General features: G+C 41.6%; 2 protein-coding genes and 3 gene segments (V, D, J or C); 3 read left to right on the forward strand and 2 right to left on the reverse strand.

Moving 5' to 3' along the window:
• Positions 1-8,722: 8,722 nt before the first annotated feature.
• On the forward strand, positions 8,723-9,638 carry LOC131728442 (immunoglobulin kappa variable 3-15-like). The segment is given in 2 exon segments: positions 8,723-8,893; positions 9,080-9,638. Coding segments are annotated over 2 exon segments (489 nt in total).
• An 8,836-nt stretch (positions 9,639-18,474) lies between these two features.
• On the forward strand, positions 18,475-19,054 carry LOC131728441 (Ig kappa chain V region K29-213-like; the record flags this gene model as incomplete). The annotated part of the segment is given in 2 exon segments: positions 18,475-18,563; positions 18,741-19,054. Coding segments are annotated over 2 exon segments (387 nt in total), but the record flags the coding sequence as incomplete, so codon positions are not given.
• A 6,503-nt stretch (positions 19,055-25,557) lies between these two features.
• LOC131728440 (Ig kappa chain V region K29-213-like) lies at positions 25,558-26,326 on the forward strand. The segment is given in 2 exon segments: positions 25,558-25,633; positions 25,804-26,326. Coding segments are annotated over 2 exon segments (489 nt in total).
• Positions 26,327-44,364: 18,038 nt separating this feature from the next.
• On the reverse strand, positions 44,365-55,473 carry LOC131728446 (protein mab-21-like 3). Of its 2 annotated transcripts, XM_059019439.1 has the most exons (5): positions 55,177-55,473; positions 52,762-52,863; positions 51,780-52,002; positions 49,478-49,625; positions 44,365-46,076 (listed from the first exon to the last, which is right to left on the reverse strand). In XM_059019439.1, the coding sequence occupies exons 2-5, from the start codon at positions 52,802-52,804 to the stop codon at positions 45,702-45,704; spliced, it is 789 nt and encodes a 262-aa protein (XP_058875422.1). In that variant the 5' UTR covers positions 52,805-52,863; positions 55,177-55,473; the 3' UTR covers positions 44,365-45,701. The 2 variants fall into 2 exon arrangements, with proteins under 2 accessions (XP_058875422.1, XP_058875421.1); XM_059019438.1 differs by lacking the exon at positions 55,177-55,473 and having other exon boundaries at positions 52,762-53,270.
• An 11,981-nt stretch (positions 55,474-67,454) lies between these two features.
• Positions 67,455-72,089, reverse strand: part of LOC131728444 (protein mab-21-like 3) — a 15,934-nt gene continuing 11,299 nt past the window's right edge. The window contains exon 4 of the mRNA XM_059019435.1: positions 67,455-68,424. Within this exon, the coding sequence (XP_058875418.1) occupies positions 68,062-68,424 (363 nt within the window). The 3' untranslated portion in view covers positions 67,455-68,061. The remainder of the gene's footprint in view (positions 68,425-72,089) is intronic.

Genomic DNA, 72,089 nt, shown 5'->3' on the forward strand with positions numbered 1-72,089 from the left:
GGAAACAGAGGCACTCCTTCTGTGATCCAGGGAGCTCACATTATTTCAGCTTGCTGCTTTATAGGGAAGTGTTCTGAGAAATCTTCCTGAAGTATAGCTTCACATTCATTTCAATTCATCTTCAGTGTCTTGATTTGGTGAAGTTGCACCTTGGCAATAAAACTGTGGCGCCGCAGAATGGTGCGCTGGGTTTGAGCTCCTCCTTGGCATCGTGTAATGTTGACTCAAGCAGTTCCTTTTTATTGTTAGCCATCTATTGGTAGTAGTGTACAATTGTATCTTCATTATCATTGCCTTGTATTACCTGATTGATAGAACTAGCAAGGTCTTGGCATGTGTCACACTGGCCAAGGCAGCATTTCATCTGCCAGTTGCAAAGTGACCCAATGACCATGAGATTTCCATTGGGGATATTTTGACAAACCTTTTTCAAACCATCTAGTAGCATCTCTGTATTCTCATGGTAACGACAGACAGACAGGTTGAACGTGCACAGGGCGCAATGCTGCAGACTTTTTTTGATGTTCTGATTTTTGCATCAGGATATTCATTCTTGAAGAGGCGGTGAGCTTCAAGATCCGTCATCAGGAGCACTTTTTTGTGCATTCTTTTTTTTGTGCATCCTCTCTTCTGATAGTGATGCAGTCTTTTCATCCAGGCAGCTGACGGGACACACAATCAATCTCATAGAATGCACAAACCTGACATTCTGTTTCACTAACTTCAGCTCTTTGTGTGGAAGCGTGCTTATCTACCAGAGCCAAACCAAACTGAGTTGCCAGTTTCTTTCCCACGACACTTTTCTTCCTGGGGCTCTTTGGAAGTGCCCGGTTTACTCCACTTACTGCCTTCCCTAGTGACTGAGCTGAAAAGAGAACTTTTGACAGTGAGTTTGTCAAATGATTCTCATTAAGTTGTGGATCTGGTTCATGTCATTTTGAAAGATTTCTCCTATACTTTCTCATTGTTTCTTTGCTCTTTTCTGCTTCCCTTTTCTTCCTCCCTATACTCCACTTGCATGCTTTCTGCTGCTCTCTGTTCCTCTGTTTCATCCCTACTCTTTTCTCTTCTCACATCCTTGCATGATATGCACGCATTCTTTCTGTTGCAGGTACTGGAAGCATTTTCCAACTGTAATGTAGATAAAGGAAAAAGGAGGGCTGATTCAGCCAATTAAAATGTTGTATTCAATATATCTTTTAGAGAATTTTTTCATGATCTTTATTTAAAATATTCACATGTTGAGACAGCTGAGCGTCTTATGGTAAGAGATTTTTTTTTTCAGAACAGACTGCACTACACCCTTGTGACCACAAGAGGGAGAGAGAGAGTAATAAAATGATGCTCTTTAATCCAGAGCAGTGGTTCTTAACCTGGGGTCCTCAGAGACAGTCCAGGGGGTCCTCAGGAAAAAAACTGGAAACTTTTCACTCAACATTAGCAATGTGCAAAATCAAAATGTTTGCTTCTTGAATGGATTTGATTTCACAAAGTTTATGATGGATCTGTTAACCTGCAGGACTGATTTTAATATTTTACAATTCATAATTATTTATACTGTGTAACAAAGCTACATATTATCAGCTGTGGCTAAGATGAATTGTTTGAGAGAAGGGAGAAGAGAGTGAAATAGCTGTGTTTGTACAAACTTAACACAAACAAAACTATAAGCTATTTTTTCAGAGTGGCAAATAAACTGCATCAGTTAGAAGAGTGTAAACTTAAGAGCACTGCTTGGCTAGAAGTGGCTGCTGTGCCAAGGAAGACAATTTGCATAGAAAAGACACTTTGCATTGGCAGCACATGCTTCAGTGCTCTGGGAGTGTTTATAGCCCTGTGAGTTTAACACTTCATGATTGAGCGCTGCCCTTCATGGCAACAGAATCCACAACAACAATGACTTTTATCAGCATCTTCATCTGGGCACTTGTCATCTGCACTCAGGGTAAGAACCATATCAAAAAACATGTTTTAAAAAAAATCTATTTATGGGATATTTCTTAATATACAGTATATGTGTTCAAATACAATAGGAGTGAATGAAAACGCTTGACATTTAATATGTGTTTTTTATAATTCAATTTACTTGCTTATTATTATAATTTTCTATATTATTATTTATTATTTTCAGAATCCAGTGGACAGTATACTGTGACTCAGAATCCAGCAGTGAAATCTGTTCTCCCAGGAGACACAGTCGCTCTGAGCTGTAAAGTCAGCAGTGCAGTGTACAGTGATAGCAATGGCCACTGGCTAGCCTGGTACCAACAGAAACCTGGAGAAGCTCCCAAACTCCTGATCAACTTCGCAAGTACCCTTCAGTCTGGGATCCCAACTCGTTTCAGTGGCAGTGGATCTGGGACTGACTTCACTCTGACCATCAGTGGAGTCCAGGCTGAAGATGCAGGATATTACTACTGTCAGAGTTTCCACTACCCCGGCAGTAGCAGAGTGTTCACACAGTGCTACACACCCATACAAAAACCTCCTCAGCAGGACTGCACAGCGACTGCACTGCTGCAGCTTGGACCTACTGCAGGTGCTGAGGGTGAAGGCAATGAAACGTGACACGGCCTGTGGAGGAGCTCAACTGCACACAAACATGCTGAGCTCAATAACAAGGGCTCAAAATAAAAGACAAGATCAATCTGGTAAATATCTTGATTATTCATGTATTCTAATACATTGCAGAGGCTGAAGGGCTGTCATTGGATTTATATTTACTAATTTAGTTTCAAATGAAAATGAAAATATTATTCTTAATTTATTTCTAGTGAGGAAAAGATAAAGGTGAACATTGTTAATTTTCTGATACTTAAATACAAACTGAAAATAAACTTAATCAGACACTTTACTCCTCTTAAAGGAAATAAATAAATATATACATGCATTCATACATACATACATAGCATATTACAATCCAACATATTTCTATTGCGTTACAAGTTTTAAACAATCTATGATTTAAAACACATATTAACATATTTCAATATTAATATACAAGATTTGTTTTTATTTCTTTACATATCATCAAAGCAATTTAATATTTTTCTAATTGAAACGATAAAATAAATAAATATAGTGAAATAAATATGAATAAAAATCTATTTCTATAAAGTGTATCAGTAATGCTACAAAATTTAAACCTCACGCTGAAAGTTCAAGCATTTCATTCATTTGTATTTGGTGCGTTGATGCTCAGAAAAGTGTTGATAGTGTGAAAACATGGAGTACACACACAAACACATTGTTAATTCACCATTGTGCAATTTAAAGAACTATATTAAGGGTGGGGTTTGTTTCTTGTTTCAATTTGCAGATCGTTGATGGTTAGATAATTCATTGTAAATTTCACTTCATCAAGTGTATGTTTGTGGTAATGAGCTGGCTGTTTAACAATACCTGTATCTATTCATCTTCATCAATTGATTAATAACTATTAAGGTTTGTTTGGGTTACAAATTGTAACTTATTTGCCAATCATTGATGATGGGATATCTGATTGAAAACTTTACTTGATGAACTGTATGTCTGTGATAATGAAACACGTCTGTTGTTTGAAGTTTTGGTCTCTGTTTTTAAATAAATGTTGAATGGTTGAAATATCACAATGGTGAATTAACCAGTTTTGTTTTCCTGCTATAAAGTATAGCATTGACAGGAACACACCCAGATGTTTAGCTATGGAAGCTGCTGTATGTGCAAGGACTTGGCACTATCAGTGTGAAGCTCTGTGTGGAATGCATGCTTTCACAGGCTGATACAACCAATGCATCGCATTGAAAGAGGAAGAAACCATTCTGACTTCATTGTCAACCATACAGGACATTGTCAGTCAACGAGCAGACTGGGGTAACAGAGTGATATACTGTAAGCAAGGAGCTAGTCAAGTCTTGTGAGGCTTTTGTCTGCTCCTTGTCTGGTAAAGCAGGAGATGATGTTGAATGGGGTTACAGATTGATCTGCAGCAGAAAATTATGCATGCAGCTCTCCCACATCCCCTGCCTGCATGCACTGCTGTGTTTTGTGTTGTGTGTTGTTTTCAGAGCGGTCGTTGTTTATATTTGTATTTATTTGTAATGATTGCAATGTTAAATCAATCATTTTTCACAGGTATTTATTGCACCGCGCACTTTAGTATGCTTCTGGTGCTGAATGTTTACTGCTGTGTATTAATCTGCTGCTAACATTCCACTTCTTTTTATCTGCAATAAAATAAAAGATTATTTTTTAATTGGAAGAGGCTGTGTTTCTGATCCCATCCTTGATTTGCTTTCAGAATAAAATAACCTGTAACTGTTTTATTTGTCCAGTGTCTTACACACTAATCTGGCGCAGACCGACTCCAAATGTGATTATGTATTTCAATTCTGCGTAAGCCCTGCCTAGCGGGTGTTACAGTTACATAAAAGGACTCTATAGAGTCCTAATGCAAAAAGAAAGAGCAAAAAGCAAGTTGGGAAAGGGGAGGAGGGTGTCAGTAAATATCCAGAGTGCTCTGAAGTTTAAACACAAAACACACAGCTGATAGGAAAGAGGAAACACTCTCTGAGCCTCCAGCTCAATACAGCAAATCATGGAATAAAGAGATTCAGTGACAGCTAACACAGGAGCTGCTCTGTGTTCAAGTGAATAAAGTGCACTCATTAATGTGACCTCCGAGAGACACAATGCAGGTATTAATACTGACCACACGAGGGAGCCAGAGCACCACTAACATCGCAGACAGCCACCAACACCCTCTCTCCTCCAGCCCCTCCATTCTGGTTATTATACCAGAACTGTGTAGGCCTACTGAAGGCTTTTCTTAAGTTAAAGTGAGTACTAATCATGGGATTATGAAATAGAGCTTTTGTTAAACAAAGCAAGGACCACACCAACTAGTGTTGAATAGTTATCCACAACATCGAGATGTGTGGAAATAAGTACACTGGTAAATGCAGCATGGTGGGAAATAAAGCTGCCTCTTTTTGGCAAGCTCATTTCAAACAAGAAAACATGACATTGTTTCCAGTTCATTCGTATGCACACACGTTTACACAGACACAGCACAAGCACAAACATGAGGCTTCCAAATTAAAACACAGACATAACGAAACACCAACAGTGCTCTGATTTTGACAACAAACCTGCACCCATCAAATGTTTGTACCATCAATACAGAATTAATAAGGTATGACATTTTACATGTCTGAGATTCTGGCAAACTTCCAACATGCCATGTTTATCGGTAAAAGATGTTGAAATGTTGACAGTTGTGTGCAATGAGACATGGTTAAGGCTGGCGCTCGAAGGGTCGTCAGTTGAGACATTTGATACCTTGAGGAGGGGGAGTGACTGACCCTTCACCTTCGGTTCCATGGTGTACTGGTTAGCACTCTGAACTCTGAATCCAGCGATCACAGTTCAAATCTGTGTGGGACCTGAGGTTTTACCTTTTTTAAAAAAAAAATCAAGTGAATTTGCCATTAATGTTTGTGGAACTGAAGCGTGCGATCGAACAAGTGAAATGAATGCAGATTTCCATGTCTGAGGTGAGAAATGCATGTTTTGTTTCATTTGCAGAAATGTCCAGTAGTTCATTTTGGAGTGGTGCATGGTATGGGAAATACATTACCATGTTGAAAGCCTCTGCCGCAGGTTTGAAGTGACGCGGGGCACCGTGGCTTAGATGGGCAAAGTGTAACTGACAAAACTTAGAGCAGAAAATGTATGTTTCTTGGTCTCAAACAGTACGACCTAAACTGAGATTGGCCAAACTACTTTACCCATGGATAATCCTAGTGTGCATATATTCAAGTAAATATGAAATTAGAAATAATCAGTAAATCATTTTATTAAAACAGAGACATTTTATTTGGTAACTGATGTAACATAAAATTAACATTAACAAAACAAGTCTTCAAATTCATTAAAGTCCTTCTGAAATAAAGAGGCAATTATACATGTTGAGCTGCACAAAATAATGAACAGTGTCTGGTCCTCAAATGTAAGGAAACAATTGACACCACTTCTATTCTACCCTCTACTAGAACCCCAAACATGACGTGTCTGACATAACCAGGTCTTGTAACTGACATAACCACTGTGAAAAATGCATGGATGTGAACACAGTGAAGCGCTCACACAGTGAAGTGTCTGCAGAGTTTGTAATGTTTTCTTGAAAGGCATGTACTCCCCGGGGATTCACAGGTACTGGAGCATCAATCCTTTTGAGAACAGATGAAGCAAGGCACCACGTTACATCCTTTTGTGTCGGCCACTTACAGCCCCCTTTGCACTGAGGAGCTCCTCTGGCAGGGCCCGTATGGTTTCTTCAGCTATGCCAGGGGAACACTTGCCTTCATACATAACAATGCAGTACTCATTTACTGACAATTCAATGCTTTTGAATGGATACTTTATCATAGCTGTTGCTTGATCCACAATGCCAAACACACTGACCGCTTTCCAGTCAGGCTGAATTTCTTCCACAAATGGACCTTCTGTGCAGTTCTGTTCCCACCTGTTTGCCCATTCATCTTGTGCCTTCTTTACCACATGCTTTGTAATATAAATGATGCTCACATTTGGGCATGCTTCTTTTGCCACCTTAGCAAATTCTTCTGCTGTGTTGACAACAGCATGCTTTTGCAGAATGTGCCTCCAAACTGCACGCTTTACTTTACCTGCAACTCCAGCAACTGGCCCTTTGCCGTGTGCTGTGGCAAAAAAGCTCCAATCAGCTCGATGCAGACTACTGTGTACATTGCTCGGCATGGTAAGGGTGCACAAGATGAATCTGTTTTTAAATTGGCTCGCAGCACCATCAGAAAAGAAATGCAAGTTAGAGATGTTGGCTGAAGTTGAGGCTTCATCAAGAATATCCTGATTGTAGCAAACAACTGCAAATGTGTCATGTTGCCGTTCATCACTGAGCACAACATAAGAAGTACTAACAGACTGAGCTGTGAGAACTGCTGGAAACAGAGGCACTCCTTCTGTGATCCAGGGAGCTCACATTATTTCAGCTTGCTGCTTTATAGGGAAGTGTTCTGAGAAATCTTCCTGAAGTATAGCTTCACATTCATTTCAATTCATCTTCAGTGTCTTGATTTGGTGAAGTTGCACCTTGGCAATAAAACTGTGGCGCCGCAGAATGGTGCGCTGGGTTTGAGCTCCTCCTTGGCATCGTGTAATGTTGACTCAAGCAGTTCCTTTTTATTGTTAGCCATCTATTGGTAGTAGTGTACAATTGTATCTTCATTATCATTGCCTTGTATTACCTGATTGATAGAACTAGCAAGGTCTTGGCATGTGTCACACTGGCCAAGGCAGCATTTCATCTGCCAGTTGCAAAGTGACCCAATGACCATGAGATTTCCATTGGGGATATTTTGACAAACCTTTTTCAAACCATCTAGTAGCATCTCTGTATTCTCATGGTAACGACAGACAGACAGGTTGAACGTGCACAGGGCGCAATGCTGCAGACTTTTTTTGATGTTCTGATTTTTGCATCAGGATATTCATTCTTGAAGAGGCGGTGAGCTTCAAGATCCGTCATCAGGAGCACTTTTTTGTGCATTCTTTTTTTTGTGCATCCTCTCTTCTGATAGTGATGCAGTCTTTTCATCCAGGCAGCTGACGGGACACACAATCAATCTCATAGAATGCACAAACCTGACATTCTGTTTCACTAACTTCAGCTCTTTGTGTGGAAGCGTGCTTATCTACCAGAGCCAAACCAAACTGAGTTGCCAGTTTCTTTCCCACGACACTTTTCTTCCTGGGGCTCTTTGGAAGTGCCCGGTTTACTCCACTTACTGCCTTCCCTAGTGACTGAGCTGAAAAGAGAACTTTTGACAGTGAGTTTGTCAAATGATTCTCATTAAGTTGTGGATCTGGTTCATGTCATTTTGAAAGATTTCTCCTATACTTTCTCATTGTTTCTTTGCTCTTTTCTGCTTCCCTTTTCTTCCTCCCTATACTCCACTTGCATGCTTTCTGCTGCTCTCTGTTCCGCTGTTTCATCCCTACTCTTTTCTCTTCTCACATCCTTGCATGATATGCACGCATTCTTTCTGTTGCAGGTACTGGAAGCATTTTCCAACTGTAATGTAGATAAAGGAAAAAGGAGGGCTGATTCAGCCAATTAAAATGTTGTATTCAATATATCTTTTAGAGAATTTTTTCATGATCTTTATTTAAAATATTCACATGTTGAGACAGCTGAGCGTCTTATGGTAAGAGATTTTTTTTTCAGAACAGACTGCACTACACCCTTGTGACCACAAGAGGGAGAGAGAGAGTAATAAAATGATGCTCTTTAATCCAGAGCAGTGGTTCTTAACCTGGGGTCCTCAGAGACTGGTAACTGGAAACTGGAAACTTTTCACTCAACATTAGCAATGTGCAAAATCAAAATGTTTGCTTCTTGAATGGATTTGATTTCACAAAGTTTATGATGGATCTGTTAACCTGCAGGTCTGATTTTAATATTTTACAATTCATAATTATTTATACTGTGTAACAAAGCTACATATTATCAGCTGTGGCTAAGATGAATTGTTTGAGAGAAGGGAGAAGAGAGTGAAATAGCTGTGTTTGTACAAACTTAACACAAACAAAACTATAAGCTATTTTTTTCAGAGTGGCAAATAAACTGCATCAGTTAGAAGAGTGTAAACTTAAGAGCACTGCTGGGCTACAAGTGGCTGCTGTGCCAAGGAAGACAATTTGCATAGAAAAGACACTTTGCATTGGCAGCACATGCTTCAGTGCTCTGGGAGTGTTTATAGCCCTGTGAGTTTAACACTTCATGATTGAGCGCTGCCCTTCATGGCAACAGAATCCACAACAACAATGACTTTTATCAGCATCTTCATCTGGGCACTTGTCATCTGCACTCAGGGTAAGAACCATATCAAAAAACATGTTTTAAAAAAAATCTATTTATGGGATATTTCTTAATATACAGTATATATGTTCAAATACAATAGGAGTGAATGAAAACGCTTGACATTTAATATGTGTTTTTTATAATTCAATTTACTTGCTTATTATTATAATTTTCTATATTATTATTTATTATTTTCAGAATCCAGTGGACAGTATACTGTGACTCAGAATCCAGTTGTGAAATCTGTTCTCCCAGGAGACACAGTCGCTCTGAGCTGTAAAGTCAGCAGTGCAGTGTACAGTGATGGAAATGGCCACTGGCTAGCCTGGTACCAACAGAAACCTGGAGAAGCTCCCAAACTCCTGATCTACTTCGCAAGTACCCTTCAGTCTGGGATCCCAACTCGTTTCAGTGGCAGTGGATCTGGGACTGACTTCACTCTGACCATCAGTGGAGTCCAGGCTGAAGATGCAGGAGATTACTACTGTCAGAGTTACCACTACCCCAGCAGTAGCAGAGTGTTCACACAGTGCTACACACCCGTACAAAAACCTCCCTCAGCAGGACTGCAGAGCGACTGCACTGCTGCAGCTGGGACCTACTGCAGGTGCTGAGGGTGAAGGCAATGAAACGGGACACGGCCTGTGGAGGAGCTCAACTGCACACAAACACACTGAGCTCAATAACAAGGGCTCAAAATAAAAGACAAGATCAATCTGGTAAATATCTTGATTATTCATGTATTCTAATACATTGCAGAGGCTGCAGGGCTGTCATTGGATTTATATTTACTAATTTAGTTTCAAATGAAAATGAAAATATAATTCTTGATTTATCTATAGTAAAGAAAAGATAAAAGTGAATATTTTTAATTTTCTGATACTTAAATACAAACTGAAAATAAACTAAATCAGTCACTTAACTCCTCTTAAAGGATATAAATAAATATATACATGCATACATACATACATACAAAGCATATTACAATCATACATATTTCTATTGCGTTTTAAAGCAATCTATGCTTTTAACATATTTCAATATTAATATACAAGATTTATTTTTTTTATTTCTTTACATGTCTTCAAAGCAATTTAATATATTTCTAATTGAAACTATAAAATAAATAAATATAGTGAAATAAATATGAATAAAAATCTATTTCTATAAAGTGTATCAGTAATGCTACAAAATTTAAACCTCACGCTGAAAGTTCAAGCATTTCATTCATTTGTATTTGGTGCGTTGATGCTCAGAAAAGTGTTGATAGTGTGAAAACATGGAGTACGCACACAAACACATTGTTAATTCACCATTGTGCAATTTAAAGAACTATATTAAGGGTGGGGTTTGTTTCTTGTTTCAATTTGCAGATCGTTGATGGTTAGATAATTCATTGTAAATTTCACTTCATTAAGTGTATGTTTGTGGTAATGAGCTGGCTGTTTAACAATACCTGTATCTAATCATCTTCATCAATTGATTAATAACTATTAAGGTTTGTTTGGTTTACAAATTGTAACTTAATTGCCAATCATTGATGTTGGGATATCTGATTGGAAACTTTACTTGATGAAGTGTATGTCTGTGATAATGAATTGTCTGCTTAACAAACCTGTGTTTAATCATGTTCACTAATTGGTAATAACGATATTAAGGGCTGGGTTTGCTTTGTTTCTTTTAAACACTGAGGACGGCTCTTTGGATTCGAACACATCTGTTATTTGAAGTTTTGGTCTCTGTTTTTAAATAAATGTAGAATGTTTGAAATATCATAATGGTGAATTAAACAGTTTTGTTTCAATGCTATAAAGTGTAGCATTGACAGGAACACAGCCAGATGTTTAGCTGTGGAAGCTGCTGTATGTGCAAGGACTTGGCACTATCAGTGTGAAGCTCTGTGTGGAATGCATGCTTTCACAGGCTGATACAACCAATGCATCGCATTGAAAGAGGAAGAAACCATTCTGACTTCATTGTCAACCATACAGGACATTGTCAGTCAATGAGCAGACTGGGGTAACAGAGTGATATACTGTAAGCAAGGAGCTAGTCAAGTCTTGTGAGGCTTTTGTCTGCTCCTTGTCTGGTAAAGCAGGAGATGATGTTGAATGGGGTTACAGATTGATCTGCATCAGAAAATGATGCATGCAGCTCTCCTACATCCCCTGCCTGCGTGCACTGCTGTGTTTTGTGTTGTGTGTTGTTTTCAGAGCGGTCGTTGTTTATATTTGTATTTTTTTGTAATGATTGCAATGTTAAATCAATCATTTTTCACAGGTATTTATTGCACCACGCACTTTAGTGTGCTTCTGGTGCTGAACGTTTCCTACTGTGTATTAATCTGCTGCTAACATTCCATTTCTTTTTATCTGCAATAAAATAAAAGATTATTTTTTAATCTGGCTTCCGCTTTGCTCACTCCACTAAAACCGCCCTCCTGTCTGTCACCAACTCACTTAAGTGTGCCCGAGCTGCCTCTCTCTCCTCTGTCCTAATTCTCCTTGACCTCTCTGCTGCCTTTGACACTGTTGATCACTCTATTCTACTCTCATCTCTTGCTGACCTGGGGATCTCTGGCACTGCTCTGGCCTGGTTCTCCTCCTACCTCTCCAACCGCACTTACCAGGTAACCTGGCGTGGAGCAACCTCCACACCTCACCCTCTCTTAACTGGAGTCCCCCAAGGGTCAGTCTTGGGTCCTCTCCTGTTCAATCTCTACACCCGCTCCGTGGGCCCCCTCATCGCATCCTATGGTTTCTCATACCATTTCTATGCTGATGATGCTCAGATTTTCCTCTCCTTCCCCACCTCTGACTCCAGAATCTCCTCCCGTATCTCTACCTATCTGTCTGCTATTTGCTCCTGGATGCACTTGCATCACCTCAAACTCAACCTCTCTAAATCTGACCTCCTTTTCTTTCCCTGCTCCTCCCCCTCCTCTGATCTCTCTATCTCTGTTCCTCTGGGATCTACCACACTCTCTCCCTCTTCCTCAGCTAAAAACCTTGGAGTCACCCTGGACCCCTGCCTCTCTTATTCCCAGCACATCTCCACTCTGGCACGCACTTGCCGATTCTTCCTGAGCAACATACGAAGAATCTGACCCTTCCTCACCAACTATGCTACCCAGCTCCTGGTCCAGGCCCTGGTACTCTCCCGCCTAGACTACTGCAACTCCCTCCTGGCTGGCCTCCCTGCGTCCGCCACCCTTCCGCTCAAGCTCATCCAGAACTCTGCTGCCCGCCTGGTGTTCTCTCTGCCTCGCTTCGCCCACGCTACTCCACTACTCTGCTTGCTCCACTGGCTCCCGATCACCGCTCGCATTCACTTCAAGACTCTTGTACTAGCCTACAGATGCCTTGACCAGACTGCACCCAGCTACCTCCAGACCCTCATCTCTCCCTACACCCCCACTTGACCTCTCCACTCCGCCTGCACTAGAAGACTAGCTCTACCTCCGCTACGCTCCCCTGCCTCCAGAGCCCGCTCCTTCTCCACCCTTGCTCCACAGTGGTGGAATGACCTTCCTACAGATGTCAGGACTGCCCAGTCCCTGACCACATTCCGGCGCCTCCTTAAGACTCACCTCTTCAAACAGCACCTGTAGAACTCCTCTGTGTGTATCCTGGGACACTATCACCCTTTATGTAAATGTGCTTTATTTTGCTCTATCTGCCCCCTATTTTACTGTATTTAATCCTGTACTTCAGAATACTGTAATCTGCCAAGTGTTTAACCTGTAGTACTTTGTATTTAATCATATCCTGATGTAACTATCACTATTTAATCATATCCTGATGTAACTATCACTATTATCTGCTGTATTATTGAATTGTGGTTTGTCACACTTGTACTTTGCTTGAACAAAAGTTATTGTATTTCTTGCTCTTATTGTATTACTTGTATTGTAACACTTAAAATGAATAATGAAATAAATAATAATAATAATAATAATAATAATAATAATAATAATAATAATAATAATAATAATAATAATAATTGGAAGAGGTTGTGTTTCTGATCCCATCCTTGATTTGCTTTCAGAATAAAATAACCTGTAACTGTTTTATTTGTCCAGTGTCTTACACACTAATCTGGCGCAGACCGACTCCAAATGTGATTATGTATTTCAATTCTGTGTAAGCACTGCCTAGTGGGTGTTACAGTTACATAAAAGGACTCTATAGAGTCCTAATGCAAAAAGAAAGAGCAAAAAGCAAGTTGGGAAAGGGGAGGAGGGTGACAGTAAATATCCAGAGTGCTCTGAGGTTTAAACACAAAACACACAGCTGATAGGAAAGAGGAAACACTCTCTGAGCCTCCAGCTCAATACAGCAAATCATGGAATAAAGAGATTCAGTGACAGCTAACACAGGAGCTGCTCTGTGTTCAAGTGAATAAAGTGCACTCATTAATGTGACCTCCGAGAGACACAATGCAGGTATTAATACTGACCACAAGAGGGAGCCAGAGCACCACTGCTGTCATTAATGTAATAACAGTATAGTAATAAGACAATTGAAATAGGCAGCAGTTACATCCCCAGTCAGCCCAGTTCTCCCATTTTTTATTATTTGTTTATTTAGCAGACACCTTTATCCAAGGCGACTTACAGAGACAACAGTGTGTGAACTATGCATCAGCTGCATATTCACTTACAACTACATCTCACCCAAAAGACAGAGCACAATGAGGATAAGTGACTTACTCAGGGTCACACAATGATTTACTGGCTGAAGTGGGATTTGAACCTTGGTCCTTCTGGTTACAAGCCCTTTTCTTTAACCACTGGACCAGACAGCCTCCTGTTACCAGTCATCTAAACACTACAGTGTGGTCTGTGTCTGGAGGAAGGAGCTGCTCACAGTGATGCATGCTGGGAAACACTGACTCTAATATCTCAACATCTGCAGCTTCCACCCCTGCCAGTGAATATTAAAGAATGTTAAAATGTCCCTTTAGCAGGCCAGCATTTTAAACACAATGATTCTCCCCTTGCTCTCCTCTCTGAGAGTTGCTGTAAGCTGTCTGTCCCACACCCCAGTTATTCCTGCAGACTCACATCAGTGTGTGTCAGCATAGAGGTTACAGCATGTCATTCCACCAGCATGGGAAGGGATTTCTGTTGCAATTCCACAGCCCAGCAGCACAGACTGCACTACACTCTGTGACCACAAGAGGGAGAGAGTAATTCCACAGCCCAGCAGCACAGACTGCACTACACTCTGTGACCACAAGGGGGGGTTAGTTTGTAATAAAATGACTAACTCTAATATCTCTTCACTTGGGATTCATTTCCCCTTGATTCCACCCCTGAGGGATAGAAACAGATCCTCAACTTAACATGAAACTCCTTTAGGCTTTCACTTGAAACAAAGTAAATCCAGCAGGACCAGAGCTGTTTTAAATGTGTGTGTTTGTGTGTGTGTATGTGTGTGTGTGTGACTGTGTGTGTGTGTGTGCATGCGTGGGTTTGTGTTTGTGTGTGTGAGTGTGTGTTTGTGTGTGCGTGTGTGTCTGTGTGTGTGTGTGTCAGTGAGTGTGTGTGTGTGTGTGGTGTGTGTGCATGTGTGCATGTGTGTGTGCGAGTGGTGTGTGTGTGTGTGTGTTCGTGTGTGTGTGCGTGTGTGTGTGTGTGAGTGTGTGTGTCTGTCTGTGTGTGTGTTTGTGTGTGTATGTGTGTGTGTGTCTATGAGTGTGTCAGGGAGTGTGTGTGTGTGTGTCAGTATGTGTGTGTGTCCACGAGTGTGCATGTGTGTGTGTGTCAGTGAGTGTGTGTTTGTGTGTGTGTCAGTGAGTATGTGTGTGTGAGCATGTGGTTTGTGCTTGTGTGTGTGTGTATGCGTGTGGTGTGTGTGTCTGTCTGTGTGTGTTGGTCTGTGTATGTGTGTGTGCGTGTGTGTGCGTGCGTGTGGTATTTGTGTGTGTGTGTGTTTGTGCGTGCGTGTGTCAGTGTGTGTGTGTGAGTGTGTGTGTGTCTGTGTGTCTGTGTGTGTGTGTTTGTGTGTGTATGTGTATGTGTGTGTGTGTATGTGTGTGTGTGTATGTCAGTGTGTGTGTGTGTTTGTGTGTGTGTGTGTCAGTGTGTTGTAAGAAAGAAGTAACGTCGCCTTTAAGGAGTGGCGGCGTTACTACAGAAAATGAAGCAAACAGCACCCAGGAACCGGAGCACTAATTGGTAGGGCGGGGTTCTTGGGGTATATAAGGAAGTAGGGTAGGACAGGACGGGGGTGATCGTGGGGAGCACCGCCGGATTGTCCTGCAGGAAATACCCAGAGAGCAGAGAGTGTTGTTAAAACTTCGCAAGGTAAAGCGAACGGGTTTTGTTTTGTGAACAAGAGTTTTGTTTTGTGTAAATTGTGAGCGGTTTCCCTCTTGGTGAGGTAGCCTTTTGTTTTGCTAGTATAATTTGTTTTATTTAAACGTTTGTGTGGACGCCGCTCGTCAGTATTAAGTAAAACAGTTCCGCAGCTTCCGTGTCGGTTGAGGACCGTCACGGCGGCCGACTGTGTGTCTGTGTGAGGTATCCAGGACCTGAAAAGAGACTGTATGAGTACGCGCTGCAGGAGCAGCGGGTAGAAATAAAAGGGAAAAGAAAGCGGACGAAAACAACAGTTTGGTTTGCAGGACACGTTTTATTGTAACAGGAAAATAAGCACATTGTACACAGGGGTGCTCTGGAACCACCCAGGACACTGGCTGCCGGGGTTCGTCCCCACAGTCTGGATACAGTCATCAACGCCGTTGGGCACGTCTTGCTTAGGAGGCGGGGCACAGGAGTGTTCATCCAGGAGCTCTTATTCAGGGCCCCATTACATACTCCAACCAAGAGTCTTCCCGGTACTTGTGACCTGTGTTACAGCGAGATTCCAGCAGAGGGAGTCGGCGCTGTACTTACCTGTTACCTGTGTTACAGCGAGATTCCAGCAGAGGGAGTCGGCGCTGTACTTACCTGTTACCTGTGTTACAGCGAGATTCCAGCAGAGGGAGTCGGCGCTGTCCTTACCTGTTCCTGTGTTGCAGCGAGGCTCCAGCAGAGGGAGTCGGCGCTGTCCTTGCCTGTGCTGCAGCGAGACTCCAGCAGAGGGAGTCGGTGCGGTTCTTACCTCTGGGCCAGAGAGCCTGCAGCGAGCGAGGAGTCCGTGGATACTTACCCGTGTTGCAGGATTACCCCAGCAGAGGTAGCGGGTGGACTACGTGGATTACCAAGCTCATACCACAGGGAGAGTCTACACGGACCCTTCCTCGGGAGCGGACTTCTACAGGCTCCGGCCTGTAGGGACTTGGTATTCTATACTAGATAGAGAGGGGCAAAGAAGTGAGACAGTTAGTGTCCCGTACAGGGCATTCAGTGATTTAAAGAGTCTCTTGTGTTTGAATATTGTAAATAAAAGTTACTTGCCTGCAATCTCTACGTGTCTGTGCTCGTCGGTGGAAGCCGTGGAGAGGAGTATCCCGCAGGGTACCCCTCCAGTTTGTTACAGTGTGTATGTGTGTGTCAGTGAGTGTGTGTGTGTCAGTGTGTGTGTGTGTGTGAGTGAGTGTGTGTGCGTGTGTGCGTATGTGTGTTTGTGTGTGTGTGTGTGTTCGTGTGTGCATGTGTTGGTATGTGCGTATGCCTGCGTGCCTGCGTGTGCATATGTTGTGTGTGTGTGTTTTTGTGTGTTGGAGGGGGGGTCTGGTAATTTATTTAATTATTTTTTATACTTCATTTCATAAGTAAATGAAATATAAAAACAACTGAAGTAAATTTCCAGATTACAAACGGTATAATATTTTGTGTACTGGTACAATATTAAAAAAACAAAAACCCAGTGATGTTGTATCTCTCATATACGTCATTCTCGAGTCTCTTCTTTTTTTATATATATATTTAGTAGTAACCAATTAGTTTGTTGTTGTTTTTCTCCCCAATTTAATAGAGTCCATTTATTTTTAGGCTCAGCTCACCGCTCCTGCTCTGACTCGGGAGCGGTGAAGATGAACTCACGCTGTCCTCTGAAGTGTGTGCCGTTAGCCGCCCGCTTCTTTACACACTGCAGACATAAGAACATAAGAACATAAGACTCACCGTGCAGCCACCCAGAGCTACAGCGTCGGAGGACAACGCAGCCCTGGGCAGCTTACAGGCAAGCCCGCAGGCGCCCGGCCAGACCACAGGGGGTCGCTGGTGCGCGGTGAGCCGAGGACACCCTGGCCGACCTAACCCTCCCTCCCACCAGGCAGCGCTCGGCCAATTGTGCGCAGCCCCCTTGGCAGCTCCAGTCCTCGGTCAGCAAATTAATAGCCTGGACTTCAGACTATTGGGCCATCCTACATTCTACGCGAGGGCTTTTACTGGATGCGCCACTCGGGAGCCCTTTCTCGAGCCTTTTCACGTTTTCCACAGTGTGTCTGTCCTCCTTCCCGGAGTCGGCGATGGTTACACAGCACAATGTAAATTTCTATCTGGGCTTCTCTGCCTTGTTCTTGTGGATTGATAGTGGCAGTGTCCCCCACAGCAGCACGTGTTGAATAACTCAATTCTTGTTTGAATTTGCTTTAAATGCTACTGTAATCACTGTATCTTTCATTTGTCTAATTGTTCAACTGCTTTGAAATGCATCTGTACTGCATTTTTATTTTGCCCTTTGTATGGCACTTAATCATTTTGAAATTGCACTTAATAGTATTGTGATATTCTGTAACAATTTGGATAAGGGAATCTGCTAAGAAAATAAATAAATACATGATAAATACATTTGCTGCACAGTTGTGTCGGACATGATGCTAACTCTTGCCTTGCTTGCTGAGGGCAAAGATAAAGGTAATGCTCCAGACACTAAAACATAGTGCTGCCCTCAGTGCCAGTGAGAGCTCTTCAGTAACACTAGAACGAACAGTTTGGACTCCAGACACAGTGTCTTCTACTATTCCTGAAGGCTTTCTGATGGACTGGTTGACATTGTGGATGAACTACCTACAGCATCGCAAGAGCCACTCAACACAGAACCAAACAAGGACTGGCAATCTCTACTACAGCAGGCTTTAGTGTCTTCTAGCGTTACTGAAGCCAGTGAGAACTTCACTGCACTTCAATCATGACGGTGCTGCTGTTTAATAAGCAGTACTGCTGCATTACACTTTAATGAGTGCATTAAGGACTGTGCTAATCAGGTTCCAATGCTACTCTTAATAGCTGGGCTCTATTGTATAGTCCCACTGTCCTGGGAGTGTTAATACCAGGGCAGTTACTAATCTTGCTCTGTTTGAACACACAGTGTGAGTACTGCTTTAAACACACACTCCACACTTGACACCATTCCAGCTGTGTTGAGTGGAATAAGGGCTCGGCTGATTGGCTCTCCTCATATGCTCCTATTAAAGCTGTTCTTTGTCTAGTCCTGCTGTCCTGGGAGTGTTCGTGCTAAACTGCTAATCTCGCTCTGTCAGAACACACAGCACCAAGCCTGTGTTTACACCACCTGCTTGGCTACAAGTGGCTGCTGTGCCAAGGAAGACAATTTGCATAGAAAAGACACTTTGCATTGGCAGCACATGCTTCAGTGCTCTGGGAGTGTTTATAGCCCTGTGAGTTTAACACTTCATGATTGAGAGCTGCCCTTCATGGCAACAGAATCCACAACAACAATGACTTTTATCAGCATCTTCATCTGGGCACTTGTCATCTGCACTCAGGGTAAGAATCATTTAGAAAAACATGTTTAAAGAAATATCTGTTTCTGGGACAATTCTTAATACATACATAACTTTAAAAAAGTAAAGCAGGGGAAAATAAAAACAGTTTGAAATGTGTTTTTGTTCATTAAATCAACTGTGTACTATAATTGTCTATGTTATGATTTATTATTCACAGAATCCAGTGGACAGTATACTGTGACTCAGACTCCAGCAGTGAAATCTGTTCTCCCAGGAGACACAGTCGCTCTGAGCTGTAAAGTCAACAGCGCAGTGTACAGTAACAACGTACTAGCCTGGTACCAACAGAAACCTGGAGAAGCTCCCAAACTCCTGATCTATTATGCAAGTACCCTTCAGTCTGGGATCCCAACTCGTTTCAGTGGCAGTGGATCTGGGACTGACTTCACTCTGACCATCAGTGGAGTCCAGGCTGAAGATGCAGGAGATTACTACTGTCAGAGTGCACACTACCCCAGCAGTAGCTGGGTGTTCACACAGTGCTACACACCCATACAAAAACCTCCCTGAGCAGGACTGCACAGCGACTGCACTTCTGCATCTGGGACCTACTGCAGGTGCTGAGGGTGAAGGCAATGAAACGGGACCCGGCCTGTGGAGGAGCTCAACTGCACACAAACACACTGAGCTCAATAACAACACACAGTTACATGGAGGTATGGATTCAATATTGGTCTATTTAAACAAACTGATTTTGTTGTGACTACAGGGTCATCTAGTAATGTAGTGATGATACCATCTATTCTATTCTGTAACATCATTCAGTTATTCCAAGAATTGTAAAAATGTAACTCATGTTTTTCATATCTGATTCTCATATGAAGATGTCCATGAATCCTGGGCTGGGTTGCACCAGCTCTGTGTAAGTTCATACTTAGCTTAGTTATAGCATAAGTCTTACTAACTTTAATTTGACATATTACTACATTGACACTAGTTGCACCAGGTCAGATAGTTCTAACACAAGGCTTAGTTGTTGTTTAAAATGTATCCATACCTTTGAGTGGGTGTAATCTATTCGTAGAATCACATTTCCAGACGGCTCGGCAGCTGTTGCTGCTTCTCTTTCATGCTGATTTTAACAGAGTTTTTCGGCATCAGCATATCTTGCGAGGCCGCATCCATCCTCTTGACAGTTAAGATATTGACATTGATGCCGTTTTAGACGAGAGAATATTCTGATCACTGATTATGTGTGTGTGTATAATAGGTGAAATGTGAATACAAATAAAAATGTATTTACTGAAATGTACAATTCTTCATTCAAATCACTGTCACATGTCATGTATATTTTGAACACATTCATAATATTCACTTGAATTCCCTACATCACAGACTCCCCACTAATTCAGTCTCATTAAAAATGAAAGAAAGCTGGTTTGTTCCAATCTTTCTCAAAACAACATGTAAATACAAGAGCCATGTGTTTCTCAGTGAGCTGGGATTGCCATGGCAATGGAGTGTGATCAGTCACTGTGTGCGCCCTTTCACACACATCAATCAATCAATCAATAAAGAAATCAATACATTAGTTTTTTACCTTTTTCCCTGGCTTGTTAAATATTAGCATGATTGAAATCATGAAAACACACTCGTAGCAGTTCAAGGTACATCTTGGAAAGGCCTGTGAAAGACAGTGAAGTAGATGTTCCATTTAGAAGAGTAAGAAGCTGTCAAAATGAGAACAATGAAAAGAAAAATGACAGGTCCATTACTTGTACAGCAGCAGCAACACATGGGAAGGTATAACACTAGGGTTATGGGTAGGGCACTACATACCCTTTAATTCTCAATAGGATTGAAATAATGGCACAAACACAAACATTATTGTCAGTTCAGACAGACACACAGATTAGACAGCAGTGATATACAGAGAACTTTGACTGGGGTAAAAATAGAAGAAAACAGTAAAAGTGGCCCAACCCTATGAAGCTCCACTGGTGCTCACGGCTCAGATCTCATCTAACTGCCTGGGACAGGATTTGTATAAAGGAAGGTGCTTTGCATACCTGTGCCTGCCTCACTGCTCTACACAACAGCTAGAATAACTGCACTGCTCCATTGCTCAGGGTTTTTAAAGCTGACAGTTCAGCCCTTTCACAGTCACTGAGACACACAGAGAACATGCATTCACTGGGGCTCCTCCTCTGCACACTGGCACTCTGTGCTCATGGTAAGATATCCTCATTATTATTAATTATTATTAATATCAGCGCTTCCTCAGCACACAGTGGAATGCAGTTAATGGACGAGGCTGTTGACTCGGTGGGTTGATGTTCTGTGTTTTTATTTTCAGAATCTAGTGGTCAGATTGTCCTGACTCAGAGTCCCACAGTGGAGTCTGTCTCTATAGGAGGGAGTGTCACTCTGAACTGCAGATCCAGTAGCTCTGGTTCTACCAGCAGTCTAGCCTGGTATCTGCAGAAACCCGGAGGAGCTCCTAAACTCCTCTTCTCTTCACTGAATAGCCGAGTCTCTGGAGCTCCAGCTCCATTCACTGACAGCAGGTCAAGAACAAACTTCATGCTGACCATCAGTGGAGTCCAGGCTGAAGATGCAGGAGATTACTACTGTCAGCAGCACTATAGCTTCCATTCATTTGATCTACAAGTGACACACTCCTGATATTAATACTGACCACAAGAGGGAGCCCGAGCACCACTGCTGTCTATAAAGTAATAACACAGTAATAAGGTAATTGAAATACACAGCAGTTACCTCCCCAGTCAGTCCATTTATCCCATTGTGAACACAAGGCTCCTCACACCCAGTCATCTAAACACTACAGTGTGGTCTGTGTCTGGATAAAGGAGCTGCTCACAGTGATGCATGCTGGGAAACACTGACTCTAATATCTCGACATCTGCAACTTCCACCCCTGCCAGTGAATTATTATTATTATTATTATTATTATTATTATTATTTATTTCTTAGCAGACGCCCTTATCCAGGGCGACTTACAATTGTTACAAGATATAACATTATACATTATTTCACATTATACAGATATCACATTATTTTACATACAATTACCCATTTATACAGTTGGGTTTTTACTGGAGCAATCTAGGTAAAGTACCTTGCTCAAGGGTACAACAGCAGTGTCCCCCACTGGGGATTGAACCCACAACCCTCCGGTCAGGAGTCTAGAGCCCTAACCACTACTCCACACTGCTGCCCAGTGAATACTAAAGAATGTTAAAATGTCCCTTTAGCAAGCCAGCATTTTAAACACAATGATTCTCCCCTTGCTCTCCTCTCTGAGAGTTGCTGTAAGCTGTCTGTCCCACACCCCAGTTATTCCTGCAGACTCACATCAGTATGTGTCAGCATAGAGGTTACAGATTTGGGTGATGTTGTCAATTTTCATTGCTATTCAGATGATTCTCAATTATATTCATCCCTTAAACTAGGTGACACCTCAATTGTAAATATCCTTACTATCTGTCTTGCCGACATTGGGCAATGCATGTCAAAGAACTGTCTGTTGTTGAATTCCGATAAAACAGAGGTAATGTTATTGGGATCAAAAAATCAATTAAACAATACAAATTCAGATGTTTTTGCAGTTGACAGCTTTCCATTTAAGTTGAGAACTGAAGTGAGAAATCTGGGTGTAAGGTTTTAAAAAAAAAAAAATTAAAAATTGCCAATTATTTTTACTCTCATTTTTCTCCATATCTGGAATATCCTTTGTTTTTTGAAGCCCCTGTCTCACCGCTGCAACCCCCGCAGTGACTCATGCTCTGTCAAGCTGACCTCTATTTTTCACACTGCAAGCCCACAGCTAAGCAAGCAGACCTATCGCGTCGGAGGACAACGCAGTCCGGTGACAGCACAGCCGGCTCGCAGGCGCCTGGCCACCCACAGGAGGCGCTGGTGTGCGGTGAGACAAGGATTACACAGCCGACTCGAGCCCTCCCCGTCCGGGCGGCGCACAATTGGCCGAGCTGGGTGTAACTTTTGACCCATATCTCTCATTCGAACCTCATGTTAGAAAAATTAACTGAAGTGTCCTTTTTTCATTTGAGAAATATTTCTAAGCTAAGGCGCTTTCTTTCCATGGAAGATGCAGAGAGGGTGATGCATGCTTTCATAACATCCAGACTAGATTATTGCAATGCTCTTTCCTCTGGTATTCCCAGATCTGTGTTATCCCGACTGCAGCTTGTGCAAAACGCTGCTGCCAGGGTTTGAACAGGAAGTAGAAGACATGGCCACATTACACTGGTATTGGCAGCCCTGCACTGGCTTCCTGTAAGGGTCAGGGGGATTTTAAGATCATGCTTATTACTTACAAAGCATTAAACGGTTTGGCTCCCTCCTATCTAAATGATATTTTGATCCCATATAGACCTAGACAACCACTGCAATCCCAGGACTGTCCCTCAGATTTTTTAAAGAACGCAGGTGCGAGAGCATTTGGTTTTAGGGTCCCCCAACTATGGAATCGACTGCCTGTTTCTGTAAGGGAGGCTCCAACTGTTGCAGTTTATAAAACCCGATTAAAGGCACACTTTTATATTTTGTCATTCACATCTTAATATTAGTCATTGTCTGTACTGTACTGCAGTTTAATTTATCTCTATATTGAATATTTTTATTATCGGTTATTGCCTGTATGATTATTGACTGTTTTCATTTATTTATTCATTTATTTAATAATTACTAAACAAAAATGACTGTTTTGTTACACTTTGTTACACACTGCCTTGAGACGATGTATTGTGAAGTGTGCTATAACAAATCAGAGAGCGCTCTTTTAGCTTCATTGCCCCGACTCTCTGGAACTCTCTCCCAGCTCTAGGGCGTACAGCTCCCACAATCGCTCACTTCAAATCAACTCTCAAGACCCGCTTGTTCTCTCTGGCTTTCAATGCTCTTCAAGCCTGATATCTGTTATTAATCGTTGTCTGAATTGCTATTTCAGGTTTTTCACTCCATCTTATTCATATAATTCTGTATGAAACACGCATCCACAATGTTTAGAAATCACACCCTAGCCTTGTATTTAATGTAATATGCTTGTATTTAATGTATTTGCATTGTTTTTTACTGTTTGTATTTAATGTACTATGCCCTGTATTTCACTGTATTTAATGTATCATGCATTGTTCCTCACTATCTTGTAAAGCGCTTTGTGATGGTGCTCCACTATGAAAGGCGCTATATAAAATAAAGATTGATTAAAATAGAATTTTGCAATTTGATATTATTGAGTTGCTGCTGCGTAATGTAATAACTTTACTTGTGTAGAAATGATGAAATTACAAAAAAAAAAGATCATTTATTCACAAAAAAGCTTTTGAGAGTAAAAGATTCCACTCTGAATAGCAGCATTCACTTTCAATATGAGATTAGATCAAACATTTACAAAGTGAAAATACAAACCCCAGGAGTCAGGGAGAGAGGAGGAAGGGAGGCAGGAGGGGAGGATGGAAACAACTGCAAATGTGTCATGTTGCCGTTCATCACTGAGCACAACATAAGAAGTACTAACAGACTGAGCTGTGAGAACTGCTGGAAACAGACACACTCTTTCTGTGATCCAGGAAGCTCACATTATTTCAGCTTGCTGCTTTATAGGGAAGTGTTCTGAGAAATCTTCCTGAAGTATAGCTTCACATTCATTTCAATTCATCTTCAGTGTCTTGATTTGGTGAAGTTGCACCTTGGCAATAAAACTGTGGCTCCGCAGAATGGTGCGCTGGGTTTGAGCTCCTCCTTGGCATCGTGTAATGTTGACTCAAGCAGTTCCTTTTTATTGTTAGCCATCTATTGGTAGTAGTGTACAATTGTATCTTCATTATCATTGCCTTGTATTACCTGATAGAACTAGCAAGGTCTTGGTATGTGTCGCACTGGCCAAGGCAGCATTTCATCTGCCAGTTGCAAAGTGACCCAATGACCAGGAGATTTCCATTGGGGATATTTTGGCAAACCTTTTTCAAACCATCTAGTAGCATCTCTGTGTTCTCATGGTAACGACAGACAGGCAGGTTGAACGTGCACAGGGCGCAATGCTGCAGACTTTTTTTGATGTTCAGATTTTTACATCAGGATATTCATTCTTGAAGAGGCGGTGAGCTTCAAGATCCGTCATCAGGAGCACTTTTTTGTGCATTCTTTTTTTGTGCATCCTCTCTTCTGATAGTGATGCAGTCTTTTCATCTAGGCAGCTGACGGGACACACAATCAATCTCATAGAATGCACAAACCTGACATTCTGTTTCACTAAGTTACCACTGTGTGGAAGCGTGCTTATCTACCAGAGCCAAACCAAATTGAGTTGCCAGTTTCTTTACCACGACACTTTTCTTCCTGGGGCTCTTTGGAAGTGCCCGGTTTACTCCACTTATTGCCTTCCCTAGTGACTGAGCTGAAAAGAGAACTTTTGACGGTGAGTTTGTCAAATGATTCTCATTAAGTTGTGGTTCTGGTTCATGTCATTTTGAAAGATTTCTCCTATACTTTCTCATTGTTTCTTTGCTCTTTTGTGCTTCCCTTTTCTTCCTCCCTATACTCCACTTGCATGCTTTCTGCTACTCTCTGTTCCTCTGTTTCATCCCTACTCTTTTCTCTTCTCACATCCTTGCATGATATGCACACATTCTTTCTGCTGCAGGTATTGGAAGCATTTTCTAACTTTAATCTAGATAAAAGAAAAACAGGGCTGATTCAGCCAATTAAAACACTGAATTCAATACATCTTTTAGAGGAATTTTCATGTTCTTTACTTTTTTTAAATATTCACAGTAAGTTGAGACAGCTTCTGAATGGCTTGTGAACGGCAAAGAAACTGCATCAGCTGAAAATGAGTTTAAACTTAAAAGCACTGCTTGGCTAGAAGTGGCTGCTGTGCCAAGGAAGACAATTTGCATAGAAAAGACACTTTGCATTGGCAGCACATGCTTCAGTGCTCTGGGAGTGTTTATAGCCCTGTGAGTTTAACACTTCATGATTGAGAGCTGCCCTTCATGGCAACAGAATCCACAACAACAATGACTTTTATCAGCATCTTCATCTGGGCACTTGTCATCTGCACTCAGGGTAAGAATCATTTAGAAAAAAAAAATATGAAAAAATCTATTTGTTGGACAATATGTGTTAAAAATTAAAATGGGCAAAATGAAAACAAAAGTTATTGAAATCCAATGTCTTTTCATAATTTAATTAAATAATTTACTATAAATGTTAATATTATGAATTATTATTTTCAGAATCCAGAGGACAGTATACTGTGACTCAGACTCCAGCAGTGAAATCTGTTCTCCCAGGAGACACAGTCGCTCTGAGCTGTAAAGTCAGCAGCACAGTGTTCAATAACAACTACCAGGCCTGGTACCAACAGAAACCTGGAGAAGCTCCCAAACTCCTGATCTATACTACAAGTACCCTTCAGTCTGGGATCCCAACTCGCTTCAGTGGCAGTGGATATGGGACTGACTTCACCTTGACCATCAGTGGAGTCCAGGCTGAAGATGCAGGAGATTACTACTGTCTGAGTGCACACTACCCCAACAGTAGAGATGTGTTCACACAGTGCTACACATCCGTACAAAAACCTCCCTCAGCTGGACTGCAGGTGAACATTGTTCATTTTCTGATACTTAAATACAAGCTGAAAATAAAGTAAACCCAACATTTTGCTTCTCTTTCAGGAAATGTATATATAAATATATAAATTGCATATTTAACTTCAAATTGTATTATTTACTTTTTTTCATTTTACTCTTTTAATGATTCCACTTCATCAGCAACACATTCTATATACAAACAGAATGATGTTTATATTTTAAAACAATTGAACTGTATGCATATTGAGATTGATTTATTTATGATCCACTGGACAACATATTAAAAATGAAGTCCAGCAAACAGCAAAGCCCAGTATTGCAGTGATGTGTACTTACACTTTCTGACTCTGTGGAGTTCAGCTGGATATTTCTCATTGTGTCAATCTGATGTGTTTAAATGTATTTTCAAAACTAATATGAAATAAATGAATAACATTGAACTTTAACATATCTTAAGATGAAAATCAAGACACAAATTACTGTTACTTACAATGAACAAACCATGTCTTCTTTTGAAATAGAATTTTACACGTTATTCTTAGTTACTGAAAAATATATGAATACTCTATTGATATACCTCAGATTATAACTTATTACATTAAAAAAAAACAATGTATCTAAATTGAAATAAAAATAAATAAATGGGGTATTAATAAATTCCTGAGTGAATTCTTATTTTTTATTAAGGAGCAGCACATCAGCGTTATTGAAGGCAGTTTATTCTTCATTGTCTTGCCTCCTGTGTCATCCTTGTTACCCACCTGGTCTCCTTCATTCCTTATGTGTGCAGCAGCTCCCTGGCACACATGTCTCAACACTTATGGGCCAGTTCATTCTGAACAGGCAGATTTCTAATGCCCCTCCTAGAGAGCAGGAAAGCACTGAGAGGCTAAACATAAAACTACAGGAAGGATAATCTAACTGTACTGTGAGTCACCCAATCTTATCAAGTCCCACCTGTGTTCACAGCTCAGATCTCATAGAACTGTCTGTGACACTTATTGAAACAGAAGTGCAGCGCTTAGGACACATATACAAATAGAACTAATCCACTATTCTATTAAACTGTGAACTTAGTGTTTGATTGAATCCCTCTCTGTGTTTGTATGGCCTGGAAACAGGCATCAGTGTCCTGCCAAGCTGCACACACTGCCATCATTCACACTGACCACAAGATGGAGCCAGAGCACCACTGCTGTCCAGAATGTAATAACACAGTAATAAGACAATTGAAATAGGCAGCAGTTACCTCCCAGTCAGCCCAGTTCTCCCATTGTTAACACAAGGCTCCTCACACCAGTCATCAAACACTACAGTGTGACTAGACCCCTAAATGAATATATAGTGACATAAAGAAATACATTCACAGGCACGTAGTTATTCATTCATTTATTTTTATTTTGATGTAGAATGTCCTCCATACAAAGGGAGTAGCCATACAATATTAAGTTCTCAATGTACCACTGTGACAGGATGGGCGTAGTGTGGTGTAAAATAATAGACCCCAGTCCTCTATTCAATTAAGCGCCTTGGTTTTATTTCTTTTCAATTAGAATACCAAAACGGACTCAAAACCATAGGGAAAATAAACAATAAGGAAGCCGGGGTACACAACAATGTGTAACCCGGCAAAATAAAGAGAAACAGGGTTGCAGTCCCAAAATAAACAAACAACAAAAACAATCCGTCTTCCCTTTTGTAATCCGGGAATGGGAAAAACAAAGGGGTGATCCCGGAGTATCCCGTTAGTGCTCTAAAAAATACAAGAAGTAGAAGGGTTAGCAAGTAAATCCACAATCGCAAAAACGACCCGTCTTCCAATTCCCTTCCCCTGTTTCTCTGCTCGTTCTCTCTCTCTCTCTCTCTCTCTCTCTCTCTCTCTCTCTCTCTCTCTCTCTCTCTCTCTCTCTCACACACTTTTGTACGCCCGGTCCCGTCCCCACTGGTCAGCGAGGGCAACCGCCGTCAGCCAATGCGTGATTGCCACCGCGCTTCCCGACCGGGTCTGTGACGTTGCGCACCGTGGCTCCGCCTGCTCCTCCTCCCCAGCGTCCTCACCGGTCGGGAGGGAGATCTAAAACAAAAATTCACTCTCTCTTTGTCAAGACCACATACACCTCTGTTATTCCACAGGTCGAGACAGAATGCACCACTGCATTTAAAAACAAAGTACAATTAAATCAAATATACTATATATTAAAAAGGAATAACACACAACAGGAAATGTACCAGGCTGTGCAGACTGCGCCTTTACCGCCCCCTGCTGGCCTTGTTAACGATGACTGCTGATGATGAGTGTGACGCTGCCATTGTTTTACCTCACACTGTACACGAGGACGTGTCGTCCATTACCATGGCAGCTGATTGAACTGCTTTCGACTCCAAGAGAAAGTCTCACAGCAAGGAGCTCTAGAATCTCACATGGAGTGTCTTCCTTATGTGGAGACAGTGGACACATGGTGTAAGCACAGCGGGGCGACTTTCAAATGAGAAATACAATTGCAGCGATCCGTCACACCAGAACCGTGTATATAATAACTAATTTATGAATGTATTAATTACAAAATCTATTCATTAATGTATGTATGTATTTATTTATAATTTTCGCATGGAACATCCTTGCTCATAATTGTCTAACACCCCCTGTTCTGTGTGTGTTAAGCTGGGTCCACACCTGCACCATCAGTTGCACAACGTATTTTTATTCAGCTGAGTGGCTTATGCCTCGTTTCCACTGCCGGCCGCATGTGGCCATAGCCCGCCTCAACCGGAAAATGTGTGTTTCCACTGCTGGCCATGGCCCGCCTCAACCGGAAAATGTGTGTTTCCACTGCTGGCCACAGTGGCCCTGGCTGGCCGCGGCCCGCCTTCCTGCCTCCCTTTGCTTTGTCGTACCTGACTTGGCCAGGCAGCAGACACAGGAAGTTCGTCATCACAGAGCTGGGAGCATGCGTTTGTAGCCATGGAAACAGAACCATTTAACCCTTTCCAATGGCTGCCGTTTGCAGTGTGTGGGAAAACAAAGAAACTACATTTTTGTTTTCAGAGTGGGCTGACTCAGAAATTCAAAAACAGTTAATGGGTGCTGTTCGAAATATTCGAGTTTTTATAAAAAAAATAACGGGTTCTCATGAACTCCACAACAATGCCGGGACAAAATTAAATAAATAAAATACTGCGTGCTGTGTACAGGAACATTAAAGACAGCAATAATCGGAGCGGGAACAGCCCTCAAACATTTCCGTTTTGTGAAGAAATGGACAGTGTTTTGCGGTGCCGGCCAGTGAATGAGCTGACTGGTGTTGTCAATAGCATAGTAGCTTTCTGGAGATGCCACGATGCAGCAGCATTGCAGTACAATGTGTACAGGTATATATTACTCGCGCTACATTCCTTTCGCTTGTCCTGCGAAACAATTGTAACTATTCCCCCACAGTCTGATAATGCGTTTTTCAAATGTTGATACAGTAGCGCTTGTTAAGCACCTACACCAGGGCTCAGCAACCTTTTAGTGCAAAAGAGCCAAACGGAATGAAATCTTTGAGCAAACGGTCCGCAAAGAGCCAATTGTACAATTAAAAAAAAAACACATAAACGTAAATTCTGTTGGCTGGGCCGGCCAGCAGTGTAAACGTGGTATTACATGTGGATGTCCATGCAGACAGCTGCTTGAAGTTGAGCCGGGCTCTGCTTTCCAAGCAACCTACTGAGCGACTAATGTAGACATACAGATCACGTGGCAATTCAAGAACTCTGATTGGTTCTTATAATGCTGACTGCATGGCTTGCATAACCAATCATAAAGAAGCGCTCATTTAAAACATAGCGGTAATATTAAAAGGTTTCGTTCAGATTTAGGGAATATATGGAATTTAAAATAACAACAGTTTAGCAAGGCGAGGGTTGTGTGCGTCTTTCCATATATATATAGACTGTTGCTTATTCTGTTATTCTCACAGATCGGTATACCGATATCAGTTACTATGAAAGACACTAAACCTTGAGCACGCCTGATCTCAGAAGGGCAGACCTGTTACATACTTGGATAGAAGACTGCCTGGGAACACAAGGTGCTGTAAGTTTTTCTTTCGGCAGGGGGCGCTATTTCTCCACATATTTCTAATACTGAAATATCCTGGTTGCTCCTGGTAGCTCATCAATTTTGCTTTTATTTTAAACTCGGATCACTGGATTCAGAGTCCAGAGTGCTAACCATTACACCATGGAACTATCCATACAGGTCCCCCATTGCTGGGACTCTCGGCAATTTTGCTTTTATTTGAAACGGTTTCAATGTATTATGTCTGCAGCTATCCTATGGAACAGGTGCTGAAACCACATCCGTTCATCTTCCAGGGACAGGTTTCCTGTGAAACTGCAAGCAAATGTACATAATCACACTCTTAAGAACAGGTTAGAGGCTTCTATACCTGTCCTGTTCTGTGAAAAACAGGGAGTGTTCCACGCTATGGGGCCGACTGGAAAAGGAGTGCATGTATTAAAACAATCTGGAAGCAACTGCTTTAACTTGCTGGGGTGACTAAACTTTTATTAGGTCACAAAGTGGCTCAAAGGACACTATAAATCAATTAGAGTCTCTAAACCAATTAAAACGCTGAATTCATAAAGATGCCAATACATCTTTTAGGGGAATTTTTCTGATCTTTACTCTTTGAAAATATTCACGGTAAGCTGAGTCAGTCAAGCCTGTCTCTCATGGCATGAGAATATCTCTCTACAAACTTAAAATGAGAAAACACCAAACAGCACGAACTGCACTACACTCTGTGACCACAAGAGGGAGAGAGAGATAGAGAGAGTAATAAAATGATGCTCTTTAATCCAGAGCAGTGGTTCTTAACCTGGGGTCCTCAGAGACAGTCCAGGGGGTCCACAGGAAAAAATTGGGAACTTTTCACTCAACATTAGCAATGTGCAAAATCAAAATGTTTGCTTCTTGAATGGATTTGCTTTCACAGAGTTTTTGATGGATCTGTTAACCTGCAGGTGATATTAATTTTTTACAATTAATAATTATTTATACTGTGTAACAAAGCTACATAATCACAGCTGTGGCTAAGATGAATTGTTTGAGAGAAGGGAGAAGAGAGAGAAATAGCTGTGTTTGTACAAACTACACAGAGAAAACTATAAGCTATTTTTTACGAGTTGCAAAGAAACTGCCTCAGTCAAAAGAGTTTAAACTTAAGAGCACTGCTTGTCTAGAAGTGGCTGCTGTGCCAAGGAAGACAATTTGCATAGAAAAGACACTTTGCATTGGCAGCACATACTTCAGTGCTCTGGGAGTGTTTATAGCCCTGTGAGTTTAACACTTCATGATTGAGAGCTGCCCTTCATGGCAACAGAATACACAACAACAATAACTTTTATCAGCATCTTCATCTGGGCACTTGTCATCTGCACTCATGGTAAGAATCATTTAGAAAAACATGTTTTAAAAAAAAAAAAAATCTATTTGTGAGACATTTCTTAACATATAAGTATTGAAAGTAAAACAGTCAAATTCAGAAAAGGATTGCAATTTAATGTGATTTAATCATTTAATTCAATCATTTACTATTATTTTCTATTTTGTTATTTTCAGAATCCAGTGGACAGTATACTGTGACTCAGACTCCAGCAGTGAAATCTGTTCTCCCAGGAGACACAGTCGCTCTGAGCTGTAAAGTCAGCAGCGCAGTATATGGTAGCTACCTAGCCTGGTTCCAACAGAAACCTGGATAATCTCCCAAACTCCTGATCTACTTGGCAAGTACCCTTCAGTCTGGGATCCCAACTCGTTTCAGAGACAGTGGATCTGGGACTGACTTCACTCTGACCATCAGTGGAGTCCAGGCTGAAGATGCAGGATATTAATACTGTCAGAGTTTCCACGGCCCCAGCAGTAGAGATGTGTTCACACAGTGCTACACACCTGTACAAAAACCTCCCTCAGCAGGACTGCAGGTGAACATTGTTCATTTTCTGATACTTAAATACAAGCTGAAAATAAAGTAAACCACGCATTTTACTCTATCAGTAAATATGTGTGTGTATATATATATATATATATATATATATATATATATATATATATATATATATATATATATATATATATATAGTGCATATTTTACTTCAAATTGTATTATTTACTTTTTTTTCATTTTACTCTTTTAATGATTCCACTTCATCAGCAACACATTGACAGGAACGGTAGTTCCTGGTACAAGTTAGAAAAACTTTTTTTGGTATCTACTTTGAATAAGTAGCCTTGCATTTAACGGGTTAAATCATGTTGGGCCGCTGATTTCTCTGCAGCTACCTGGCGAGGGGCACCCCCTCTGTAAACTACACCTGTATTTAGGCTTGCCTAATGTGGTTTATTGGGGCAGAACAGCAGGCAAACATGCCATATATGCCAATCACTCAGCTTCCTATTCGCTCTTTATGTATCTACATTGAATAAGTACAGAAATTGGTGGCACAAAGTGATTTAACCCTTTAAATGCAAGGCTTTTTCCATCGAAGAAGCTGTGCAAATGGCATATGCGGCATGTTTGCCCTCTGTTCTGCCCTAGTAAACCACGTTATGCCGGGGTAAATACAGGTGTAGCTTACAAAGGGGGTGCCCCTCGCCAGGTCCCTGCATTGAAATCGGTGGCCCAACGTGATTTAACCCATTAAATGTAAGGCTAGTTATTCAACATAGATACATAAAGAGCGAATAAGAAGCTGAGCGATTGGCATATGTGGGAAGTGTACTCGCTGTTCTGCCCCAGTAAACCATGTTGGGCCAGGCTAAATACAGGTGTAGCTTGCAGAGCGGGTGCCCCTTGCTGGGTACCTGCAAAGAAATCGATGGCCCAACGTGATTTAACCCATTAAATTCAAGGCTACTTATTCAAAGTAGATACATAATGAGCGAATAAGATGCTGAGTGATTGGAATATGTGTCATACTTACCCGCTGTTCTTCCCCAGTAAAACACGTTGGGCCTGGCTAAATACAGGTGGGGCTTGCTTAGGGGTTGCCCCTGGTCAGGTACCGGCAGAGAAATCGGTGACCCAAAGTGATTTAACCAGTTAAATTCTAGGCTACTTCTTCAACACAGACAAATACATTTATGCACTAATAGCCAGCGAATAAGAAGCTGAGTGAATGAGAAGCTGAGCGAATGTGAAGCTGGCGAATAAGATGCCAACTTCAGCCTCGTCTGTAAAACCACAGACGTGTGAAACGTTTGTATGTAAATGGAATGTGTGTATAGTAAAAAAAGTGCTCTATTCCTAAACAGCAGTGTTTATACCTCATTATACCTGGACTCTTGACCGGAGGGTTGTGGGTTCAATTCCGGGTGAGGTACACTGCTGTTGTAACCTTGAGCAAGGTATTTTACATAGATTCAGTATAAACAACTGGATAAATTGGTAATTGTATGTAAACATAATGTGATATAATTGTGACAATTGTAAGTTGCCCTGGATAAGGGTGTCTGCTAAAAATAAATAATAATTTAAATGTTATCTACTGAACTATTTGCATTTGACTTGGTATTTGTATATTCTGAAATATCAGAATTTCCATTTGAATTTCAAATCATGGGAAAGCTTAAAAAATATTTCAATTTTAAACACTTTTCAATAATAATGCTCATAATAAAGTAGAGAGACTTTTCAGTATTGCTGGTAAAGTTGATTAACCTGAAAGATGCAAACTAAAGGACACTTTTGAGAACTTCATGTTTATTAAACGTAACAAACAAAACAAGTACAAATAATAATTGTGCAATGCACACATATATAAATATATACATATTTCTCATCATTTATGTCAGTTTTTCACAAACCTGGTCCTGCGGGGCCACTGTGTCTGCTGTTTGTGTTCCAACTGAGTTCTCAATTATTAAATTGATGCAATGCTAGAAATAACTTGAAATATCCAACTCTTTTGGCTGCTTTCACAAACCCTGATCAGCACTAATCTTGGACTACTTTACCCAAGTTAACATTAGGTAGTTCTAGATTAGTGTTAATTGAGGCCTGTGCAGCCAGCCATTTCTAAAAATAATTCAAATGCTCTGATTAGACATTTTATTCATTCATTTGAGGGTTCAATTCGTAATTTAAAGCTCAGTTGGAACACAAATCAGCAAACACTGGGTCCTCAGGACCAAGATTGGGAAACACTGTTTTATGTAACTTGCTTCCTATATTGGTACATACCTATTAATTATTATGAACTACGTGATTACTGTGTTTATGTTGTTATTATATAAACTGCTTTCCTTGTATGTCACCTTGGATAAAGGCCTCTGCCAAATTCATGTTAATAAATTAACATTTGTTGTATGGGAAAGTATTTGAAGTCCATTTAGCACTTGTCAAATATTTGCATTTGTATTTAGTTTGGTAGTAAATGTATCACATTTGCATTTGTATTAAGCAAATTTGCAAGAACATTGACATTGCCATTGGTCTCATCAATTTCCTACTATCTGGAAAACACAAGTATGCTCAAAACCAAAACCATCACATTTAACAATGGAGTCACCCATACCTTTCAACATTTATGCTCAAAGTTTGAAATCATGGACAGAGTCTACATTGTTCCCAGTCATTGGTGCTCATGCAATCACCATTCACAAATGTCAGGGGATGATTCTAAAAACCGCTATGATGGATCGTTTTAATTCCATTTTCTCCTATGGACAAAGTTTTGTTGCACTTTCCTCAGTTACTTCCTTAAGCGGTATCCACCTTATCAACTTTGACCCCACCTGCATCTACGCATGTCAAACTGCAGTTAAAGAGTACCATCGGCTCAGAGGGATTTATTGTCCGAAGTTGAAAAGCTTGAAGGATACCAACACGCACAAGGGACACAATGTAAAAGATCATGCGCATTTCATTCACCGAGCCATCATTAATGTTCAGGAACAGCAAAAGCCTCTGTCTTCTAAGAGAACATTGCACTTACACATCCCCATTCAGAGGCTTGAGCAACCCAAATTTCACGTCATGCTATGCAAATGCAACATTGCAGTGCCTTCTTCGCTTGCAACCTCTGAAGGATAAGTCATGGCATTCTATGTACTACATGTAACTACTGCTCATCATACCAAGAGGTGTTGTATATTTATCCTCTACATGTACCTGCTGGTACAGATTCCATGTGTTTGGAAGAACTCATTTATAGAAATGACAAATGGGCAAAGATTCCTGGTAGCAAATGTAGGCAATGCAAAATTTCTCCAATCATGAAACGTGAACTTATTCAATCAACAGGGAGACTGATTGCAGTCCAACATGCTTTGCGAAACCAAACCAGACGGGACCGTTACAGAGTGACACAATGCTAAGTTTACTGCTGTGCAGAAGAGCACAATTACTGTGGACAACAGGAATTACCAATTAGATTCCATTATCATACACCAAGGACAGGATGTTACTTCAGGACACTATGTGTCTGTTCTTGCTGTGGGTGCTACTGGAAAATGGTGCATGCAAATGATGCACTTATTGAAGTCAAGCCATGGTCAAGAAATGCAAACAAAATGTATATGGCCTTTTATGAAGAGATCTATTGTTTTACAAATGCCTTAGCCTAAGTTCATAACACCACTATATCAAGTGGAGCGAAGCGATCAAAAAAAGGCGCCAAGGTGCCCTTGAGCAAGGTACTTTACCTAGATTGCTCCAGTAAACAAAAACAACTGTATAAATGGGTAATTGTATGTAAAAAAAAATAATGTAATTGTACGTAAAAAATAATGTAATTGTACAGTGCCTTGCATAAGTATTCCCCCCTTGGACTTTTCCACATTTTGTAGTTTACAACCTGGAATTAAAATGTATTTAACTGTGATTTTTACCATTTGATTTACACAACATACTTAACACTTTGAAGGTGCAAAATATTTTTTATTGTGACACAAAAGTTAATTAAACAAAAAAAAGACATTTGTTGGTTGCATAAGTATTCACTCCCCTGAGTCAATACTTGGTAGAAGCACGTTTGGCAGCAATTCCAGCCGTGAGTCTTTTTGGGTAAGTCTCTACCAGCTTTGCACATCTGGATCCTGCAATTTTTGCCCATTCTTCTTGGAAAAATTGCTCAAGCTCTGTCAAGTTGGATGGGGACCATTGGTGAACAGCAATTTTCAAGTCTTGCCACAGATTCTCAATCGGATTGAGGTCTGGGCTTTGACTGGACCATTCTAAGACTTTCAGGTTCTTGTTTTTAAACCACTCCAGTGTAGCTTTGGCTGTGTGTTTAGGGTCATTGTCATGCTGGAAGGTGAACCTCCGCCCCAGTCCCAGGTCTCTTGCAGACTGAAGCAGGGTTTCCTCTAGAATTTCCCTGTATTTGACTCCATCCATCTTGCCCTCAATCCTGACCAGTTTCCCAGTCCCTGCCGATGAAAAGCATCCCCATAACATGCTGCTGCCACCACCATGCTTCACCGTGGGGATGGTGTTCTCAGGGTGATGAGCAGTGTTGGTTTTGCGCCACACATAGTGTTTTACGCTAAGGCCAAAAAGTTCCATTTCGGTCTCATCAGACCAGAAAACCTTTTTCCAAATGTTTGCTGTGTCTCCCACATGCCTTTTGGCAAAATCCAAATGGGATTTGATATGTTTTTTTTTTCAGCAATGGCTTTCTTCTCGCCACTCTTCCATAAAGCCCAGCTTTGTGGAACGTTTGGGTTATAGTTGTCCCATGGACGGTTTCTCCCATCTCAGCTGTGGATCTCTCCAGCTCCTTCAGAGTTACCATTGGCCTCTTGGTTGCATCTCTGACTAATGCTCTCCTTACCTGGTCACTGAGTTTTGGTGGACGGCCTTCTCTAGGCAGAGTCACGGTTGTGCCATATTCTTTCCATTTTTTAATAATGGATTTAACAGTGCTCCAGGGGATGTTCAAAGTTTGGGATATTTTTTTTCTAACCCAACCCTGATTGGTGCTTCTCCAGAACTTTATCCCGGACTTGTTTTGATAGCTCCTTGGTCTTCATGATGCTGTTTGTTTAGATATGCTCTCTAACAAACTCTGGGGCCTTCCAGAAACAGGTGTATTTAATCTGAGATCATGTGACACTTCAATTGTGACTTCTGAAGGCAATTGATTGCACCAGAGCTTATTTAGGGGTGTCAAATAATTTTGAAAAATATGTAGATTTTTTACATGTATTTTTCTTTGGGAGCCTAGAGGAAGGGCTACCCTTGGCCATGGATTCCCTAAGTTTTCTTCCTACCTGTTTCTGGAGTAGGGGGGTTTCCTTACCTGAGCGCCAGGCGGTTTTATTCTGCGAGGAGGTGGAGGCTGAGGTGGCCTTGTCCTCTTTTGGGGGAAGGTGGCCCGAAGCCAATTGTCCTGCCTGTCGGCATTAGTTAGTTAAAGTATTGTTTTTTTAAGTATCACATATTCTGCCGGCATAAGGGCGGCTAACGAGGTCCTGTGGACAAGGCCATGTGCCAAAAGTTTTCATATATGCATATCTATATGGGCATGTTTCTCTCCTGCAAATCAATAAATGTCATTCTGTGGATTCTCCTTTCTGAATGCTCTAAACACCATTGTCTGTGATGCTGTCCTGTCACAAGAATTAAAGAGCTTCGTATTTGAAATGTTGATTATTAATGTGTGTGTGTGTGTGTGTGTGTGTGTGTGTGTGTGTGTGTGTGTGTGTGTCTGTTTTGTCTTCTGGTTACTACTACTATGGCTTGAAAAATATTCTCAGAGGTTAGTGTGGGTAATTGTGGCAAAGTGCCCCCCCTGTGTATGTGTTATATGTTACGTGTTGTGTGTAAATGTTGGTGTATAAGCATTGGTACACGGGATATAAGCGGGTCTGTGTTTCACGTGTGTGTAAATTGTATATTTGTATTAGGCACGGGGATGGCACATCACATCACGTGCAAGTAAAAAGTAATAATATGTGAGCACAGGGAATTGCACTTTAATTAATTCACGTAGAGTTGTACCGAGATTCCAATTGAATGATAGACTAGCAATCGAATCTCGGTACAACTGCATAAAAGCTGCATGTTTTCACTCACTGGTGGTTGGGTGTTCGAGAGTGGAGAACGGGAGAGAGAGAGGAGTTAAAATAAATAAGATCGTAAATATAAGTGTTTGTACTCACCGTGTTTGTTTGTCTCTCCGTGCACCGTTTGTGTTAAGTGTTTACTACGTTTTGTTTGTCTGTTTGTCTTTTGGCGCAAGTGCCGTGTCCTGTTTTGTTTTGTGTTCAAACCTTTTATTTTCTGTGCTGTTAATTATTAAATGCTGAGCGCGATCACAGCTTAACCAAAATCCAAGTCTCTGTGTGTTACTTCCTGGCTCTGGTCTGACACCACCCACTCCGGCCGTCTTTGTGACAGTAATATAGACTGTGGAATTGAAGTGCTCATTACATATCTGGCATGCTAGACGATGCTATCTGACTAAAGTGGAATTTCAGGGACTCTAATTGAAATGCGTCTTTCACCAGCACGTGTCTCAGATTGAAGCCTTCATGTTAGGTTATTGAAGGTATTAATGCACACCACTCATCATTGTCAAAGTGTGTGGATGTTTTCTTTTATGTTTCAACAGGAAATAGCTCAGACTGCTTGCTGTACTTGCTGCTACACTGACACTAGCACCATTAACCACAAGTAGCAGCATCCTGCTTGAACTGTGCTTCACGTGCAATAGGTCACATATTTTGTATAGTCTCACGGCAGTATTTTGCTTCCTCCAGGTTTCTGTGGTTAGCCTTTTCTGTAAATTGCACATAAAACAATAAATAATAAATTACACAAAAAAAGGTCAAATTACCAAAAGAGCTTGACGTTTTCTGGTTTTATTTTTGATCATATTACATCCCAGTAAACTAATTTTGATCAGATTCTCTTTCATAATTAAACTAATTAAGTTAATTTCAAATCAGTGTTTGTTTTTACCTTCTTAGCTTCACTGAGCCTGATTCTGTTTTATTTTTATTTATAACAGAGCTGAAAAATAAGTTTTATTCTTCATCTCCAGTCCTATTTTTAACTCTCATTTCACTCTTGCAGTCACCTATTTTATCATTGTGCTTTTGTGACTAGTTTAACAGAGATGCCCTGACAGATTTTATTTTCGGTATAAAATACCCAGTATGGCGTCTACACTGATAGCAAGTCTGTTAGACACCTGTTCTCAGTATTTTACCAAGCATATCAAAGGGCATTTGGGGATATTGGAGGATACACATAAAAGTAGTTTGTTATGACAGCGGCTACACTTCTGACAAACTGTACTACCTGATTAGAAACGGATTCGAGTCTACCCCCCGAGGTGGTCTTGAGTACGGTATTAAGCGACATGTAGTGCGGACGCTAACCGTATTCAGAACTTTTAAGCCGGTTTAAAGGCATAGTGTGGACAGCTTTTTTAAACAGTGCAGTGTAGAGTTAGTAAGATTGTGTATAGCATTATTAACAATCTTTGTTAAATCCTTCACTGCTAGTTTAGTTTAATAAAAATGATCTGCAATAGCATGCATATTCACTACAGTTCATATTTCTTTTGAATGTTTAATTCTTTACTGAATATAGGAGCAGTGCCACCCACAAGGGTGGGGGGGTGGTAGAAACAGGGAATGTTGTCCTGGGCCCGGGCATTCCAGGGGGTCTAGACTGACTTTTTTTTAACGCTGAGAGGAAAAATGAAAACAGGTGTAACATCACAGAATGCACCCCCGAGTCATTTGCGCATGCACTACAGCTACGGGCATGCGCAATAGCTCTTTTATTACTTCCTGCCTTACTCATTTGTTCCACCTGTTTATTGTTTTGCATCCTACTTAAGAGTGGCTTCTGTCAAATCATTTAACTAGCGAGATGCAGTTGAAATAGTTTTACAGTATTAACAAGGTGTTTTTTTAATTGCCCAAATAATTGTACAGGATTTCTATTCCACCTTCCTGCTGTGATCAGAAAGCCAGGTTTGTATGTCAGGAAGGTGTCTTGCTTTATTACATCTGTGGAAATGAACCAGCTAAATCCCATTTCATTACTGTGCTGACTAGTATAAAGAGAGCATTCATCACAGCACAGACGTTTGTGTGAAGATATGAAAGGTGCCTACAAAACTTGAAATCTGTTTTTTTATGTAACATTGATATTAAGTTGTGTATTAGAAAACTTTACTATTTAAGTAAAATAAAATATTTTATAACTGGGTTGATTTGTTGGGTTATTCAAAGTGTTTCTGTTAATCATTAATGTTTTACAAGAGTTGTGTAGCAACTATCTTCTATTGCTGCTTCAGCTTTTAAACATAAATGATGTTAATTATTTGCGTGATAAAAAACAATTTCAAAATATTTGAGGCAAAATATGCTGTGTATGCTTAACCCAATGAATATCATTTAATAATGATATGTTTTTTTTGTTGTTACTGAAATATATGTATTTGAAACCCGCAGAATGAGAGGTAAACTTATACTAATCAGCTGAGTCCAGGTGTCATTTTTTAAATTTAATTTTAATTATTTTCTTAATTAATTAATTATGATACCCAGGACACAGCAGTGTCACCGTGGCCAATGATACTGCCAGCCAAGGCTTAACAATGAATGATACAAGCATAGGGAAAGCCAAATTATCATTTAAAGATATCTCAAACTGCATTTTGAGATGTCTGTAAAAAATACGTAGATATCTCAAATTGAATTACAGATCTCTTCAATTGTGCAGTTTTTAAGATATCTAAAATTAGTTTTAAGATATCTGTAAATCAATTAGAGATTTATAAAATTCAAATAAAAAATCTCCAAATGACTCCCTGTTCATTAGAGATATATTTAAATCATTTACAGATATCTCAAAATAAAGTCCTCTTCATTTAGAGATATCTCTAAATCATTTGAAGATATCTTGAAATGAACAGGAAGCCATTCCAAGATATCTCTAAATGACTTCCTGTGAAAATACTGTTTTAAATGGACTTCCGGTCCATTTGAAGATATCACCAAATAAACAGGAAGTGATTTAGAGATACCTTCAAATGATTTAGAGACACCTTTAAAACCCTCATTTTAAGATATCTCTAAATGACAGTTCGGCGTACCATGCTAGCAAAATCCATATGGTTTCCATATTATTTAAAAATATCTGTAAATCAGTTTGAGATATCTTTATTTCATTTTAGATATCTCGGATTGATTTACAGATATATTAAAATTAATTTGAGCAATACTAAAAACTGCACAATTAAATATATCTGTAATTCAAATTTGAGATATCTCGTAATGTTTTACAGATGTTTCTAAATATTTCAACATATCTTAAAATGCAATTTGAGATATCTCTAAATGATCATTCGGCTTGCCATACATCCCTCCTATCCAGCACAGACTTCAATTTGGCAACAAGAACAAATATGGATGTAGAGAGTTAGTAGATCTTGGAGATTGTCCTAATACAGAAGGACCTTATACAGTATTATGGCAAGTCAATTCGGTAACTCGCTGGTAACCAATGTAAGGTAATCAATGTATCGACATCTCTGCATCCCTCATATCCAGCACAGACTTCAATTTGGCAACATTTCTCAGATGATAGAATGCTGTTCTGATATCAGAATTAAGATGGAAATCAAAGGAAAGCTCAGGATCCACGATAGCGTGGCATGTTTTACATTGCTCCCCTTATTTCAAACTACACATCTGCTTAGGTTATGTCATTGGAATTGAATGAATGAGAAATTCCAAAATCTGGTAAATATTAAAGTTGTATACTGTAGTGGAAGAGGCTGGGGCATGGAGAGTTATTCAGCAAATTAGTTATTGTCTCAGTGTTGTTGTTTTAAGTCAAAGGTGAAACTGAAACAAAACTAGACCAATGTGGAACAAGAGTTCTTATTCAGCGATTAGCCTGTTCCTGCTGTTGAGTCATTTTAGTCTCAGATCTGTTTCTCGCTCTCTCACATTTAGAGTACATATACATGAAGCTACATCTGACCAATACCACATGTTTATATTACTTTCATTTGAGATGGGCAGTTTGGTTGACACACACATCAAACATTTTATATGCATGTTAAGCTACGTGCACAAAATGTCTCTTCCAGTGTCTGAACATAAAAACAGCTAACCACTAAAACCAAACTACGTGCTGCAACAAAGTTCTTAACTCTAAAAATTAGGGGAAGGCAGCTTTTTTTGTGAAACTGCAGACAAAAAACATGTGAAAGAGTATTTACACAGCCCCGCCAATTCTGACTGACCGCTGGTGTTCCGAAGAACACATCTTGGATTGTTTCTTAGTATTCCGATTAGTAATTCTAAAGTAACGGAATCTCTATTTACAGTTCTGCCTCAGGAGGGTTTTATTAAATATTAAATATTGGTGTAAACGTAAGGCATTGCGTATGGAGCATCCATTGTGTAAATGAAAATTGGTATTGGTAGTATTAACTGATTCAATGGGAAAAAAGGGAGGTTTTTTTTGGTTTCATGTAGGGAAGTGGATAGAAGATTTAAGGGTCGTTGAATTAGAGCAGATGGAAAACTCTGATCATGTCCCAAGACCCTGGTGGACTTTTGTAAAACCAAAAATGTGCAAACAACTTACAGAAATTGTAGACAAGTGCAGTGGGAAAGAAGTGATTAAAAACAGGCAAATGAATATGTGAAAGGAAAGAAGGAGCATTATGTGTGTATTGCCATAGTCACTTTTCCTGACCTTGGATCCTTTGATCCATCTGTATATACACGTAATGCTCCCTTCTTTCCTTTCACATATTCATTTGCCTGTTTTTCCCTGCGATGGAGTTTTGTAGAAGGGAAAGTTTATCTGATCACCCATTTATATTTACTGCTGAATCACTGGTATTGTTTGGTGCGATACATAAAGTGATGGAAATAAATCCAGATTGAGTAGTCCTGTTTACTGATTCCTTGAGTTCACTGAATGCTATTGAGACAGGGAGTGGAGTCAGGAAAGATATTATAAATGATATTGTAATAGTACTAAATGAATGTGCAATCAGAGACATTCGATATTATATTAGCATGGGTACCAAGCCATTCTGGGGTGCTAGGTAATGAACATGTGGATTTGATGGCAAAAGAATGAGTTATTGAGAAAGCAAGTGGATATGGTACTCCTTCTGTGCCAGGCACAAATCAATGCAATAACTAAACAAAAAAATATGGAATTATGGCAAAATCAATGGGAACACAATCATAAGGGAAGGTTTTATTACGATATACAGCCAAAGATCAAGTTAGGGAGTGAAACATTTAGAGGAGAATTGAATAGGGTGGAAGAATCCATAATGAACAGATTGAGAATTGGACATACAGCATTGAGGCAGCATCTGTTTAGAATAGGGAAACATGTAGATGGAATATGTGGAGAATTTCAAAGGTTTAGAAACTACAACATTATATATTAGAATGTAATAAATTCAAACAACAAAGAGAGGTATTAATAAATCAGTTGAAGGCATTAGATGTGGATAATTTATCAATACCCAATATATTGAAGGAGGGGAAAGGGAAACAAAAAGGGAAAGAAAAACATACATTACAATGCATACCGACTACTGGAAAATGGGGATGCATCTAGACAAAGATATTACAGAAGGGCATTAGAGGACGCTCATCATCTCTTATTAGATGGCAAGCACCAACTTCCTCTAATCAGAAGAAGAAGAAGAAGAAGTCAGTGGGGGAGTAGGAGAGGAGAATACTGTGAGGGGACATTGCTGGTCTAAAGGTGAGTTTTTGAATTGTGTTTTGTGCTTAGAGACCAAGACATTTACTTTCTGACTTTTCTGATTTCTGTTTATCTTTTTATGTACTAAATAAAAATTCTAATATTGATTAAACATTCCTTGTGTCTGCGCTTGAATGTGTGTTCATAGTAAAACATCAATCTTTGTATCACGTCAATTCAATATTATTAATAATAGAACTAATCAACCCAGATAAACATTAAATTATCAATTATTGAATTGTTCCTACATTATTTATGCTCAGAATTATTTTAGAAATGTTTTCCGAACATTCTGCATTGCATGTTTACATTTTTTTAATTTAAAAATACAGAAACATTTATTAACATGACCTGCTTGCTGAACTGCTCTGCACATGGTACATGGTACTGGTACAAATAATAAAAAAATTTAAATGAAAAAATCTTAAAACTGTTCAGTGTCTAGACAGTGAATTATCCTGAAATACTGCTTTTACAAGCGCAATGGGTTCCACATTCAACTCAAATGGTGGCTAACAGAGGACTAGGAAAGAAGAGGCTAAAAAAGCTGAGTTGATTGTATTCAATGTAAGTTTAGTTGTTTGCAACGTACATGTGTGGCAGACCCAGATTGTGTTTGAAAAATGAACAAAGCATGGCAACAACAAGACTGATTCCAGTTGTGTTCCTCAGACCTGTGACAAAAAGCCTCTGCCTGCTCCTATCCAGCAGTTTCTCGCTAATACAGACAGTGATATGCAGCACATTCGATATCCCGACACAACGCATGCCCCTCAATAATATCCAATTGAGTGTGACGATGCGACCGGCGGTCACCGTGAATTGCTTGATCCAAAGAGACGCACTGAAAAAAACAGACTGTTACACTGACACCAGACAGGATGAAAATAAACAAGAACAGACAGCTAACAGGGTAGCTGCTAAATCACTAAAATTAAGAACAGGATTAAAAGAGGGTTTATGAACTCACTCTACAGAGTTTAAACTAACTGCGATCGATCGATCGGGTGGAGAAGGGAGAGAAGCTTTCAGAAATACTGATGGACTCCAGTGGTTTGAAATGCAAGATGTGGACTGATAATACAAATTCTGAATGTGAAGTCTTTAATTGCTCTTGTAAAGAAAGCCTGACTCATACACACAGAAAACACGTGTAGCAGGTAGACTGTGTGTTTTACTTGCAGCTACACGTACACTGTAACATTTTCTATGGAAATAAAAAAGGATTTATTTCTGTAAAGTGTGTGCAGTTTATATAAGATACTGTATAGTATCGCAATGATCTATTTGTGTTAATTGTGTACTAAGTAGGCTACATTAAAAAGAAAATGCACTAAAATCCCTCAGTTTCAATTTAAACTAATCCTTTTATTATTTACTTACATTGTACTACATTGCACAGTAATGTGTGCAGTGCAGCAGCAGGATTTATTTTGTTACTAGAATGTGTGCTAAGTATTCACTTGATTGTGCTACTGTACTGTATACTGTATAGTTCAGGACAGTAATAAACACGAACTGCTATAATCAGTGGCTAATTAAACAATAATAAAGTTATGAAGCAATGTGAAAAGCTAGTATAAAAGTTGCAGAACACAGTTTGTTGTGTCAAAAGCATTGAACTCAATAATCACTTATTAATTGACAACAAAATGTAAGTGGAAGCAAATCAAAAACAGGAAGAACAAGTTACTGAGCCTTGTATAAAATAGTATAAAACATATTTTATACAGGTTGGCAGCTAAATAATTTCTACTGTCTATTATACAGCATTAGATTTACAGTTCAGATTGGATTTTGAGTGAAGTATTCTACCAAAGAATCCTCTGACACCCATAGCTGCATTTCCTCTGTTGTAAATCTAGCCTCGGACCACACATCTGGTATCAATGATGTGAGCTTTTCACCTACTCTGTTGTTTAAAATGGTTTCTATCTTCAGGTATGAGACTGGGTCTTTCCTTAGCTGCTTCACTTCTTCCAAAAGAACATTTAAATGTCCAGTATCTTCAAATAGATTCTCGCCAGGCAAAAAGTAATGGGGTATAGAACACTGTTCCAAGCCACGAATCAGCTCGTCCACCAGCAGATTTAAAGAGTCTTCTAAAGTTGCCCATTCACTTGGGTCTGGGTGCTTTTCACATGTCCAGAAAAGTATAGTCTAAGGGGAAAAAAGAGTTTGAAAAATGTGTTATTCATTTTACAATAAGCAGCTATTTTACCCCTGGTTTTCTCTTCAATCTATTCAATCTATTCATTCTATCTCCACAAAAGTTGAGCAGAACTGAAGGCCAGCGGGTGTCCTTCAGTCCCCTCTTTACACCCAGGAGCGCTACAGATGTGAGCCACTGGGCCCTGGAGGCCAGCCCTGCAGGTGTCTGCTGGAGTCACAGGGATCTGGCCAGTAAGGTTCACTTGAGCATAATGAGAGAAAGGTGAGGGGATGGAATGAGCTACCTAGTCATGTTGTTGAAGGAGACACTTCTTCACACAGAGTGGTGAGGGGATGGAATGAGCTACATAGTCATGTTGCTGAGGCAGAATCATTTGGATCCTTTATGACCCAACTTGACAAAGTTTTGAGATCAATCAGTTACTGGGAACCGGACGAGTGCTGATGGGCTGAGCAGCTTCCTCTGAACCGGACGAGAACTGATGGGCTGAAAGGCTTCCTCTGAACCAGATGAACACTGATGGGCTGAGCAGCTTCCTCTGAACCAAATGAGCACTGATGGGCTGAAAGGCTTCCTCTGAACCGGACAAGCACTGATGGGCTGAAAGGCTTCCTCTGAACCAGACGAGAACTGATGGGCTGAAAGGTTTCCTCTGAACCAGATGAACACTGATGGGCTGAGCAGCTTCCTCTGAACTGGACGAGCGCTGATGGGCTAAAAGGCTTCCTCTGAACCGAACGAGCACTGATGGGCTGAGCAGCTTCCTCTGAACCGGACGAGCGATGATGGGATGAAAGGCTTCCTCTGAACTGAACGAGCGCTGATGGGCTGAGCAGCTTTCTCTGAACCGGACGAGCGCTGATGGGCTGAAAGGCTTCCTCTGAACCAGATGAGCACTGATGGGCTGAGCAGCTTCCTCTGAACCAGATGAGCACTGATGGGCTGAGCAGCTTCCTCTTAACCGGACGAGTGCTGATGGGCTGAATGGCTTCCTCTGAACCGGACGAGCACTGATGGGCTGAAAGGCTTCCTCTGAACCAGATGAGCACTAATGAGCTAAGCAGCTTCCGCTGAACCGGACGAGCGCTGATTGGCTGAGCAGCTTCCTCTGAATCGAACGAGCGCTGATGGGCTGAAAGGCTTCCTCTGAACCGGACGAGCACTGATGGGCTGAGCAGTTTCCTCTGAACCGGACGAGCACTGATGGGCTGAGCAGTTTCCTCTGAACCGGACGAGCGCTGATGGGCTGAAAGGCTTCCTCTGAACCAGATGAGCACTGATGGGCTGAGCAGCTTCCTCTGAACCAAACGAGCACTGATGGGCTGAGCAACTTCCTCTGAACCAGATGAGCACTGATGATTTTAGCATCTTAATCTGAACCAGACGGACACTGATGGGCTGAGCAGCTTCCTCTGAACCAGATGAGCACTGATGGGCTGAGCTGCTTTTTCTGAACCTGACGAGCACTGATGGGCTGAAAGGCTTCCTCTGAAAAAGACGATCACTGATGGGCTGAGCAGCTTCCTCTGAACCAAATGAGCACTGATGGGCTGAGCATCTTCCTCTGAACCGGACGAGCACTGATGGGCTGAAAGGCTTCCTCTGAACTGAACGAGCGCTGATGGACTGAAAGGCTTCCTCTGAACTGAACGAGCACTGATGGGCTGAAAGGCTTCCTCTGAACCGGACGAGCACTGATGGGCTGAGCAGCTTCCTCTGAACCAAACGAGCACTGATGGGCTGAGCAGCTTTCTCTGAACCGGACGAGCACTGATGGGCTGAAAGGCTTCCTCTGAACCAGATGAGCACTGATGGGCTGAAAGTCTTCCTCTGAACCAGATGAGCACTGATGGGCTGAGCAGCTTCCTCTGAACCAAACGAGCACTGATGGGCTGAGCAGCTTTCTCTGAACCGGACGAGCACTGATGGGCTGAAAGGCTTCCTCTGAACCGGATGAGCACTGATGGGCTGAAAGGCTTCCTCTGAACCAAATGAGCACTAATGGCTGAGCAGCTTCCTCTGAAATAGATGAGCACTGATGGGCTGAGCAGCTTCCTCTGAACCGGACGAGTGCTGATGGGCTGAAAGGCTTCCTCTGAACCAGACGAGCGCTGATGGGCTGAAAGGCTTCCTCTGAACCGGACGAGCACTGATGGGCTGAGCAACTTCCTCTGAACCGGACGAGCGCTGATGGGCTGAAAGGCTTCCTCTGAACCAGATGAGCACTAATGGGCTAAGCAGCTTCCTCTGAACCGGACGAGCGCTGATTGGCTGAGCAGCTTCCTCTGAACCGAACGAGCGCTGATGGGCTGAAAGGCTTCCTCTGAACCGAACGAGCACTGATGGCCTGAAAGGCTTCCTCTGAACCGGACGAGCACTGATGGGCTGAGCAAGTTCCTCTGAACCGGACGAGCGCTGATGGGCTGAAAGGCTTCCTCTGAACCAGATGAGCACTGATGGTTTTAGCATCTTACTCTGAACCAGACGGACACTGATGGGCTGAGCAGCTTCCTCTGAACCAAATGAGCACTGTTGGGCTGAGCTGCTTTTTCTGAACCTGACGAGCACTGATGGGCTGAAAGGCTTCCTCTGAAAAAGACGATCACTGATGGGCTGAGCAGCTTCCTCTGAACCAGATGAGCACTGATTGGCTCAGCAGCTTCCTCTGAACCGGACGAGCACTGATGGGCTGAAAGGCTTCCTCTGAACCGGACGAGCGATGATGGGCTGAGCAGCTTCCTCTGAACCAGATGAGCGCAGATGGGCTGCATGGCCTCCTCTCGTTTATACATTTTCTTATGTTCTTATGCAATTGTAATGGCTCCTTATTTTAGACAGGTAATGGTATGTGGGAACGCATTACATTTTATGTGAAAAAATAACATGGTTACTTTTCGTTCCATTTAAAAAGGACTATGGCTAATGCATTATTATTAATTTCTTAGCAGACGCCCTTATCCAGGGCGACTTACAATTGTTACAAGATATCACATTATTCATATATCACATTATTTTTACATACAATTACCCATTTATACAGTTGGATTTTTACTGGAGCAATCCAGGTAAAGTACCTTGCTCAAGGGTACAACAGCAGTGTCCCCCACTGGGGATTGAACCCACAACCCTCCAGTCAGGAGTCCAGAGCCCTAACCACTACTCCACACTGCTGCCCTAATGCATACAATCAGAGAGAACCTGTCACATGACTTTTCATATCCTCTTGGTAGAAAATGGCATCCGAGGAGGGAATGAGTGGGTTCGATAATTAGACTGGACTGCTTATGATTACAATACTAGCATAGCGACACCTAGCGGAGAAAAAAGTATGTGATGTTCAACCAAAATACAAATTGCTATTACACAACGTTACTACGGATCAGCTTACCTTTAGGTGATAGGAGCACAAAGCTTTCTCAACTCGTTCCCAACTCGACTGCAATACACGCTTTAAAATTTTCAAACCGTCTTTTCGATGTCCTCCATCCGCATCAATATCTTCCAGAATGATTCTTTCAATAGCAGAGAAGGAAGGCCTGGACACCAATAGAAAGATAAGCAGCCATCGTTATGCAGGCAATCCTAGGCAATCTAAAACTCCCTGCAGCAGCACACCTGTGAAGTTTAACTAAAACTGATTGGAGCTCAAAAATCATGCCATGAATCTCACCGTCCTGCCCTTCCATTCACTGTGTACAGGGTCATGAATCTCACCTGTCCTGCCCTTCCATTCACTGTGTACAGGGTCATGAATCTCACCTGTCCTGCCCTTCCATTCACTGTGTACAGGGTCATGAATCTCACCTGTCCTGCCCTTCCATTCACTGTGTACAGGGTCATGAATCTCACCTGTCCTGCCCTTCCATTCACTGTGTACAGGGTCATGAATCTCACCTGTCCTGCACTTCCATTCACTGTGTACAGGGTCATGAATCTCACCTGTCCTGCCCTTCCATTCACTGTATACAGGGTCATGAATCTCACCTGTCCTGCCCTTCCATTCACTGTGTACAGGGTCATGAATCTCACCTGTCCTGCACTTCCATTCACTGTGTACAGGGTCATGAATCTCACCTGTCCTGCCCTTCCATTCACTGTATACAGGGTCATGAATCTCACCTGTCCTGCCCTTCCATTCACTGTGTACAGGGTCATGAATCTCACCTGTCCTGCCCTTCCATTCACTGTATACAGGGTCATGAATCTCACCTGTCCTGCCCTTCCATTCACTGTGTGCAGGTCTCACATGTGCAGTTTTGAAAGACAAACATGTTACAGCACACATGGATTTTCAGTTTAAAACATGACTCCTGGTACTGCTTCACTTCTGGGTCATGTTACTGGTGGCAAAAAATGTCAGTCATTAGAGAAAGCAGCTGGTCTGTTACTGATATAAAAGAAGGGATGATGTCAGGTAAAAAGACTTCTAAAGGCCTGCAAATAGATCATTCTTTAATCTGGTGCAGTTCCAGATGTTTTGAAATAGAAATCCGTGTTTGCTGTGGGTGAAACCAGCACACGTTTATTCAAACCTGGCTTAATCACAGTGATGTGCTTTGGAATTATTTGTAGGGGTGTTCCGAAACTTATATTTTCTAAGTAATTCCCTTTAAGAAGTTTTTCTCAGCAGGTGTTAAATGCGGGTGCTTTAAGTTCTCAAGCTCTCTCCCTTTGGATCTCACACATTTTATTCAGAATGCTTCACACCTATTTCTTTGATTTTCACTAGTGAGCAGCTGCAAGCTCTTTTGGCCTGCTGTAATTTCTGTAAAGCGCCCCAGGATGCTTGCATATGAAAGATGCTATTTAAATGTAAATCAAACCAAACAAGCCTATGAATTCTTGTGTTGATTTCAAAACATGAAAAACTGTCATTCCCTCACCTTTACAATTGTGAATCAATCAATGGCAATCAACCTCTGCACCGAGTGATTTAACAGCAGATTGGAAGATGGTTTAACAGCAGATTGGAAGATGGTTTAACAGCAGATTGGAAGGTGGTTTTTAACAGCAGATTTTATTGCATTGTATTGCTGTAAACTGATTAATCGTGTAACTTAAGAGCTATCGCTGTGCAAACTGGGAAATGTATTTTTTTTTTGTCGAGTATAATCAGGTTACATTTTGCCCAGAAGTATAATACCACAATGTACACAGACAATTGTGGTATTATAGTTCTGGGCAAAATGTAACCTGTGGAGTGGTGGTTAGGGCTCTGGACTCTTGACTGGAGGGTCATGGGTTCAATCCCAGCTGGGGACACTGCTGCTTTACCCTTGAGCAAGGTACTTTACCTAGATTGCTCCAGTAAAAACCCAACTGTATAAATGGGTAATTGTATGTAAAAAAATAATGTGATATCTTGTAACAATTATAAGTCGCCCTGGATAAGGGTGTCTGCTAAGAAATAAATAATAAATAAAGAAACAAACAAAATTAAATAAAAATAATTTGATATAAAAGAAAAACAAATCTGAGTGGATTTAGTTTGATCACAACAGGGTCTGTATTAAACCACACTGATGGATACTCAATAATTGTGCAAACAAGGACACCTGAGGGAAGGCTTGCTTGTGTTGAGTAATGAACACTTTTTTATTCTATTTAATGAATACCTAACACCTTAAAACATCTTAAAGGAGATTCCTCGGAATATATGAGCATCTGCAGAGTCCTGTTATTTTTCCTACCTCCACATCGTCTTGGCAACCAGATCTATCCCTGCTTTCTTGATTTCTAGTATTTTGGCTTGCGATGGCCAGGGTGCATCTTTTCTTGGCCAGGCTATTGGCCATTCCTTGAATGGATTCTTCACAAAAGGCACCAGGTCCACATTAACCCTTTCCCAACCGTGCTTTATGGTGACACACACGGCTGCGGCACAAGGTCTACGGTGGTATACATCAATATCTCCTGAAACACAAATCAAAGCTTATTAGGTTGCATAAAGCATTTCCAGAAGAAAGGAAGGATTTGCATTTCAGTATTTATACAATGCAATGCCGATATATCCTTCCCCTTTCCTGTCTTGCACTGTTTTCACTTGAGCATAATGAAATCAAGAACTGAATCTGGTAGTAAATCTGGGAGTAGGTAATGCAACTAACCCCAAACTATTTCTTCAGTGTAGACACTAAAGCTGGAGTTGACCTGCAGTGCAGTTCTTTGATCTAACATCTTTACGTACAGGACACATGCGCAGTAAAAAAAGTAAGGCATTATTTTTTGATGTGGCTTAGTTTGTTCAGTCATGCTAATGCAGGGTAATTTTGGCAACGGTAAATGAATTCCTTTTTTTAAAAAACAACCCTCCAACCCCCAATTAAAAACCTGAACCTAAATTATTTATAACTCCCATTTTCTTATGGAAAAGACCACTAATATAATGGTAATTTGCATATGAAATCCTTATGGCATGGCTAACTGCCCAGCGTTTCGTATAATAAAAGTACTCATTATTGCCACCTGATGGAAAATCCCTGAAATCCCACAATATATTCAGTGGTGTCCACTAAAACACTAAATGATTCCTGATTAATTCAGATTGATTCATCAATTCATTTTAGATTCTATTTTTTTTGTCTGAAATAATTATTGACATCACATTTGATTTGCTGTATCTCTGCACAATTACAGATCCCAAACCATTTTGCTGTGATCATTAATACTTACTGTTCAGGGTAGCTGATATCACCTGCTCTTCAAAAACCTCCATTACCTTCTCAGCATGTAAAAAGAAAGATTGAATCTCCCATTTAGAATCCTTTCTGTTTCCTTTAGGAAAGACAAGACGGTATTTGACATCTGAATGGAAAGTCTTTTCGGTCTTAAAGCCTTTTCCACACTCTATTGGCACCATTAAGTCAAACTCTTCAGGGATGTAAACTGCGAGTTTCTCAATGTAGCTTCCTGAGTAAATAAACTCTGAAGAGAAGTATCCTTCCTTCGCTACCTCCGCCAGCACTGAGGCCACATCCTTTCCCACCCATTCTACAGTCTCCTGAACTCTCCTTTGTGAAATCCTTACAATCTTATCCACATACGTCTGCAATAAGTCACTAACAGTAGTTTGAAAAGCCATATTTTACAGTACAGTATAGATATTAACACTGGACTGTGAACACAAGTCTGTTTCACTTTCCTTATGACACCAGTGTGTACAATGGAAAGCATTTCCTAAGTGCATTAGTGCACTGTCTAGCTGACCAATCACTCAGCCCCACTGGTACATAGGAGGGGTAGAATGACTATACATTAACACAGTGGCAGCAGTAAACATAGCTCAATCAGTCTCTGCTTTAAAACAATATATAAAAATGGTGTAATTGATAGTGTCTGTTTGTGAACGCACTGTTTCATAACACTTTGCCCTTTGTGCACTACATTTTAAAACTGTTTCTTTTCTTTTATTTATTCATGTTCTAAAATGTAATCGACATGTTATGTAATGTAACTTCTTTAATAATTGATATTTATGGGGAAACATGTCCCATTTTCAGTGGAATTGAATGGGAATAGAGGATGCCACGTTGATAGTAGCAGCAGGTAAAGTCAAAATAAGTTAGTTAGTGTATATATTTTCAAATACCATTTAATTAAAAATGTATTCAATCGGTAGGATGCTTATATTCAAAACCCCACTGTTCTAGTGGAGGTCTTGTGAAAAAACAAAACAAAAAAACACGAAATTGACTTGTAATCACTCAATTTCACGACAGTATTAATCTTGTTTAGGTAAATACATGTCTCGTGCATTGTTCAGCGCATGTAAGGGTACGTGGCACGTCTTTAGCGCGCCTGTATAAGTGGGCGGGGAGAATGTAAGCAGAAAAACACTGGATCGCTTGTCTATTTCCCTCAACTAGCACACATCGCCACAATACATAAATAAACTTCAGCTTTATGTATATATGTAACCGTGCAGTGAAATCATATATACATTGTCGTGCCATCCTTAAAACCACTAGGTGAAGCTGTGGAATTCCAGCTTTGTAGCCGATCAAACAAACATCTCTGTTATTGCAATGATCTGTCAGTCAACGTGAGATATACAGTGCTTGAAAATATTGTATTCTTAAATCACATATTTTGTTATCATGATTTTGTGTAACAGCAACGTATGTGTGTGTGTGAATTTTATAGGAGTACAGACAAGTCGGGAATGAAGTTCATAAAAAAGTAACTGTTAGATAACTTACACAGACTAGTTTTTTTTCTGACATGTTTAGTTTGTTTTTATTTTGCGAAAAGCTGCCTGCGCATTTTTTAAATGTATGTGTTGTTGATCTCAGCTGGACAACGAAACTGGCAAACAAACATACAGGGTAGTTTATAATAGCGTATGTCTCGTCTTGGACACGGGTGGTTGTTTGAGAAGAAAACGTGCATGAATAGTGTAACACCTCCCTGTCTATGTCAGTATTCTCTATTATCATTAACCTATAATGACATCAGGTGTGTTATTCTATTTATTCTTTATTAACTTAACCCCGTTACTTTGATTATTAAGTGGCTTAATAATAAATCAAGGAGTTAACGCCAAATGAACAATTTATTTGTCTGTGTGTGTGTGTTGGTTCAGAGCAGAAACTGGGAGTCACAGGTTTACACTTAGCTACATTCCATGAGACATTAACCCCATACAATCCCACTAACCTAGTCAGTGCACTGATATCCCCAGTAAGCCTTATCATTGAAAGAGTAATTACATTAAGAGTTTCACTTGTTTAGACTGTTTCCAACTTGCAGCTGCCCCTGATAATTATTTCTTAATTTTATTTAGAACTTTACAGCAAAACTGCCCCTTTAATAATTCTAAAATAAATTAAACAAAAGGCACTGCTCCTTAGAATCAGTCTATGTTTCCTATGCTTTACACAACAACACAAAATGTTTGCAAATAAGCATATAACTTTAAATAAAATCAGTTTAGTCTCTGTAATTTCACTAAGTCCAGAGTTAGCCTTCTTCCAGTGTAAGACGCGGTTAATTCGCAGTCACAACAGTCCATGAGCTCATTGAACGATTTAGTTTAAGGCCTTCTTAAATAAAGCAAACTGTCTCTCAACTCCTGGTTTACTTAGTTACCCGACTCCTTAAGCTGTGGCTCCTGGACTTCCCTGCCGGCTAACACTGTCACTGGAACCTTCCTAGCTTCTTTTGGGGTATCCGATAAACTTTAGCTGAGTTGGTTTGTTTCACCTGGTCTCTGTGACTAGCTCTCCTGCACTGCTCTGCACTGCTTGTCTGCTGAATCAGGAAGAGAGAGTGCACCCACACACACATTGCTTTTGTGCTGGTAAGAATGACCTCTGCACTCTAGGGGGTGGAGCTGGGAGGATCCTTAAAGGCACAGTCCCTTTCATTTTAAACACATAGTAATGCAGCTAATCTTTTAGCTACCGCTACATTCTCCCTCCCTTAGCGCCGACTTAAGGAGGCCAGAACGTTGCACTGAAAAGGAATAAAAGTTAAAGAAACAATACAACATTTTTTTTTTTTAACAACCAATAACTAACACCTGTGACTCCATTATGGCCCTTTTTTATTCTTGTAACCGGTTCTGTGAAATTCGGCATAGTCAACTTTCTTGTGTGGTCTGAGCCTGCGTTCTGGCAATGGAGATTCTCTAACACTGTCATCCTGTGCTATGATTTCAGGGCAGTCGTGGTATTCAGAATTTGAGTGAGGTACGACGGTTTGGTGACCCGGAGCATTTGATGGGCTGTAGACAGTATCATTGAGCTCACTACTGGTATTGGGAGTGTCAGGTAACACCTGTTCTGATGCCCCGTCATCTTGCCTTGCTAAGTAAGGCCGTAGATTGGCAATATGGTGGGTACCCCTACCCTGGCCAGTAAGTGGGTCTGCAATGATATAGTTCACAAGCGACGTGCGTTGCACAATTCGGTATGGTCCTTGCCATCCCATTGCCAACTTAGCTGAAAACTTGTTCTGTTTCGAGGAGATCGTGTGAGTCTTCAGCAGAACCATTGTTCCAACCTGTAAATCCATGACACGCCTTCTTTTGTTATATCCTCGCTCCTGTCTCAGTTGAGCTCGCTCCATGTTCTGCAAAGCTAACTCATAGAGATCCTCGAGTTGAACATACAGAAACTCCTCATATTCTGAAGGCTCAACTTCATCCTCCTTCGGTCCCTCCAGTTCCCTATCCAATGGCCAGCAGAGTTCACGACCAAGATTGAGTCTAGCAGGCGAGAATCCAGTGGAATCTTGTACCGCAGTACGTATCGCTAACCCCAACCGTGGCAAATACTCATCCCACTTGGCATGATCAGCTTGGACATAGGCTCGCAGGATGGACTTGATGGTTCGATTCATCCTTTCCACCCAGTTTGTCTGTGGATGAAAAGGGGTTGTATGCAGAACCTTGATCTTCCATGCACTGCAAAAATTGTTCCAGTCCATCGATACAAACTGGGGTCCATTGTCCGATAACAAGCGCCGTGGAGCTCCCCATCTACAAAACACTTCATTTTCCAGTTTAGTGATTACAGCGTTGGAGGTTGCTCTTCTTAATGGGAATAGCTCCACCCATTTTGTAAATTGGTCCACAACAACAAGCAGGTACTCGTTACCTTTCCGAGTTGTTGGAAGAGGACCCATTAAATCCACCGCCAAGGTTGTCCATGGACCATCCACTTTGTTTATGACCATGGGGCCAGGTGTGAGTTTGTTGTCGCTTTTGGTCTTTTGGCATATGGAGCAGGTTTGCACATATTTCCATACATCATTCCGAATTCCAGGCCATGAGAAACGCATTTTAATCCGATCCAGAGTCTTCTTGCGTCCCAAATGTCCCGCCATTCTTGAATCATGGAAGTGTTCCAAGACTTTAGGCCTCAGTTTATTTGGAACATAGACTCGCCACCCATCTTCAGCAGTCCGGCTGTCGATGTATTTCTGAAATAATAGATCATCAACAATCAGGTAATCATTGATCACCTGATTTGCATGCTGTTGGTCCTTCTTGGTTTTGGACTGACGTCCCTCACGCAGGGTCCTTATTATTCCTGCTGCCAGTTCATCATTCAGCTGCTCCGCCCACGCTTCTTCCCTTGTGAAAGGTACTAGTTCTTCTTCAGGAGAGTTGATTGAAACTGCGGCTATAGCACTGACTTCTGCTAATTTTGGTGGCACCATGTGTTCCATCTCTTCCTCCTCTTCTGCTGGAGCAGTTTCCTCAACTGGAGCACGGGAAAGGGCATCGGGACCCAAGTTTGTCTTGCCTTTGCAATGACGAACTTGAAAATCAAATTCTTGCAGCAGTAATGCCCATCGACCAAGCTTACCCATACTGTCCCTTAAAGAATGGAGCCATTTCAGGGCACGGTGGTCAGTCACAAGGGTGAAAGGCCTACCTTCCAGGTAAACCCTGAACTTCTTTACTGCCCAGACTATGGCAAGACATTCCCGCTCCGTTGTATGGTAACGTCTCTCAGTGTCAGTCAGGGTGCGGCTGGAGTAAGCTACAATCCTCTTGTTGCCGTCTTCCAGCTGAAACAGCACTGCCCCCAACCCAACATCGCTGGCATCAGTCTGCAGGTAGAATGGAAGCGCCATATCAGGATGGTTAAGTGTGTCGGCTGAAGCCATGGCATTCTTCACAGTTTGAAAGGCCTCTTCTGCTTGGGATGTCCAACACCATTGCTTCCCCTTTCTCCTCAGCTGGTTCAGCGGTTCAACAATCTCAGCCAGATTCTGAATAAACCCACCATACCAGTTAACAAGACCAAGGAATCGTTGCACATCCTTGACCTTCTTTGGTCTTGGGTACTCCACAATAGCTTTAACTGTGTCTGGTTCAGTGTGTATGCCCTCGCGCGTCACATTGTGTCCCAAAAAACTCAGCTTACTCATAGCAAAGGTGCATTTCTCTGGTTTACATGTCAGTCCATGCTCCCTCAGTCTCTGTAATACTTTTTGGAGATGCTCCATATGTTCCTCAACACTCCGGGAAAAAATGATTATATCATCGAGGTATGCAAAGCAAAAGTCATACATCATGCCTCGAAGAACTTCCCCCATCAATCTTTGAAAGGACGTGGGCGCATTTCGGAGCCCGAACGGCATCACCCGAAACTGGTAGAGCCCCTCGTGCGTGATAAAGGCAGTCTTGTGTTGATCTTCTGGGCACATTTGGACCTGCCAATAGCCACTTTTGAGGTCTAATGAGCTGAAGATGCAAGCACCATGCAAACTGCTGAAAATCTCCTTAATATTTAACATTGGGAATGCGTCTGGCACAGTCACTGCGTTAAGTCGCCGGTAATCCACGCAGAAGCGTGAGCTACCATCTTTCTTGGTTACAAGCACTACTGGGGATGCCCAAGGTGATGTGGAGGGCTCTATCACCCCTGCCTCCAGCATTTCTTGAACTTGCTGGCGAATCATTCCCTGTTTAGTTTGAGAGTACATGTATGGTCTTGCACGTGTTGGCAACGCCTCTCTGGTATCAATTTTGTGCTCTACTGTGTCTGTTCTCCCTACATTGTCAGAGAGCACATCTGTATATTCAGCCAAGATACACTGTAGCTGCTGTGATTCCATATCAGACATAACCAGTTCATCTCTTGCTGGTACAGGAGAGTAGTCGTTGGCTCCCGTTGGCTGTGACACGTCAAGCCAGATTCCATCAGAACATAGTACCCTTGAATTGGCAATATCAATTATTAACCCAAGCGCTGCAATAACATCAACACCAATCAACACATCAGCTACTAAAGTCGGCATCATGTAAACTGGACCTGTCCATGTCTTGTCAAACAGGGTAAGCGTTATGTTGCCATATCCCTGTGGATTACATGCCTCGTTCGATGCTAGCAGAAGTGTACGCTTAGTTCCATCTTCAGTGGCTACCCAGGCTGTAGGAGCATTTTTTATCACATTCCCTGAGATCATGGTTCTAGATGATCCAGTGTCAATAAGACCAAGAAACACAGAATCTCCAATTGTAACTGGGACTTCCAAAATAGTTGGAGACCTGACATGTTGAGTAGCTGCTCCTACAGTCTCTGTGATTATTTCCAATGAAGTAGCAGCTTTCCCTGTTTTAGGACAGTTGTATCGCAAGTGGCCTGTCATACCGCATTTGAAGCATACAACCGTCTCTGGTGGTGTTGACGATTTTACTTCAGATTTACTCTTGCCACCATCAGGCTTGGATTCTGTTTTCGTGTTCTTCTGCGATTTGTCTTCAGACAGGCTGCTGATACTGCTTGAATTACCGGTACTGCTAACTTTGTTCTCCTGCTTAATCTTAACTTGACCTGGTTTCTTCAGACTGTGCTCCACTTGCCTACCTCTGAGAATGAGATCTTCCAGGGAGTCTGGAACTGGGCACAATAGGCTTGGTCTCAGCTCTGGCCTCAGGACATCAATGACAAAGGTGATTATCTCTTTTTCATCTGCTGCTGGGTGGAGTTTTCGATAAACTTCACATTTCTTCATTGCAAAAGAGCCCAAATCCTCATCCTCCGATTGCTGTCGGTCCAGCTCTCTCCGCAGTTGAGCTCTGTTAAGGGATCTATCAAAGTAGTTAAGAAACATTTTTTTAAATTCAGGCCATTCTGAGGAATTATTACCTTTATAGGATCTCCATGTGCGTGCGTGGCCCTTGAGAGTCCCTTCCAGCTGATCAATCCAGTATTCTTCTGGCAAACCTCTCTGGCGCAGCATTCGCTCTAATTTCAAAATGAACTCTTTGGGGTCCTCATCAGGATTGCCTCCAAACTCAGGCAGTGCACCACTTCCACACTGTGTAACTAATGTGACTTTGCTGGGCTGCCCTGGTACTGAATCACAAAAAAAATCAGATGCAGCACCCCACAGATTCTTATTTCTTATTGAGGGGTGTGGTGTTGATGTCGCAGGAGCTGTCTTCTCCCCTACAGTCAGACTGCATTTAGTATCAACAGTTTCTAATTTTTTCTTAATCTCCGAGACCTCCCCTTTAAGATACTCAACTTCAGAATAGAGTAAACATCTTAAATTCCAGAGCTCTTTAGCCTGCTCTTGTAAAACAATGTTATGATATTCAATGGCCGATTCACAAGTGCATTTATCCTCTGACCTTTCGATTTGTGTGCGATACTGTTCCTGTATAAGATCTGCCCTGAAGGGGTTATTGAGGGCAATGTTCTCAAGTAGTGTGCCTTCAGAGTAACTTGATCCAGGATCGCCTACATTGAAATCTCTCCCATCACTATCAAATGGGGAATAATGAAAAGGAGATGCCATGTTTCAAAATACAAGTAAAAAAGTATGGTTCGGTAAAACGTTTGGGCGCCAATGTAACACCTCCCTGTCTATGTCAGTATTCTCTATTATCATTAACCTATAATGACATCAGGTGTGTTATTCTATTTATTCTTTATTAACTTAACCCCGTTACTTTGATTATTAAGTGGCTTAATAATAAATCAAGGAGTTAACGCCAAATGAACAATTTATTTGTCTGTGTGTGTGTGTTGGTTCAGAGCAGAAACTGGGAGTCACAGGTTTACACTTAGCTACATTCCATGAGACATTAACCCCATACAATCCCACTAACCTAGTCAGTGCACTGATATCCCCAGTAAGCCTTATCATTGAAAGAGTAATTACATTAAGAGTTTCACTTGTTTAGACTGTTTCCAACTTGCAGCTGCCCCTGATAATTATTTCTTAATTTTATTTAGAACTTTACAGCAAAACTGCCCCTTTAATAATTCTAAAATAAATTAAACAAAAGGCACTGCTCCTTAGAATCAGTCTATGTTTCCTATGCTTTACACAACAACACAAAATGTTTGCAAATAAGCATATAACTTTAAATAAAATCAGTTTAGTCTCTGTAATTTCACTAAGTCCAGAGTTAGCCTTCTTCCAGTGTAAGACGCGGTTAATTCGCAGTCACAACAGTCCATGAGCTCATTGAACGATTTAGTTTAAGGCCTTCTTAAATAAAGCAAACTGTCTCTCAACTCCTGGTTTACTTAGTTACCCGACTCCTTAAGCTGTGGCTCCTGGACTTCCCTGCCGGCTAACACTGTCACTGGAACCTTCCTAGCTTCTTTTGGGGTATCCGATAAACTTTAGCTGAGTTGGTTTGTTTCACCTGGTCTCTGTGACTAGCTCTCCTGCACTGCTCTGCACTGCTTGTCTGCTGAATCAGGAAGAGAGAGTGCACCCACACACACATTGCTTTTGTGCTGGTAAGAATGACCTCTGCACTCTAGGGGGTGGAGCTGGGAGGATCCTTAAAGGCACAGTCCCTTTCATTTTAAACACATAGTAATGCAGCTAATCTTTTAGCTACCGCTACAATAGGGTTAAATGAATCGGATAGTGCAATTGCAGCTTTTAATCCTGCTGGCTGACGATTTGTGAATCCCAGTGAAGTCTCCAACAACATTTTATAAACTTCCAGTGGCATAGAAACGATTTGCCACACGAACTTGAATGACTGTGGGGATGCTGTGAGTTCTGTTAGTTGCAAGCTCCAATTCATCTTTTAACATTTTAGAATGTTCAGAAACCCTGCGAGCAGCTCATCAGAACCCTGTGAGCAGCTCATCAGAATCCTATGAGCAGCTCTTCAGAAACCTTGTGAGCAGCTCTTCAGAAACACTGTGAGCAGCTCATCAGAACCCTATGAGCAGCTCATCAGAACCCTGTGAGCAGCTCATCAGAACCCTGTGAGCAGCTCATCAGAACCCTGTGAGCAGCTCTTCAGAACCTTGTGAGCAGCTCTTCAGAACCCTGTGAGCAGCTCTTCAGAACCCTGTGGGCAGCTCTTCAGAAACCTTGTGAGCAGCTCTTCAGAAACACTGTGAGCAGCTCATCAGAACCCTATGAGCAGCTCATCAGAACCCTGTGAGCAGCTCATCAGAACCCTGTGAGCAGCTCATCAGAACCCTGTGAGCAGCTCTTCAGAACCCTGCGAGCAGCTCATCAGAACCCTGTGAGCAGCTCATCAGAATCCTATGAGCAGCTCTTCAGAAACCTTGTGAGCAGCTCTTCAGAAACACTGTGAGCAGCTCATCAGAACCCTATGAGCAGCTCATCAGAACCCTGTGAGCAGCTCATCAGAACCCTGTGAGCAGCTCATCAGAACCCTGTGAGCAGCTCTTCAGAACCTTGTGAGCAGCTCTTCAGAACCCTGTGAGCAGCTCTTCAGAACCCTGTGGGCAGCTCTTCAGAAACCTTGTGAGCAGCTCTTCAGAAACACTGTGAGCAGCTCATCAGAACCCTATGAGCAGCTCATCAGAACCCTGTGAGCAGCTCATCAGAATCCTATGAGCAGCTCTTCAGAAACCTTGTGAGCAGCTCTTCAGAAACACTGTGAGCAGCTCATCAGAACCCTATGAGCAGCTCATCAGAACCCTGTGAGCAGCTCATCAGAACCCTGTGAGCAGCTCATCAGAACCCTGTGAGCAGCTCTTCAGAACCTTGTGAGCAGCTCTTCAGAACCCTGTGAGCAGCTCTTCAGAACCCTGTGGGCAGCTCTTCAGAAACCTTGTGAGCAGCTCTTCAGAAACACTGTGAGCAGCTCATCAGAACCCTATGAGCAGCTCATCAGAACCCTGTGAGCAGCTCATCAGAACCCTGTGAGCAGCTCATCAGAACCCTGTGAGCAGCTCTTCAGAACCCTGTGAGCAGCTCATCAGAAACCTGTGAGCAGCTCTTCAGAAACCTTGTGAGCAGCTCTTCAGAAACACTGTGAGCAGCTCATCAGAACCCTATGAGCAGCTCATCAGAACCCTGTGAGCAGCTCATCAGAACCCTGTGAGCAGCTCTTCAGAAACCTTGTGAGCAGCTCTTCAGAATCACTGTGAGCAGCTCATCAGAACCCTATGAGCAGCTCATCAGAACCCTGTGAGCAGCTCATCAGAACCCTGTGAGCAGCTCTTCAGAAACCTTGTGAGCAGCTCTTCAGAAACACTGTGAGCAGCTCATCAGAACCCTGTGAGCAGCTCATCAGAACCCTATGAGCAGCTCATCAGAATCCTATGAGCAGCTCTTCAGAAACCCTGTGAGCAGCTCTTCAGAACCCTGTGAGCAGCTCTTCAGAACCCTATGAGCAGCTCATCAGAACCCTATGAGCAGCTCGTCAGAACCCTATAAGCTGCTCTTCAGAAACCCTGTGAGCAGCTCTTCAGAAACCCTGTGAGCAGCTCTTCAGAACCCTATGAGCAGCTAGTCAGAAACAGCAGCTCATCAGAATTCTGTGAGCAGCTCTTCAGAATCCTGTGAGCAGCTCTTAGGAAACACTGTGAGCAGCTCATCATAATCCTATGAGCAGCTCTTCAGAACCCTATGAGCAGCTCTTCAGAACCCTATGAGCAGCTCATCAGAACCCTGTGAGCAGCTCATCAGAAACCCTGCGAGCAGCGCTTCAGAAACCCTGTGAGCAGCTCTTCAGAACCCTGTGAGCAGCTCTTCAGAACCCTATGAGCAGCTCATCAGAACCCTATGAGCAGCTCGTCAGAACCCTATAAGCTGCTCTTCAGAAACCCTGTGAGCAGCTCTTCAGAAACCCTGTGAGCAGCTCTTCAGAACCCTATGAGCAGCTAGTCAGAACCCTGTGAGCAGCTCATCAGAACCCTGTGAGCAGCTCTTCAGAACCCTGTGAGCAGCTCATCAGAAACCCTGCGAGCAGCACTTCAGAAACCCTGTGAGCAACTCTTCAGAACCCTATGAGTAGCTCGTCAGAAACCCTATAAGCTGCTCTTCAGAAACCCTGTGAGCAGCTCTTCAGAAACCCTGTGAGCAGCTCTTCAGAACCCTATGAGCAGCTAGTCAGAAACAGCAGCTCATCAGAATTCTGTGAGCAGCTCTTCAGAATCCTGTGAGCAGCTCTTAGGAAACACTGTGAGCAGCTCATCATAATTCTACGAGCAGCTCTTCAGAATCCTATGAGCAGCACTTCAGAAACCCTGTGAGCAACTCTTCAGAACCCTATGAGTAGCTCGTCAGAAACCCTGTCAGCAGCTCTTCAGAAACCCTGCGAGCAGCTCTTCAGAAACCCTGTGAGCAGCTCTTCAAAATCCTGTTAGCAGCTCTGCAGAAACACTTTGAGTAGCTCTTCAGAAACATTGTGAGCAGCTCTTCAGAACCTTGTGGCATACTGTAAATCAAAAAAGAAGAAGAGGGAAGCAAGGCTGTTTAAGCTTTATGAAAACAAATAAAAAATATCAATTAGAAAGAAGTATGATGTCTTACTGCTTTTAGAATAAGAAATTACTTTACATGCTATTGAAAGGGAAGTTACATACTAACAGATGGCAGATCAGCCATTTTAGGCAGACAGGCTGCATTATATTTAACACAGATACCCTGAAAGCTAATTAGACATCATCTGTAAAACACTCAATAGTGCTGACGATAGTGAGAACGACATCTAGTTGAAAAGTGTGTCATTTTATTTACTATGTTTCTTTACCACTTGTAAAAACTGAACCCTGAGGACAGACATGCTCGCTGTGTCAAGAAACTCAACGCTGAGGACATGATCACTGTGTCAAGAAACTGAACCCTGAGGACATGATCGCTGTGTCAAGAAACTGAACCCTGAGGACATGATCGCTGTGTCAAAAAACTGAACCCTGAGGACATGATCGCTGTGTCAAGAAACTGAACCCTGAGGACATGATCGCTGTGTCAAGAAACTGAACCCTGAGGACATGATCGCTGTGTCAAGAAACTGAACCCTGAGGACATGATCGCTGTGTCAAGAAACTGAACCCTGAGGACATGATCGCTGTGTCAAGAAACTGAACCCTGAGGACATGATCACTGTGTCAAGAAACTGAACCCTGAGGACATGATCGCTGTGTCAAGAAACTGAACCCTGAGGACATGATCACTGTGTCAAGAAACTGAACCCTGAGGACATGATTGCTGTGTCTAGAAACTGAACCCTGAGGACATGATTGCTGTGTCAAGAAACTGAACCCTGAGGACAGAGATGATCGCTGTGTCTAGAAACTGAACCCTGAGGACATGATCACTGTGTCAAGAAACTGAACCCTGAGGACATAATCGCTGTGTCAAGAAACTGAACCCTGAGGACATGATCGCTGTGTCAAGAAACTGAACCCTGAGGACATGATCACTGTGTCAAGAAACTGAACCCTGAGGACATGATCGCTGTGTCAAGAAACTGAACCCTGAGGACATGATCACTGTGTCAAGAAACTGAACCCTGAGGACATGATTGCTATCTCAAGTGCCACAGGACTGAGCATGCTAGGGCAGCAGTTCAGTCTGATGATGTAATTGTCTGCCTTTAAATTATTTTTGGAATAAGAATTTCATTTATTACAATATACAAGCCGTTCTTAATATCACACATGTAAATAAGTTAATTGTTAAAGTTTGTTTATGTGAATTATAATTTGACAGAGGACATCTCTGCCAAATCCTTGTGTGGAGTGTGGCCAGTGTCAATTGACTAATTGATTGTTAATTAACTCTGGCCACATCCTATAAAAAAAGGTCCAGGTAATACACCTCATTTGCTGCTGCAAGGCCATGGGACTCAGACAGTCCATGCTACTCTGTGAGACATTTAGAAATGAAATTCCACTGGTCACTGTGTGTGCCAGGACTGGAGCTTTGAGTCAACTCCTGAAGACCGTGTGTATATCCAGGGTCGGAGTGTGTTAATCAGTGAGGAAGCCAAAGCTGCTAACGACTGTTGTTTAGGAACAGGGATTAGTTTCAGGGACTGTAGATCATCCAGTATAGTAGAGAGGTGTATCAGCGGGACCTCCTGTCTAGGGGAGTAGCGCACACCGTACTCACGGCACTTTTTGTTTGTAGTTCTTTTGTAAAGTGTTTTGTTTTGCCACTGTTTAAACGCTGTGTTTATTCTGACAGCCAGGGCTACCATTGCTGGTACCCTAGTGGTGGCCACCTAGCACTGTTTATAAAATCCTGCATGCCTGTGTGGTGTTGTCAACATCAGCCTTCTGGTCTCTCCAGTCATTTCAGCAGTGAATACCCACCCTCTACCCCACGTATCGCTCTCTGAAAATGACACCAGGTTTATCTATTACAGTAAATTATTTTAGCTATGTTCACTTAAAGTGTAAAGATAGTGTTTGTTAAAGCAAGTCCCCAGAGCACGCTCAGCATTTAACCCAGACAGTCGTTGCATGTTCAGCATCTGGGTCTGTGTATCCCTGACTCTGGGTGTGTGTATCCCTGACTCTGGGTGTGTGTATCCCTGACTCTGGGTGTGTGTATCCCTGACTCTGGGTGTGTGTATCCCTGACTCTGGGCGTGTGTATCACTGACTCTGGGCGTGAATCCCTGACTCTGGGCGTGAATCCTTGACTCTGGGCGTGTGTATCCCTGACTCTGGGTGTGTGAATCCGTGACTCTGGGTGTGTGAATCCCTGACTCTGGGCCTGTGTATCCCTGACTCTGGGTGTGTGTATCCCTGACTCTGGGTGTGTGTATCACTGACTCTGGGTGTGTGTATCCCTCACACTGGGCGTGTGTATCTCTGACTTTGGTCATGTGTGTATCCCTATCTATGCACACCAGACCACTACAATTTTGACACTGAAATTAGCAAATTAACGATAAAGCTTTTGCTTGTTCCTAAACTCATAGCCGTTGCTTTAAGTCACACTGGCGGAAAGTATTTTAATACAAAAGTATTACTCTTGCAACAAAGTAGAGACTACATTTAACCAAATTTTTACAAATAAAAGTTTATTTATTTAAGTTCTATTTTTATTAAACACCAAACAAACAACACCATCCCATAACCCCCACCAGCTCCACAGAGTATTCGAGTTCATAGTAATATTGTCATCACATGAAAAAATGAGAAAAGGAAAAACAAACGATAGGGTTCTACGTATACACAGAAATGCAGTTCAGAAGTGTGGAAACAACACATGATTTAGAGCAGGACTGTGGGGATGGTCATATTGCCTATTTTCCTCACTCAGATGCCTTAATTACTAAATATCTTGGTATCTTTAAATAGATCATTGTCTCCTCTGTAAACATATGCTAAATATTTTAATGAGAAACACACCTCACATGTAGAATTGTCCCCTGAAATGCTCTCCTTTTTTCTAGGACAGCAGTATCCCAGTCTTTATGAAAATACCTGGCCCGATGAAACATACATTTTATCATACAGCACAGCAGTCCAGTAATGAGACCAGCATTGTTTTGTAACCGGTGTTGTTCAGGGGGCAGGTGCAAGGGCTTCTCCTTAATTAACCAAGCAATATACCGATGACCCTCCCTATTGAAGACCTGGGTCAAGCACTCCTTCTGTCTGTTTGATTTTCCACCTCCCTCCCGCCCCTCCAAGCTTTTGTTCCTGAGTGGTGACTGTCAAGTCTGGTCATGCCTTGGCAGTCCGTAGCCAGAAACCAAGACGCAATGATAAGCCCAGTCGGTCCGCACTACTAGTAAGAGGATCGTATTTGGGGATCACGGCACTTGTGGGACAGACTGCTCATTAAAATATTTAGTATATTTTTAGAGGAGATGGTTTTCTATTCAGGGATGCCAAGATATTTAATGAGAAGGTAGTCTGAGTGAAGTTATCCTGCAGCAAAACTCCCCACCCCCAGCTGTGCTGCTTTCCTAGAACAAGGAGAACATTTCAGGGGACCAGTCTACTTGTGAGAGGTCTTACTCATTAAAATATTAGCATATTGTTAAAGAGGAGAGGATTATCTATTCAGAGATAGCAGGGTGTTTAGTAAGGGGTCTGAATGAGGAAATATGGGCAATGCGATCTCCACCCTGTATTGCTATAAATCACTTGATGTTTCCAAACCTTTTAACAGTGCTGTTCAGTATGTGTGAAATAAGCATTTGTTTAAAATGATACACAGTGATCTTAGCAACAGATTGTATTTGCATTGCAAAACGTCACAATGAAAAACGTTCCATGACAAAAAAATAACGAAAACATATAAATGGAATAATGAGCTATTCAAAAAGTCCACTGGAGACAAAAACGTGACCTCCAAATTTAATTTGCCGGGAATAAAGTCGGATTTGGGAATTCATAACTGAGTACCAATACTTGCCGATATCTAGAGGACTGTATTCAAACACATTTTGTATTTCCAAATAAGTGACAGGGTCTCTTCTCAGCTCTGTCACCTGGAGCAGGAGCTCTGATAGCTGTTCTGTACTCCTGAGCAGATTCACTTCAGACAGGAAGTAGTGCGGTACAGCCCTGGACTCCAGCCGGCGAATTAATTCATCCAGAAGCACGTTCAAAGATTTCTCCAACGTTTCCCACTTGGTAAATTCAGGATGTTTTTCACAAGCCCAGAATAGGACTGTCTGAATCAAAAAGAAAAGGAAGTGATTGATATTTTGAGCCTTCATTGAAACTTCATTTAAGTGGTGTAACAAAATACATTTCAATTACAATAGAATTTAATACGGGCAGCGAGAAGTCTTTTAATGTAGTTTTTTTTTAATTTTATTTTTTGCTTTAGTATTCTTGTTGTCAATCAACAAATTCTTTGTAAAATACAGTAGCCTATTTTGTTAATGTAGAGGGAGGGCAGTACTAACCAAATCTTAAGCAGAGATCATCTCGTTAAGAAACAATGGTATACAGCCCATTACATTCCTAAAAGTTCTGTGTATATATATAAACACACATTATGATAAAGGTAATCGATAGTGATGAGCGATTATCACGTTTACATGTCGATTCAATTACTGATTCGATATTTGAAAATAATCCTGATTACAATTATCAATTATTCAAATTCAAAAATTCAAAAAAGCTTTATTGTCCATTAAATAGAGCATAAAATGGAAATATGTCTTCAGCTTACACCGTAGCTCAGTCCAAAGGAAATATACAACAATGTACACACAGCATCAATAAATAACAATCAATAACAAAACAATAATCCATGGTAGCATAAACAGCACAGCATTATTCTAACAACATCATACTCAGAGCAAAAAATTCACAAAAAGTGTTTAAGTGTGTTATTATTTTTTATTTCTAATTCACGGTGCACTGCTGAGTCGTGAGGGGAAATGATTTATAGCAGCTTGAAGAGCGCCATTTACTTTGAAGGGGGAAAAATGATAGGAAAGCAAGTCCCGCGATTGGGAACCTTGCAGACTGAAGGCTGGTCTGATGACCCCTGAGACCTGGAAAACAAAAAATGTTAGTCTCCTACTCACTGCAGAGCCGCGACGGAGACTTGGATGCGGATGCAAACCCATAGGGGGAAGAGGATAGATGACCCGTCTTGGCGGGCAGAATGGACTCACGATTGTGCCCTTGAAAAGGAAAAGAATAGAGATAGAGAGACCCCAACGTTTAGGTTGGCATCAGCTTCAGGGGTACCCTGAATAGGAAATATATATGGTTAGTATACAATTATATAAATAAGACTGGAAAGACAGGAAATGGTAGATTGAATAAAAGCATTATAGAGCATGAGCTGCAACATGACAGAATTATTTATGGCCGGGGGTCTCGCTGGCTAGAAAGCCTGGATGCCACAGAAGGCTAGAGGAAGTGTTATCACTATCCCCCCCCAAAAGATGGCCCCCCGGCCCCCCGCTAGAGAGCCCGAACCTGTGAGGGGAAAGAAGACTGCACCCTGACGACATTCTAGGATGAAACACAAACAAGACATAGCAGAATAACTTTAGACATCCTAAAGGAAAGCCATCTGCGCAGTGGAGAGGATAAAACATTATTTTTAATTTCTTTAGGTGGAAACCTCTGGTGGACCCTGCAGAGATGGTGCCCCCAATCCAGGCAAGCTAACAAGGGATTGTTGGGCAGCAACAACGTCTGAGGGAACTGTTTGAATATATGATTCGACTGCTGACGATGTCCAGCGACCTAGAGATTTTATAGTATGTTGGTTAAGGCCTGCTCTTGCAGCTGAAGATGCATCTTCAATTTTGAAGGAGTGTGGAGTGAAGAATTGCTGTGGAAAGCCTGCTTTAGCGATAAGAGAGGACAGATAAGAGGAGAACCAGTTTCTTGTGATGATGGTTTTTGCAGTTAGAGAACAGACGGTCCCATTGATTGGGGTTCTTGAGTGCTAGGAGATGCAGTAGAGGTCTCTAGCTCAAACTCCTGATGACGGGAAGGGGTGATACCGTGAATTCATCGCATCTTAGGAATCTGAAGAATGCTGTTATGCAGATAACTTCCATTACTATATCTTCTGAGGGATTGAAGCATCCTCGACGAAGGATGGAGACCACTTTGAAAAGTATGTCCATTGTGATGGGCAACCTGTTGGGAGATACAGGAGTGAGGAATTTCTCCATTCCTTGGAATGTCAGACGGACAGTAGGCAAGGAGAGGAGGGTGTGTCACGGGATGCACTGAAGACAGTAGTGGTGTTGTATTCTGGACTGATAGGAACGAATGGTTGAAGGAGAAAGATGGTACTTGTCTCGGAGGTGAACAATGAATGTCAGGATCCCGGTGTGGTTGAACTCCACTGGGATTATCTGCTGTTGAGCACAGAATCGAGAGTACACATTCCATGCAGTACGATATGATGAATTGGTAGCAGGAGACAGGGCTGCAGACACATAATTCTGTGCTGATTGTAGCAGTCTAGAAAGAGATGCATTTAATCCATGATTAATTGGTAGAACACAGGAGGTTGTAGTGGGTGAGGGGCTGCGGCTGGCATGAGATGATGGAATCTGGAGACCCTCACTGATTTAATGTCTTAGTTGGGGTGATACAGAGTAGCGTCTGATGGCTGTTGTGGGCCGAGCAGCTACGGAAGCGGAGGATAGATTGTACTGAGGATCCTCAGCCTCTGCTGGCTGGAAAATGCTTGAAGTGCTGGGGACAGGAGGGGCTGCCGCTGCAGCGGGCCACTTGTCTAGAGCATCAAGATATGAGGGAGGCTAGATAACTAGTTAACCAAAGTCTCATTATGATTGTTCAGGAAGAATCGATAAATAGAGGGTCTGCCGGAAGGAAAGGGCTCTTACAGGAAATGTATTTGAGAACATAAGAACATAAGAAAGTTTACAAACGAGAGGAGGCCATTCAGCCCATCTTGCTCGTTTGGTTGTTAGTAGCTTATTGATCCCAGAATCTCATCAAGTAGCATCTTGAAGGATCCCAGGGTGTCAGCTTCAATAACATTGCTGGGGAGTTGTTTCCAGACCCTCACAATTCTCTGTGTAAAAAAGTGCCTCCTATTTTCTGTTCTGAATGCCCCTTTATCTAATCTCCATTTGTGACCCCTGGTCCTTGTTTCTTTTTTCAGGTCCTTATTTCTTTTTTCAGGTCCCCTGGGTCGACATTGTCTATACCTTTTGGGATTTTGAATGTTTGAATCAGATCGCCGTGTAGTCTTCTTTGTTCAAGACTGAATAGATTCAATTATTTTAGCCTGTCTGCATACGACATGCCTTTTAAACCCGGGATAATTCTGGTTGCTCTTCTTTGCACTCTTTCTATATTTCAATATCCTTTTTGTCACGAGGTGACCAGAACTGAAGACAACTGAGCATGGAGGAATAGGGACATATTGGAGAATTGATTTTTGATATTTGGATGAACCGTCTTTGATAAAGCTGATCAGTTTTTGAGGAATGTAGAAGGGTAATGAAATGAGATCCCAAGGAATTCTATAGTAGTAACTGGCCCTATAGTTTTTTTTATTCCGACAGGGGAACGGCCAGTGCTTTGAAGAGTGAACGGAGAGCTGATGTTGCTTGATCCGGAGGGTGAGAAGGAGGAGAGAATTTGGAGATCTGTCAACGGGAGAACATCGGCAACATTATTAGAGGAACCAGGCTCATGCCTGGCTTAAATTAAGAAATTGTTTGTTTGTTTGCGACAGATGAGCCTTCACAGTAATTTTATGATGACTGGTACCGATCCCTTTATTGATTATTTGGACTGTGGCTGAATTGTCGCTATAGAACAGAAATGATTTTCTAGACCATGAAATGCCCTAGATGAAAGCAGCAGCAAATATTGGGTA

The sequence above is a fragment of the Acipenser ruthenus genome, unplaced genomic scaffold (assembly GCF_902713425.1).
Source record: "Acipenser ruthenus unplaced genomic scaffold, fAciRut3.2 maternal haplotype, whole genome shotgun sequence".
Taxonomy (NCBI): Eukaryota; Metazoa; Chordata; class Actinopteri; order Acipenseriformes; family Acipenseridae; genus Acipenser; species Acipenser ruthenus.

What these genes read in the sequence shown, in the direction of transcription:
- LOC131728446 (XM_059019438.1), bottom strand. Translation starts at nt 53,170, where the DNA reads ATGGCTTTTCAAACTACTGTTAGTGACTTATTGCAGACGTATGTGGAT. An exon ending in GATATCAGCTACCCTGAACA is followed by an intron (nt 52,003 to 52,761) that starts GTAAGTATTAAT and finishes TTTGTGTTTCAG; the next exon opens with GAGATATTGATGTATACCAC. An exon ending in GTTGCCAAGACGATGTGGAG is followed by an intron (nt 49,626 to 51,779) that starts GTAGGAAAAATA and finishes ATTGGTGTCCAG; the next exon opens with GCCTTCCTTCTCTGCTATTG.